General features: G+C 40.4%; 1 long non-coding RNA gene across 1 annotated transcript; it reads left to right on the forward strand.

Annotated features, from left to right (window-relative positions):
• Nucleotides 1-8,474: 8,474 nt before the first annotated feature.
• LOC119849726 lies at nucleotides 8,475-39,024 on the forward strand. The gene is made up of 3 exons (XR_005290553.2): nucleotides 8,475-8,583; nucleotides 36,867-37,008; nucleotides 38,747-39,024. It is a non-coding gene; the product is annotated as an uncharacterized LOC119849726 (long non-coding RNA).
• Nucleotides 39,025-72,089: the final 33,065 nt, after the last annotated feature.

A 72,089-nucleotide genomic window follows, 5' to 3' on the forward strand; every position in this document is an offset into this window, starting at 1 on the left:
TTGAACAGTTTTATTGCCAGCGAAGAAGTCTGCTGCATTTTTAAAATGCACCCTTCAATTATTTTGTCAATTTATATTGTAGTTTACTCTTGAAAAGGGAAGCTTTTACTTTTCCCCAGTGCTCATAATTAGAAAGAGAATGGCTGAAATATTCTGACTACAATTATGGCAAAATAGAAACTGAAACTATATCCATTTCATATTATAATTGCTGTCTTGGGTAACAGGATGTTTGTGAACCCAGTGAATTATCTTTCCATGCAAGCAAATGTATTTATATTTCTCAATATGAACCTTGGGCAAGTATTAATCTTCAGTGGGGAGGTTAAGGGAAGGGAGTGATGACAAAGACCAAAACTCTCCTCCCCTGCCTTTTATGGAACCCAATTCTTGTACATAAATGGAAACTTAATATCTGTTATACTGCTCAGTGCAGTCAACTGTTTTGTTATTAATTATAGAGTTGTTGTTAATGCTTGTGAATGATATTTTAATAAGATTTAATCTCCTTTTCCACATTCTAGTATCTTTTATAATTATGTTTTTGTCCTGTACTTTGCCTTTTTATTCTTTATTTGCAAACTAAATTGAGCCCTCCTGGTATTAATTCGAGCTTTTATGAGCAAGAAAGAGATTTTTCTTTAGACTTTGACTTCAGGAAAAATAAGCTGGTTAAGAAAACAACAAGAATCTCTCCTTGAACTTCTGACCAAATCTAGAATCTTCCATAAGCAGCGCATTCCCTTCCCAAACTTCAGTTTGTCTTGGAATCTATCCTAAAGCTCCTAAGGTCTTTGCTTGCCCTATTGATGCTTTTAAACACCATGGATTTGGTTGTAGTTTTGCCATAAGCGTGTGTGTAGGGGTGCTCTTTGCACCACTGACTTAGGGCCAGGCATGGGAAGTACCTTTCCCTGGAGTATGAGGAAATCAATGTGTATTGTTTAGCTCTATATTTGGAGCAGCATGCATCTGCCAGTGAGCTGGTGCAATTGTACAGCCTGGTGCATTGAAGGGACAGAGCCCAGGCTTGACCCATTTCCCACACCCTGCTTAGGAAGGGGTGTAACCTCTCTGTAGAGGCTGCATCCCTCTCTGGGATGCAGGTAGCTAGTATAGGCTAGCAAGGGAGGCTTTATGCCCCTTACTTTCCTGCTTAGGCATGCGTGATGAATCCTGATTTGACCCTATACATTTTGTTAATTGTTTCCTCTGATTTCTGTGATGGAATGCACCCCGGTATGCATTCCCTATTGTTGTAATGTTTGTACAAAATATGCCTTGTGAGGTGTCATTTGAAAACTAATAACTTGCTGGCCAATAACATCATGATGAAATGTGTATAACAACATTATATATAAGGTTATGAACATAAGCTGAAATCATGATTGAAGTGTGTTTACCAGACAAGTCTGGGGAGCGGGTAAGTTTCTCAAAGACAAAGGACAAGTTGATGCCTCTAACCAGGTGTCATTAAAGCTGATGGGCCATCACCTATCAAGTGGCTATTTTTTCCCATGAAAAAGGAGGCAGGAACAAACAGATCTGCATTTTAGGGCTTATCTACACTTACATTTTACAGCGCTCTAACTTGCTGGCTCAAGGGTGTGAAAAATCACTCCTCTGAGTCCAGCATGTCTGAGCATGTTAAAGCACTAGTGTAGACAGGCTCTGAGCACGGGGAGCCATGCTCCCATGACAGTGTTTTGAAGTTTCCAGTGTAGCTATGCAGACTCCATGTTTCCTTGCTCTCATCTGGAAAAAAAACTTTATCTTGGGATCACTCTCAGGAAAATGAACTTCAAAGTTTAATTGAACTATAAAAATGAGCGGGAAACATCCCAAGTTTTCTCTCCTTGTCATCTCTCTCGTCATCTAAGAAGACCAAGCAACAACAAAAAAAGTGGAAACAAAAAAGCAAAAAAACAAAAACCCCAGCCGTTGGACCTTTGGAGCAGATCCTGGCCTGAAACTTGTCAGTGATGCTACTGAAAACCTGTGATAAGAATTTCACCTTCACCTAAGTCCAGTTTAATTTTGTATGAGGAAGCACTTTATCTTGTAATAATTGCTGACTTTAGTATAATTTTGTTAAATAAGCTTGTTTTATTCTTTAATAAAAACTAATCCAGTGTTTGTCAACTGTGTGGGTAACTCCATTTCAGGTGTCAAGTATCAGGGGGTAGCCATGTTAGTCTGTATCCACAAAAACAACACTGAGTCCAGTGGCACCTTAAAGACTAACAGATTTATTTGAGCATAAGCTTTCGTGGGTAAAAACCTCTCTTCGAAGAAGGGAGGTTTTTACCCACGAAAGCTTATGCTCAAATAAATCTGTTAGTCTTTAAGGTGCCACTGGACTCCTTGTTCCATTTAAGGTATGTGTTCCTTTACAGGGACGATGGACCTAAAATATCTGAACTATCCAGGAGAGGGTTAGTTAGTATAGAACACCCATTTTGTGGGGAGAGGGAGGATCCAGAACTGGGACTGTGTTGGGGTCACCCTGCAAGTAATAACCAAGGCTGGTGGGAACCAGAGTATGGCTGTTGTGTTGCTGACAGGCTGCTGGGATCAGAGTTGCTGAACAAGAACTGTGGCCATACAAAGATGCTCAGGGTGCAACCTGCATGCTGGCAGGCTATTTATGAGCTGCCCAGATGGGAGCTCCAACAGCAAAGCATTGTGAGGCACCCAAAGTTGCAGGGCAGGGGTGACACAGCTCCTCACTGGTATGGATTTTACCGTGAAAGTTTTAGAATCTGAAATTAATTTGTCTTCCCCTTGATGAAATATGCCAAGGTAAATAGTCAGAGAAATGTCTCTATCTCCTAACAAAAGAAATAGTAATTGGCTGCATTTTTCTTCAGTCCTCTGTGCAGTCATTAGATGCTGCTAGAATCAGAGGGAACTGAAACATACACAAACTTTTGGGGGCTTATATAAGTCAAACTTTTGAGATTCACCCATCACTAGTTATCATTAGACCCGTGATTCAAACTTTTGTGAACAAGCCTTTTCTAGCTTGCTTTCAAGAGTGTGTGATTTACTGGAGGTAACCTTTTTGTTATACCTGCCATATGAACTAGGCTGAAAAAGGCCAATTATTATTTCAGCTGCTGTAAGTGTGAGAAAAAAGGGAGCTCTTGTGCTGCCAAACAAATAATGCAAGGTTTCATCAAATTGTTACATCATGATTTTGGTTTCAATCCAATTTGCTTGGTGTAATGTGAGTGTCTTGACAGAGTTGGGATGTTGAGCATTATCATTCTGCTGTATAGGTGTTATAGTTGACTCCTTTGGGAGGAAGCTGCCCCTGAAGCATACCAGTTTAAGGTGATATTTGCGGAGAGAACTATCAGACTTTGAGAGGGTGAACATAAATAATTTGCCCTCAGGAAATATAGACAATGAACCTTATTAATTTAGATTTGGTGTTAATTTGTATTATTTATGGGTGTTGCAAAACCTTTCTCAAAGCGGAGGTTACTAACTGTCCAGTAGCATGATCTTCTCACACCATCTCCACTGGTCGCAAATTAATGAGAACAATGAGGCAAGAAAATGATCTGGGGATCTTGCAAGGCTCAATGAACTGGAGCGTTGAGGTCTCCAAATGAAATACAGCACATGCTGTTAGTGAATGACAACTATTAGCAGGTTTCAGAGTAGCAGCCGTGTTAGTCTGTATTCGCAAAAAAGAAAAGGAGTACTTGTGGCACCTTAGAGACTCACAAATTTATTTGAGCAATAGCTTTCATGATCTACAGCTCACTTCATCCGATGAAGTGAGCTGTAGCTCACGAAAGCTTATGCTCAAATAAATTTGCTAGTCTCTAAGGTGTGCCACAAGTACTCCTTTTCTTTTTAACTATTAGCAGCTGATGACTGCTCTGTGACCAGATGATATTAATTAGAGGTCTTGAACCACATACTAGTGGAGAAGATGTTCAGTTCCCAAGATGACCATGACCACACTTAGCATACTTGTTGGTAGTTTCCGTAAAGCTGCTGAGAACTGAATGGGATACTAATCTCTTGCTCCTTAGGTGATCACTATAGATCATTAATCACTATAACTGTTAATGACCACCAGCGTTGAACCAGAGTTGAAGTAAACTGACAGGACCGTGCATGTAGCTTGCATTGCCATTGATCATGTAGTGCTTGCTATGTGCATAAAGAGAGGAGTTAATTCTCCACTTGCAGTTAATTAATAAAGAAGGGATGGGGGTAGAAAACAAGCAAGGCATAAGAGGCAGAAGTCTAAAATAAACCCTTTATACAATTAAAAAAATAAAAGCTGTCAATGTGGCCTCTGCAAGATATAAAATAAAACATTAAAAATAGTGGTTATAGCAACTATTGCACTTAATGCCTGTAACTCCAGGCAAGGTAATTACATAGTAAACATCTCTAGCTGCTCAATTTATTGGTCTTAGTGATCCTTCAACTCTGTGCATGTTTAACCACAGCAACAAGAAAAATACCCTGTCTCTTCAGTTAGAAGCAAAGTAGAAGAATGTATAAGCAGAAAATTCATATGACCCAAAACCACACCCCTTCAGCAAATTAATTACTGTCATTTCAGTGGTAATTTCGGAAACCATATACCCTGTTAGTATACAAGTCCCTATACACAGACTAACAAGACAGTTTTGACTAACTATGCCACACATAAGTACATAGACTTGGCTGGATTCTCAGATGGTATAACTCTGTGTTATGGTGCAGTTCAGTTAGCACATATTCCAGAATCATGTTCTTATTTTGCTTATACTGAACCTACTTCATATTTTCTTATTAGAGAAGTTTACTGCTGAATAGACAAAACAAAAAAGCATTGGGGGCTGGAAAATGTAACTATAAAATATTTTGTCACCGCTAGTACTTCTGGGAATGGTGTGTGTGACATACTGCATGGTATATACACAAATTACCAAATATTATTCCTAACACAAGTGAGCAGTAATTCATAGTGAGAAATGCGGTGCTATTCAATATGTTTATGCCGTGAGTGAAATGTAAAATATATATTCAAAGGCTCTGTACCTTTTTCCACCATGATAAAGGTGGGCAAAAATGCATAGCTGCTTTTCTTAAAGTTAAGAAGTAGTGAACAATATGAACAGGGATTATTATTGTATATGTTCTAGGAGTATAGCTATGGAATCCTTTTAAAATTTTTTTAAGATATCTAGGTAGCTTTTTTACTCAGTATTTTTGATATTCTTGAGCTTCTTTTTTGAAGCAGTCATTCCAAATGTTCATTGCTTTGATGGTTTCATTATAGGAATTTTACTCTTTCTGCTTTTTTCAGGTTTTCTGTTCTTTAGCAGCTACTTGCCTATTTGCTATTTTTTAAAATTTGGATGGGATATCTTTCTGCACTCATATAAAATCTGCTTTAATGACACTATTATGCTCATATTGCCAAAACAAATACATACACATTCTAAAGGTCTCATTCCTGCAAACACATTTGTGCATACTTTAAACACCTGAGTAGTCTCACTGAGTTTGGTAGAACTACTCACATGAGTAAAGTTATTCCGATGAACAAGTGGAGCCAGAAACTCACTGAATCTAGTGGCAGCTTTCAGGATATGTGATCTTGTGATGTTCTCCAGGGTTATGAGGCATCTCATCACCTGCTGCCTGGAGCATGAGAAAGGCGTGTCTGTGTCTACTGTGCAAAAGCTCCCTGACTCTCCCTGCCCCCAAGCCTCTGGCAATGCAAAGACTGCTTTCCAGGCCCTCCCCCCTGTACAGTTAAGTGATAGACACATGCCACCCCATTCAAGTCTTTGAAGCTTTCCCTGTAGTGTCCACTCCTTTGTCCACTGAATGCTCACAGCGTTACCAGGCCTGCAGTTCCCAAAGGAACAGCACACACCAGCATGTAAGATTCAGCTCAGGATCACCATTTTGCTTAACACCACAGGACTTATTTCATAGTAGCAGCCGTGTTAGTCTGTATTCTCAAAAAGAAAAGGAGTACTTGTGGCACCTTAGAGACTAACAAATTTATTAGAGCATAAGCTTTCGTGAGCTACAGCTCACTTTGATGAAGTGAGCTGTAGCTCACGAAAGCTTATGCTCAAATAAATTTGTTAGTCTCTAAGGTGCCACAAGTACTCCTTTTCTTTTTTACCACAGGACTTAGATATATTAATGAAAAGAATAAGTCTCTTCGCTATAAGCACTTGAACTCTATTCTTTGATAATAAGAGTATTGGAAACAAATGGTTAACATATAAAATAAAATCTTCTTCTTTAGACTGGAGAGTATCTCGCCTCCCCACCTCTAGCACAGCCATATAGAAACTTCTCAGCTCTTGGGTCTGGTCATAGGCCCAGAAAACATGGGTTGTGCTGTGGATCTGAGAGAAATCAGAAGCCAAGGCAGAGAAAAGACTCTCCGGTTGCTCAGACAGTACCCTCAACAGGAGCAGGCACTAATTCTTAATATTGGTATGTCTATAGTATAGTCACAAGGTATGACTGCAGCTCATGTAGACCTACCCAAGCCAGCTTTAATTTAGCGAGTTCAAGTACCAGTAGTGGAGAAGCTGCATGGCATGAGCTTCAGCACAGGGTGGTACAAGCCTGCTGGGACCCAGGGTAATATCTCGGGTGACTAGCCTCACCCAAGCAATCTAAAATTAAAACAAGCTCCAATATGCCTACATGAATTGCAAGTCACGCCTTGTGATGGCAGTATATACCTACCCTACGTATTGTACCATTGGCTCTGTTCTTCTCTTCTTTTCTTTCTGCTAAGATCATCGATCAAATCTGGCCAGTGACTTGAAGTGTGTTTTGTGTCCCTGTATCTGGGTGGACTGCATTGTTAAGTGAGGTGTTGAGACACAAAAGCCTTGCAAAACAAGCTAACAATGTCAAATACATTCCAGCTGCCAGTGAACAGACATCTGCTGCTTGATGACAGAGTATATTCTCTTTTGAAATATGTTTCTGGGAAACCAAAAGCTGTTTCCCTATTCAAACACACCTGAACACTACTATAAAAATGAGTTCATTGTATAAAACTAGAGGATTTTGATTTGGCAAAGTAGCAGCATTTTTGAATCAAAGGCCTTTTTCTATTCAAAAAGTATAAATGTTAAACCTGCTCTAACTAACTAACTAACAACTAACTAACAAACTCTAACAAGATGGGTTAACTTTATCATTTACTCTTCGATTGTTGTGCCAATAGTTTCCAAGTGTCAGTGCCCAGACAATTGCATTTAAAAATAAAATAAAATAAAATAAAATAAAATAAAAGCTTACAAATATGGTTAGATGCTGGTTGTGAAACCAAAATAAGTGGTGGTGCTAGAGAGACACTGGGTTCTATTCCAAAGATAATGGTTAATTTGGTGGACTGGGGCTTTTTGTACCCCAATCAACAGGGCCTTTCCATAAATAGATTCTAAAAGTTTTGTTTTCTCAGCATGAACATGGACCGTGCTACACAACTGAAGAAATATATATTTTAAAGCTGTGAGTTATTACATCCCAATGTACATATACACCAATGAAATGAAAGTGCTGTTTTTTGTTATGACAGGTATCTCCAGGTGGTGGTGATTTATATAATCTTCCCAGCTCTTTCTTTGTGAGAGAAATGTTCAGTGTTTGGAAGACATGCTGGATTGTTCACTTTTGTTATGCAAACTTGTATAGAGGGAGTGCTTCTTGAGGAGGGAGCTGTGCAAGCAGCAGGATAGTTTCTAATCAGAGACCAAGGCAGAGAGTAATGAGTTCCTGAAGCAGAGTTGCTCTCTGGGAAATGGGCATTGATGCTGAGTTAAGATTCCCAAAAGAAGAGATTAACTCAGCCTAGGGCCTGAGCCAAGGGTAAAGCACAAATTTGTATTCTGGAGCAAACATTTGAGGTGTCTCCATGTTGATCTTTAAAAATGCATTAACTATCTTGAGTTAACTGACAATTAACTGAAGGTAAAATCCAGTGAAGATCAGTCCCCTCTACCTCCTTCTCTGAACCAGCGGGTCATTACCTTCTTATTGGCTTCTAAGCTTATTGATTTTTTTTTCACATGAATATTTTTTTCAGACTTTCAGCATTTTGGTTGTAAACTTCTTGGCAACTTTTGACCATATGTCTGCACTATGTGAAAAGGATAAAAGGGGGACCCACTTCATATAATAATTGGCAATAAAAATATTGACCGAACATTTGATAAAGAATGTGGTGGAGACCTAAACCTTTTCCTTTGCTCTCTTCCACAAGAAATTACCTGTAGATAGGGATATGATACCTAGATTTCTTCCTGCCTGAAGGAGAAATTTTATTTGAAGTGTGGTGGGGTGTATGGACCCCACCCAGACAAGGAAGATGCCAGAGAGGCCCTGGAGGCAGAGCTAGCCCTCACTCCTTCAGCCCTGTCCATCATGTAGGATAGGGAGAAGGCCTTTAAAAGGGAGGAAACTGGTCAGCAGAGGAGGGAGGAGCAGGATTGCCCTAGGCAACAGACTGCAGGTGTGACTGATGAGGGAACTCTCAGCCAGGATACCTTCATCCTGACCCTAAGGAGAATACAGCAAACTTCCAGGGTAAGATGGACCTACTGAGCCAGACTCAGAGTCCTAGCCAGAGCGCTTTTCCCAAACCCACTAACCTGGTGCTGGATTGTTGATAGCACTGTGGACTCACCACCCCTTCCCTTCTATTTGAGGGGCCACAGGGAGGAAATATCTTCAAATGCATTGAAGGTTTGTGACTTTCATTTTGATTTCCACCATCTGGAAAGACTGAAAAGGCTCACAAAAAGCAGGGCCCCCTGGCAAGGAATAAGGAAGTGGGATTTGTGCTGGAACCAGCCACAGGAGATAACTGGGTGTGTATGGGTTCTTCCACCCTCTGAGTTACTTTATATACTTGCATACAAAGAAAAAGTAATCATTTTAAACTGTGAAGGCTAGTAATAATGTACAAATTGCCATTATATAGCTGACTTTCAAAATGTCCATTGGATTTGTCATTAAGCAATCAAAAATAATTAAACTAAATTATGCATTATATGTATACATGCCAATGACTGAATCACTGAAATCAGGATAGTAAATGAGCCTGACAAATTGTGCATTAAGTATGCAGTTTAAGCTCTTTCATGAAAATTTACTCTTAATGAAAGTATTTTAAGTTCATAATGCCACACAACAATGAATTTCATATGGGCTAATGAAATTACATCATCGGTCCTGAAGGGATTGAGCTGTCGGGAGATTTATGGTAGTGAGAGGTTAAGCTATCTAGTTAATGTTTGGTATTAAGGTTAAATGTAGAATCTGTGGACTGCTGAGACAGCCGCAGCCCTGTTTGCCTGGGTATATGTAAGAGGTCACTTCTGAGTGATACTAATTCTGTGTGTACTTCAGGGCTGGTGTCAACAGCTGGTGGCCACCTCAAGCGCCAATATATGGGACTTCTAAAAACAGCACCTTTTTTGTTAAACAAAAACACCTGGTAAGATGAGCTTTTACTTTCTTCCTTAAGAAGGAACCTGCTATTAGAGACTGCCTTGCCCTGGGCTCCTTAAAGAGGATGCTACTAATGGAGTCAACACCAGAACAACAGGCTCTGGGTAAAGAGCCAGGCTGGTGCACCTCAAGATCCTCCTGAAGAGCTTGCCTAAATATGAGGAGTTCTCTTTGTGGATTTCTGTCAAAGAGGATTTTGCGAGGAAGAGGAGGGGACTGCCTGAAGTGCTGTCTGTAGAGTCTAGTTGACCTTACATCTGCTCGTGTTGCGATTTTTTTCTCTTATATTGCCCATTTTGAGAGCTGAATTAGCTTAATTTAACTTTTTTTTTTTTTTTTTTTTTTTTTTTTTTTGCAAATGAGTGTTCTGTAAATGTATATTTTTTTTGTTTGGACTACTTTTGCTTTAAATAAGCAATGTATGATTGGGTTAGACTACCTACTTTAAATATATTACAATGCTTTTTGATTTGATTATGTCTGTGGTTTTTGTTATGCAGTGATGGTACTTTGGGTGAGTTTTTGAAACTATCATGTTTTGCAAAAGCACCATAAAGATTGCGTATGGCTGTGATGTGCTAAGTAGATGTTTACCTCCATATAGGTTGTAGATTGGCTCCAGGGAGCTGTTCTGCCCTCCTGCAGAATACTTGAGGAAACTTATAACAGTGAGGTGTACAGGCCAGTTGATGGGTGGGGGTGGGTTTGTTTGTTTTTTTTTGGTTGCTTTTTGTCATGTAGGTAGAACAAATGCTAAGACTGTCAGATTACAACAAACTGTGTAAATTAATACATCTTGTGTTTTATTTCTCATGACTTGATAACAAATTTGCATTATCCATCAGAAAGCCTATATAGAAATATCCAGAGGTGATAAAAATCTGCAGATTCTGCATTGGAAGCCATGCAAAGTACTGCAGTATTACAAATATAGCAGTATCTCTGTGAGGGGATTGTGGATTATAGAAATGTGAAATAATTTTTCCAAGCCTTTTGCAGTCTCAGATGAAGCCAACACCCTTCCACCTATCATTTGGAAATGGCCCCTGCATAACTAATCCTGCATGAAAGACTTTATATTTTGACTCATTCAGGTGCATAGTTCTGCTATTCGCAAGGTACTGATGCTGAGAGAGTAATGACTGACTTCATTTTTTTCCCTCTACTTTGGCTTCATGTGGTCTTCTGTCATACCTCCATGCCATACCTGGGGCTATACAATACCATCAGTTTTCAAGCAAAACTATGCTTTAGTTTCCATGGAGATCTTTGCTTAAAAACTGGTGGCACAGTATAGCCTCTGCATTTTTGGAATTTGCAGATATTTTGTGGATCTTCAGCATGGGACCATTTTTGTCCTGTAGATCAGTAGTTCTCAATGCCGGTCCGACGCTTGTTCAGGGAAAGCCCCTGGTGCACTGGACCGGTTTGTTTACCTGCCACATCCACAGGTTCGGCCAATCGCGGCTCCCACTGGCTGCGGTTTGCCACTCCAGGCCAATGGGGTCTGCGGGAAGGGCGGCCAGCATGTCCCTTGGCCTGCACCACTTCCTGCAGCCCCCATTGGCCTGGAGTGGTGAACCACGGCCAGTGGGAGCCGCGATTGGGTGAACCTGCGGGCGCGGCAGGTAAACAAACCAGTCCAGCCCCGGTAGGGGCTTTTCCTGAACAAGCGGCGGACCAGCTTTGAGAACCAGTGCTGTAGATGGTATGGCAACATAGTAGAGTACCAGGCTTTTAGCTTCTGTGCTGAAATTGGAGGCACATTTTTTCGTAAGCTGCTTCCTATTTTCTCATTGCACAAGATGTAGCAACATATTGCTCAAAGTTAAGTGCTGGTGTGCAATTAGGTGTCAGAGATATGAAACGACTACAGAATAGACTGCAGGAGAGAACTTGCTGCCTTGTTTTTCAGCTGCTGCTGCTGCATGAAGTTAATGGTTATAAAAGGGCTGATCAGGGAACCATATCATGCCATCAATTTTTAAACAGAACTCCTGACTGAAATCATGTTCTGAAATGTCTGTTCCATGTCCGTTAAATTTGAGCAGTAAGTAGCAAGCAAAAGTGCTTTCAAATTCTATGCAAAAGCTATATTTCAGATTTCAGTAGGGGGTTCTGCTTATAAATTGATGGCAAAATATGGCCCACCACTCTGGGAAAGGAGTCTCCAGAAATTGCTAAATCCTAGATCTGCTGTTAATAAACATACTGGTAATGTATGTATATTGATTTTTGGTTGGACAAAAGACTTCAGTGTATTCTGGATGACTTAGTCACTTGTATTTTGGATATTGACTCTTCAAGAATAGCTTCATGTTAGATATTTTTCAGCTGATTTTATTCAATGGAATGACAGAAGGGGATACGTATAAATGCAATGTATAGTCTCCATTATTAAACATCACAATATTTAGTATGTGTTTTTACAGCAACTTGCACATAATGGTGTATTACATAAACACAGCAGTGGATTTTTAAGAAGACAGGAACCACTTAAAAATGATTCACAAGTGTGGGGTTCATCTCAGACTTTGCCATACACCTTCATGTTCCCTATATACTATGTCTATTGTGTGTGACTACTAATGCCTTACACACATAAGTATGCAGTGCTACATCATCCCCCTGCCTAAGCACTTGTTTTTATCACTGTCACTAAAACCTGTAATCTTATTATGACTACACTGCCAAAAAAAAGGGGGCAGGGGGCATGACAGTGAGTCCCAAGGCCCAAGTCTAGAAATGCAAGCTTGTGCTACGGCACTAAAAATAGCTGTATAGACATTCCCACTCTGGCTCTGAGACCCGGTGAGGGGGGTAGTGCATTAACTGTGTCTTTGACTTCAACTCTCTCCTTTGTCACACACCCAGGACATGTATCAGTCTTGCTACTTTCTGTACAGTGTCTCCAAGATCCAATCTTCCCTCTCTGTCCACATTTTCAAAGCTCTTCAAACCCTGATCATCTTATGCCTCAATTACTGTAATCTCCTAGCCCCTTATATCACCCCTCTCTAAGTCCCTTCTTTGGTACCCAGCAGCAACCATTGGTTTCAATAGAATCTTGGAAGCAGAAGGAGGACAGGAGGCTGCAGACAGTAAAGCCTTACACATTGAGTCCGTATTAATTGCCTTATTTCTAATGGATCTTGGGGATCGATGGATTGGAGAGTAGAATCCCTAATCTCTTCTGATCTATTCTACCAGCAGAATGAGCTGAAAAACTCTGCAGGCCTCTGTCTTGTAAATATTTTGCAAGAGAGTGGGCAGTCTGTCCCTGTATATTTAACACCCCCTGCCCTCCTATTACATACACACTTCTTTGTTGAAAATGTCTCCATGCTTTTTCATGGTGTGCTCAACTTTTCTGAATGAAAATAATTTGCCCCAACACAAATAAATAACCATTTAAAAATGAAAGAAAAAGGTAGGCTCCATTTAAGTAACAAAAGTTGTTCATATCATGCTGAGTGGGGGAGGTGGAGGTCTGCTTTATGTGTGACAAGTGTCCTGCTGTGGCCCTGTTAGATGTTTAGAATGTAGGAGAGCTTACCTATTTCTTTTTCGGGGGGGGGAGGTTTTTTTTTTTTTTTTAAATCGCATCTGTTTTACCCAGTTTTAAAAGTGCTTGCATTACACACTACTTTTAAAACCTCACAGGTGAGAACATTTTTAGAAGGTCACATTCTGCTTTACTACCTCTGTAAAAAGAGAAATTCAGAACAGAGATTGACAGAGATTTTATTTGAATTCTTTACAAATTCCCAGTTGCTTTCATCAAAAGGCTCAAAGTAAAAATACAAAATCTGGAGAGTGTTATTAGACTTGAAAGTACTGGATGACTTTCTTCTAAGAATAAAGCTTGAGAACACTCTCTTAGGGATTTGCAGTGAATTTAGATTCTACATTCAATTGTTAGCCAATATTGATGTAGGCGTGAGTTTATTTTATTGTCAGATGTAACTGATGTAAGAATGGTTTCTCCGTATGCATCCAAATAGAGAGGTAATATAATGACCAAACTTTCATTAACTTAAAACTTGAGTGCATCATCCCATCTAATATTTGTAGTAGTTTCTACTTTAATATAGATGCTCCTATTCTAATGCTTGTTAAGGTCTCATTTTCCAGGTATGTTGACAGGAGGAAATTAAAAAGGGGCTTTTCTAAAGGTTAATTACAGATAATAAATTTTGTTATGCAGATGTAGACTCCCAAATGACTTAATTTTCCAACAAAACATACTGAGCCAGTAAATGAAAGCTTAACTTTTATTTGCTGTGTTAAATTGCCAATCAAATTAAAAATGACTGAACTAGAAAAAGGCTTTGTTTCTTGGTGTTTGGGCTTAGATGACAGTTTAAACAGTAAGTGTTCTACTGATCTTCTATCACATACATAGTACTATTCAGCCCAGGTTCAATAAGTGTTCATACATTCATGCGATGTGAGGCAACATGGCTCACTGGATAGGACAATGGCCTGGAATCCAGAAGACCTCAGTTCTATCCTCATCCCTATTGTTGATCTGCTGTGATCTTGGGCAAGCCACTGCATCTCTCTCTGAAACTTTCCCTATCAGTATAATAGGGATAATGACACTTTGCTAAGTGCTGTGAGATCTATGGATGAAAAAAAGCTAAACAAATTTTAATTAAACTAGTTACATTTCATAGCACATCTCCTGGGGTATGGAAGTACATAGGAGTCTGTTGATAAAATGTATAGTCAATTGCTTGATCACACTTTGGTTTGTTATGAAATATAGTTGAGACCAAATAACTAATGTCAGTCAGACTTATTGCTGTAAGCCAATAATATAGTACAAGAAAGTTTTTATATGATACCAGTCTCAGGGAAACCATCTTGTGAATACTTTATGCAGAAGGTGTGCTCCCAAAGTTGCACATTTCAGCTGGTATTATTTATTTGATTTTACACGTTAAACATATTTTTACATGTTGCAAAAATCCAACTCATCAGTTTGTTCCAGTTCCCTAACTTGTTCTCTTCCTTATCTTTGTTTTGGATACTAGAATTCCAGGTACTGGTCTGTGAAGGTACTTACCTAGCTTGTACTAAGTCAGAGAAAAAATGTATCTTGATTTTTGACACGTGTCCTATCTGCTTATGCCAAGTACTTCAACAAATACAAGGGGTTATGGGATACTTAGCATAAATGAACAGGATTATGGTATGGGTCAGTTTAGGCTTTATCACTGTTATAATTTTTTTTAATGTTGGTGCTTAATGCATACTATATATGTATGCTAGCCAGCATATTAGTCAACAACTCAATCGTGCAAGTACTTGTTACTCCTGGGGGAATTCTGTGCCCTGCAGGGATGGGAGGGGGTGCAGAATTCATACTTTCCGCAGATTTCTTGGCTCCCCCACAGAAAAGCGAGGAAGCAGAGAAATTTGTGGGGAACACATTCCCCTTCTGAGGTAGCCCTACTGGGAGCAGCCAGCAGCAGAGAGCAGATCACCGTGGTGGGAGGAGGAGGGAGGCTGGGCATACATGAGTGTGTCCATGGAGAGATGTTAAGGGGATGGGGATGGGCGCCTGCCTGCATGCGAATAAGTAAAGACAGACTCATTTTGTCCCTCTCCTCGCTGTTGCTGTATCCTAGGCTTGAAGGCATGGAACTGTGTGAAGCAGGTTCTGTCTCTGAGGCAGAGCAGAAATGTAACAACTAAACAGGCAGGCTGCTAATGTTCCCATTGTTAGTCAACTTTGGGCATGGCTACACTGGAAATGTCAAAGCACTGTCGCGGGAGCGCTCCTTTACCTTGCCAGAATGGTAAACGACAGTAACGGAATCCTGAGCTAGGAAGATCTATGTGCTTTCTCCCTTTTTTCCTATGCCAGAGAGGCACCATGGGGATAGATTACAGCTCAGGATTTATTTTACGTATCCATTTAAAAAAATTCAGCACAATGATTAGCAAAATGGAATGACTTTCATTTGTGAAAGTCTGAGCAACTTAAAGCGACGTTCTACTTTACAGAACACAAAACACCAAAATTAAAGTAATGTAATTTAAATGAAAATCCAGGATTATAACTGTAATGCATGGTCTTGGTTACCAAGTATTTGTAACTTAACTTTCATGTCTGTAGGAAATGCTGAACAGTTATTGTAATTTTTTTTCCTGTATGGTAGTTTAAATAAGTTACCAAAATAAGTGAAACTGGTGTGATTATATTGCATTATTTTGAGAAATAAAATATGTAGAATTTTGCAGAATTTTGGATATTTTGGAACAGGATTTGGATTTTTTTTTGGGTGCAGAATTCCCCCAGGAGTAACTTGCTCACAAGAGTAGAGCTTTGTAGTATGTGTAGTCCCCTTGAAATCAATGGAACTGTTCAAGTGAGCAAGGATTGGGCCCTTAAAGTAGGAGCCAGATATTCAAAGGCACCTAAAGATTCAGATAAATGCCTAATGGGGATTTTCAAAAGCGTGCTTGAAGTCGGTAGGGGTTAGGCTTTGGAAAATCCTGACCAGGCACTTATCTGAATCTTTAGGAGCCTAATGACAGGTTTCAGAGTAGCAGCCGTGTTAGTCTGTATTCGCAAAAAGAAAAGGAGTACTTGTGGCACCTTAGAGACTAACAAATTTATTAGAGCATAAGCTTTTGTGAGCTACAGCTCACTTCATGCATCCGATGAAGTGAGCTGTAGCTCACGAAAGCTTATGCTCAAATAAATTTGTTAGTCTCTAAGGTGCCACAAATACTCCTTTTCTTTTTTAGGAGCCTAAATACCTTTGAAAATCTGGCTCTAAGCTACTTAAGGGAGGGACATTAATCTGTACAGCTCCGAGCACTTTCTTAACTCTTAAGCAAACGTCTAAAAAGTTTCTGTACAATGGTGACAATAGTCTTTATTAAGTGACTTTCTTAAGATCACCCATTGCCAAGAATAGAACCCAGCCTCCTATCCTAACCACTAGACTCCGTTGCTTTTCTGCCTGATTACTAGGTACTACATTTCAATGTTCATGAGCAGAAACTGACATCATAATGATTAATCTTAAAACTGGAATGTTAAACTCGTATTATACCTACACCAGCTGTATAACACTGTCTGTGGATGGTAGTGATAACAGTCCTTAATAACTATATTTCATGGTATCTACACAAATAATTGGCAACATCATACTCTTCATTTAATATTAGAGAGCTAACAGTGGATAACTTTCATACAAATAATTTATAGTTAACTTTTTGGCAATACTCGCAGTTTATCTTTTTTTTTTTTTTAAAGGATAAATTCTTTCTTACATATGAGATCAATAACTGTAATGATCCATGTACCAAAAATACCAACAGCTAGAAAGAAATTTTATACATTCATGGAAAAAAAACATTCTACCCATGTACTGTTTTTGCAGCACTTTATGTCTCATCTCTGACGTACCTAATTTATATGGTGTCATGCCCTCAATTTTCTGTCTCTAAACATTTTTCTTTATTGGGGAATTAGCAATAAATTTAGACTAAGGAAGGCATCATGGTTAGAAATGAAATTGAATTTATTAAAAGCTTAATTAGATTTAAATGACACAATCCTTTCTCTAGAATTCTCAGCATTATAACCATGACTGCCAAGAATGTATGACAGATTCATGTAATGTCAGGAAACAGGGAGTATTGTTGCATGTTTTGCTAAAATATGTGGGACTGTTCTTTATTTCTATGACTAGCCCAGCAAGAATTGAGCCTTCAATATAAAACAGAAGTTTTCCTTAATGAAAGGGGAAAAAGGATTGTTCAAAAATATTATTTTAAAAGTCCATCTGGGTGTTCCTTTGTAAGCCCTCAGGGAAAAATTGGCATAAAAACTGACCTCACAAGCCTTTAGAAAGCTTTGAAACAGATTGACAGAGCCAGAAGAGTACCCAGAAGTTACCTACTACAGGACAGGCCCAACAAAGAAAATAACAGAACACCACTAGCCATCACCTTCAGCCCCCAACTAAAACCTCTCCAACGCATCATCAAGGATCTACAGCCTATCCTGAAGGACAACCCATCACTCTCACAGATCTTGGGAGACAGGCCAGTCCTTGCTTACAGACAGCCCCCCAACCTGAAGCAAATACTCACCAACAACCACAAACCACACAACAGAACCACTAACCCAGGAACCTATCCTTGCAACAAAGCCCGTTGCCAACTCTGTCCACATATCTATTCAGTGGACAACATGATAGGGCCTAATCACATCAGCCACACTATCAGAGGCTTGTTCACATGCACATTTACCATTGAGATATATTCCATCATGTGCCAGCAATGCCCCTCTGCCATGTACATTGGCCAAACTGGACAGTCTCTACGTAAAAGAATGAATGGACACAAATCAGACGTCAAGAATTATAACATTTAAAAACCAGTTGGAGAACACTTCAATCTCTCCGGTCACTCGATTACAGACCTGAGGGTGGCTATCCTTCAACAAAAAAACTTCAAAAACAGACTCCAATGAGAGACCACTGAATTGGAATTAATTTGCAAACTGGACACAATTAACTTAGGCTTGAATAGAGACTGGGAGTGGATGGGTCATTACACAAAGTAAAACTATTTCTCCATGTTTATTCCACACACCCCTACCCCACTGTTCCTCAGACGTTTTTGTCAACTGCTGGAAATGGTCCACCTTGATTATCACTACAAAAGGTAGTCGTCCCCCACGCTCTCCTGCTGGTAATAGCTCACCTTACCTGATCACTCTTGTTACAGTCTGTATGGTAACACCCATTGTTTCATGTTCTCTGTGTATATAAATCTCCCCACTGTATTTTCCACTGAATGCATCCGATGAAGTGATCTGTAGGTCACGAAAGCTTATGCTCTAATAAATGTGTTAGTCTCTAAGGTGCCACAAGTACTCCTTTTCTTTTAACGGATACAGACTAACATGGTTGCTACTCTGAAACTAATTATAATACTCACAGTAAAGGTCATTTTGTAAACAAACATCTCACACTTCACACTTTGAATAAAAGCTAAAGGCAGCTCTCGGGTCAAAACTAAACAGAAGAGTTTCAGTAGTGTAAGACTGCCATTTCCTTAGCAATAAGTAGGAGAAAGCTAGAAGAAAGCATCATGAATACTTATCTTGAAAAGACAAAGGTACAGCCAGTTGCAGAATGTCTATTTCAGGGCTGTAGTTGCTTGGCTTTACCAAATGTTAATGGCCCGCCCCTGAAAGGCATGCTGAGGGAGGTGTGGGGAAATCCTATAAAAGGACAACTCTGCATAGAGATGAGTTAGTAGGGGTCTAAAAGTTGCTAAAGCAGATGGTGCTCTAGCCTGGGGGGGGTGGGGGAAATAACCTGCTTGGGTGTTCTTGATAACCCCAGTGACATACAAATACTTCTCAAATCAAGCCAGCAGTAAGTGGATAATTAAGTCATACACTTGCAATCTGTGCTTAAAAACATGGTTATGATAAAATGCTGAATTGTGTAGTACCTTTGTGGTGTTAACAAATCAGAACTAGGAAGAAACTGGAATACTGGTTTCAAATGTGACCAAAATAAGATTTGAATAAGGCGGGGGCAGTGAATAAGCAGACTGTGGGCCAAATCCATCCAGATCACCAGATGCTGTTGAATGGACCCCAAATTTATTTATTTATTTATTTATTTTCTCTGGAATCTATACCTTGACCAAGAAATATGGACTTTGACAAAAAATAGACGACCCCTAGAATAAGGATTTCCAGAGCTGAAAACAGTATTTCAACCCACTGCAGCATCTCAGAATAATTGTCAAACTGTCAACTACAGTAAAAGTGAAAACACCGAGAGAAATATAGCAGCACATTTACATGCTTCGTTAAAAGATAAAAACTTTCTTACTCTCTCATGGAAACATGCTCCTTCTTTTTCAAATGAGGTTTAAAAAACGCCACTTATTACTGGATCCAAAGTTAAGTGGCTTTAAGAGGCATCTGGACAAATACCTCATCTGTAGTCCTATTGTGGTCCTGCAAACACTCCTTTATTCTGAAGTGTCTGAAGTTTAATTGTTTTGGCACACTAAGACCTCATTTAAAGAGGAACATATTTCAGATGTGTATACATCAGATCAGTGAATTCTCATTGACTTTTGAGTAGTTTAGATTTCAAATGTAGTATTTAATTTTCCAGACTGTCTATAAGGTTAGTGTTTTCTAAGAGTCTATCTCTGTCTTATTTATTCTGTTTCATTTGATCTTACAGTTCTTAGATCTGTGATTTTGTTTTTCTCATTTATGTATAATTCTTGTCTCTGCTTTAAGGACTGGCAGTGAAATTCAGACCTCATTTAAGTCAATGGTAAAACTGCTTTGACATTGGGTCAGACTTTCACTCGTAGATTTGTTGAGATTATTTATTATTTGCAGTTGTACATCTCTCTCTTTTAATAGAAAGTAGTATATAATATACTTATTTTTAAGATTGCCGTCTCTTAATATGGGGGGTTGATAGGGACACCCCCAAGTCAAATCATGTAGTTTGTTAGTTATCCATACCACTAAATATCTACACTGAATATGAATTAAAACTTGTAGAATTTCACAGAAATGGTAGTTAGGAACATTTGACTTCCAACAGCCATTTAGTTCAACCATATTCATTCACCTTACTAATTACATGTGAATGCTTATGCATACCTTTTTTTCTCTGCACATATATTTGGAATATGGCTTCTGTTTCTATGAATACCCATATTGAGATGTGAATAAAGGTATTCAAGCCTGAATAAAAGTATCCATTATCACTTTCACTGTTAAATTTCAGGGAGTAGAAATTATTCCTGTATATCTTAGGTGATCACTCTCAAACTGCAACTAATGAATAGCAATTACATGAAACAGTCTGGAAGCACCTCATAAAATATTAGGGTTGGAAGATACCTCAGGAGGTCATCCCCTGCTCAAAGCAGGACCAACATCAACTAAATCATCCCAGCCAGGGCTTTGTCAAGTTGGGCCTTAAAGACCTCTAAGGATGGAGATTCCACCACCTCCCTAGGTAACCCATTCCAGTGTTTCACCACCTTCCTAGTGAAATAGTGTTTCCTAATATCCAACCTAGACTTCCCCACTGCAACTTGAGACCATTGCTCCTTGTTCTGTCATCTGCCATCACTGAGAACAGTCTAGCTCCATCTTCTTTGGAACCCCCCTTCAGGTAGTTGAAGTCTATCAAATTCCCCCTCACTCTTCTCTTCTGCAGACTAAATAACCGCAGTTCCCTCAGCCTTTCCTCGTAAGTCATGTGCCCCAGCCCCCTAATCATTTTCGTTGCCCTCCGCTGGACTCTCTCCAATTTGTCCACATCCCTTCTGTAGTGGGGCCAGGGGAGGGGGATCAAAACTGGATGCAATACTCCATGTGTGGCCTCACCAGTGCTGAATAGAGGGGGATAATCACTTCCCTCAATCTGCTGGCAATGCTCCTACTAATGTAGCCCAATATGCCATTGGCCTTCTTCACAACAAGGGCACACTGCTGACTTATATCCAGCTTCTCGTCCACTCTAATCCCCAGGTTCTTTTCTGCAGAACAGCTGCTTAGCCAGTCAGTCCCCAGCCTGTAGTTGTGCATGGGATTCTTCCTTCCTAAGTACAGGACTCTGCACTTGTCCTTGTTGAACCTCATCAGGTTCTTTTGGCCCTATCCTCCAATTTGTCTAGATCACTCTGGACCCTATCCCTACCCTCCAGTGTATCCACCTCTTCCCCCAGCTTAGTGTCATCTGCGAACTTGCAGAGGGTGCAATTCATCCCATCATCCAAATCATTGACAAAGATGTTGAACAAACCTGGCCCCAGGACTGACCCCTGGGGCACTCCGCTTGATACTGGCTGCCAAATAGACGTTGAGCCATTGATCACTACCCTTGAGCCTGACAATCTAGCCAGCTTTCTATCAACCTTATAGTCCATTCATCCAATCCATACTTCTTTAACTGGCTGGCAAGAATATTGTGAGAAACCATATCAGAAGCTTTGCTAAAGTCAAGTTATATCACATCCACTGCTTCCCCGATAGCCACAGAGCCAGTTATCTCATCATAGAAGGCAATCAGGCATGACTTGCCTTGGTCAATCCATGTTGACTGTTCCTGATCACCTTCCTCTTCCCCAAGTGCTTCAAAATGGATTCCTTGAGTACCTGCTCCATGATTTTTCCAGGTACTGAAGTGAGGCTGTAGTCTGTAGTTTCCTGGGTTCTCTTTCTTCCCTTTTTAAAATATGGGCACTATATTTGCCTTTTTCCAATTGTCCAGGACCTCCCCTGATCACCATGAATTTTCAAAGATAATGGCCAATGGTTCTGCAATCACATCAGCCAACTCCCTCAGCACCCTTGGGATGCATTAGATCTGGACCCATGAACTTGTGCATGTTTAGCTTTTCTAAATAGTCCTTAACCTGTTCTTTCACCATTGAGGGCTGCTCACCTTGCCCCCATACTGTTTTGCCCAGTGCAGCAGTCTGGGAGCTGACCTTGTCTGTGAAGACTGAGGCAAAAAAGCATTGAATACTTCAGCTTTTTCCACATGATCTGTCACTAGGTTGCCTCCCCCATTTAGTAAGGGTCACACACTTTCTCTGACCACCTTCTTGTTGCTAACATACCAGTAGAAACCCTTCTTGTTACCCTTCACATTTATTACACAAATAAGGGTTAAATTGCGTAACAGCCCAAATGATGGCATAACATTCCTACTCAATGACAGCATAGTTCTGGTCAATGGAAGGTTAGTTTTTTAACTCAAGAAGGCACTGGGGTACCTCTTGTTCCCCCATCCTGCATTAGCACCACACCTAACCCAACCTCAGAAACACAATTACAGAGCACAAAGGGTTTGCTGATATCAGGGCTGACCAAAATAGCCTCTTGTGATAAAGCCTCTTTTATGTTCTGGAAACCTCTTTCAGAGTCCTCTGTCCATTTCCCCTTTTTTTGTAAAGTCTGTTATGGGGCCACAGTGTCACTAAACCCCTTTAGCAACCTCCAATAATAGTTGGCCAGACTGATAAAGGATTGAACCTGCTTCTTTGTTTATGGGGCAGGTCAACTTTGAATGGCTTCTACCTGCCCTCCCCATGCCTTAGGTAAGATACCTCTGCAGCCCCCATCTTGCATTTGGACACTTGGCCTTTCTAAGCCTTTGTAACATAAGTCGAGTGGTCTTGCCAGGTCACCAGGCAAATCACCAGGTCATCTATACAGGTTCTGGCAAAGGTCTATAACCACTGCAGCACATCACTGACAAGCCTCTGAAAAGTACACCATTAATTAATGGATTAATTAATCCAAAAGGCATAATCTTAAATTCATATAGGGCAGATTCCAGTATAAAAGTGGATTTGACTCGTGGGTATTGGCAAATTCCCTTAGATGTTGATGCCCAAGACAAGTCCAGAGTGCTTATGAACTTTGTACCCGCAATAGATCCAGTAGGTCTTCTACCCAGGATATAGGTAATGGGTCAGGTTGTGTTGTTATACTAATAAAATAAAAACCAGCAGGATCTTATTAAAGGGGAAAAGGCAAAATACCACATTTATTGTGAATACAGGAAAAAATCATAGTAAGCAGTTAGTTATAGCTATAACATTCCATTCAATTTCATATTTATTCACACACACACACACACACACACACACACACACACACAGGTTCTGCAAGGTTGTTATCATAGTTACCAGCCTTAGAGGTGCTCGTGCCAAGTCACTGGCTAGGTGGCCTGGACATGAGGAGGGAGCAGGGCCTTGTCAGGTGCTCATCTGATGCTTCTGGAAGTGGGTTTGCAGAATCAGACCCCAAAGTTCTCACTTTCTAGAGTCCATTTTTATAGGAATTTATTCCTATGTCAGTCTATGGGAATTGCTTCATCATGCTGTTGCTGAATCAATCAGCAGCTGGCACATTCCTAACGGCTCCGTGCTGCCAGATGTTATCTTGTTCTTTGGTTCTCCCATCCTTGAGGCTGTTGGGTGGATTCCAGTCTGCCCTCTGGGGGTCCTCTGGTTGTTTCCACTTGATGCCTTCTTCGGCTGATCGACACTTGATTTTTAGGCTGGCACCTCCCTGATCATTCATTTATTATCCACACCAAGCATCCATCCACATACATTCTCTATCTCTATTTTAATCACAATTGTTAACAAAGAGAGATAAATAGAACAAAAGGGCAGCGAGTCTCTGGGTGCTGTTTCTGTTGTTACAAAGTATCACTTTGAGTCTCTGTGTAAGTAGTTGTTGTTACAAAGTATTGCTTTGAGAACAGACTCTGTTTTAGGATGTACTAACACAATTAGCAGCTTGCAAGTTTCACAGAGAGAGAGAGAGAGAGAGAGAGAGAGAGTAAAAACGAAGTCAAAAACCAAGAGACCTCTTAATTAATAATACCCTGAAATTTAAACTATGGGGAATCAAACTCATTTGTGATTTTAATATAGAACTTCTTTAATATGATCCAACATAACAGTGTGATAGCATTTAACCTCCTACAATCTACTCAAAACCTCATAGTTTTATTCCTTTTTAGGTACCATCACAATAGAAGATACCTAGGGGCTTTTTGATTAGAAATCACCCCCTTATCCAGCATACTTTCCACGTCCTCCTGAATTTTCTTCTGCATTTTTTCCTTAGCACGATATGCTTTGCTAGGAGCAGGGTGGAGCCCTGTCGTTTCAATGGCATGTAGAATCTCATCAGTTAAACCTGGCTGCTTGGAAAATACCTGTGGTGCTTCAAAAGGGCCAACGTTTCCTGCTTTTGTGTTGGATTCAAACCCTTCCAAATCTCAGTGCTGTCTCATGGGCAGAATTTGTGAGATAAAGAGGGAGGGTGGGCATTGCAAGCAAATGCAAGCATCAGGAAGGCAACCTGAGTGTGCAATGTAATGAGTTCTGCAGAGAAGTCACCTAGTGCTCCCAGCTTGCACCCCTGAGGTAGAGAGTCAGAATTTTGTTCATAAACAGAGTGATTAACAGGAAATTAATATAAGAAAGGGCTGATAGGATGTTTCCTAAAGTTAAATGATTTGTTCCAAGCTTGGTGAACTGCAAAAAATAAGTAGCCTAAATTATACAAAGTAATTGTAGATTTTTCTACAATTGTTTCAGTTGCTGGATTAAAGAAGTAGCAACAAAGTTACTAATATCTATCTTGGAGAAAATAACTTTCTTTTTTTTTTTTTTTAAGACAAAGGAAATGCAGTAGATCTAATCTACCTGGATGTCAGTAAGGTATTTGATACAGTTCCACATAGGAAATTATTAGTTAATCTCCATTTTCTCTAATTTCATATGAGATCTGAAATGTGGATAAGGCACTGGTTAAAGGGGAGATTACAACAGATCATATAGAAAGGTGAACTGTCAGGCAGAAGGGAGGTTATTAGGGGAGTGCCTCAGGGATCAGTCTTGGGACCAATCTTATTTAATGTTTTTGTTACTGACCTTGGCAAAAAAAGAGGGAGTGCGCTAATAAAATTTGAAGATGACACAAAGTTGGGAGGTATTGCCAATACAGAGGAGGACCAGAATATTATACAGGAATATCTGGATGATGTTGTAAACTGAAGTAATAGAAATGGGATGATATTTAATAGTGCAAAGCCATGAATTTATGGACTAACAACAAGAATTTTTGCTATAAGGTGGGGACTTATCAATTGGAAGTGACATAGTTGGAGAAATACCTGGGTGTATTGGTTGATCACAGGATGACTGAGCTGTCAATGTGATGCAGCTGTGAAAAAGGCTAATATGGTCCTGGGATGCATCAGGCAAGGCATTTCCAGTGGAGACAGGGAAAAGTTAGTACAATTATACAAGACACTGGTGAGACCTCATCTGGAATACTGTGTGCAGTTCTGGTCTCCCATGTTTAAGAAAAATGAATTTGAACTGGAACAGGTGCAGAGAAGGGCTACGAGGATGATCTAAGGAATGGAAAAATATACTTTATTTTTATATTTAGAGGAGATTCAAAGAGCTTGGGTTATTTACACTAACAAAAAGAAGGCTGAGCGGAGATATGATTGCTCTCTATAAATACATCAGAGGGATAAATACCAGGGAGGAAAAGAAGTTACTTAAGCTACATGCCAATGTGGACACAAGAACAAATGGATATAAACTGGCCATCCTCAAGTTTAGATTTTAAATTACAGGAAGGTTTCTAACCATCATTAGGAGTGAAGTTCCGGAACAGCCTTCCCAGGGGAGCCATGGGTGTAAAAACCTAACTGGCTTCATGACTGAGCTTGGTAAGTTTATGGAGGGGATGGTATGATGGGACTGGCTACAATGGCATGTGACCCATCAGCGACTGCCTGTAGCAAAAATCCTCAATGGCTGGAGGTGGGACACTAGATGAGGAGTTACTACATGGAATTCTTACTGAGGTATCTGCATGGTGGGTCTTGCCCACATGCTCAGGGTCTAAGCACCATATTTGAGGTGAGGGAAGGAATTTTCCTCTGGGTCAGATTGGCGGAGACCCTGCGTGTTTTGTTTGTTTGTTTGTTTGTTTGTTTTTGTTTGTTTGTTTTGGCCTTCCTCTGCAGCATGGGGCATGGGGTCACTTGCAGGTTTATGCTACTGTAAATAGTGGATTCTCTGTAACTTGAAGTCTTTAAATCATAATTTTGAGAACTTCAGTGACTCAGCTAGAGGTTAGGGGTCCGTTACAGGGGTGGGTGGGTGAGGTTCTGTGGCCTGCAATGTTAACCGTCCATAGGCACAGCCCCCTGCAGCTCCCAGTGGCCGTGGTTCGCTGTTCCCAGCCACTGGGAGCTGTGGGGAGCCATGCCTGCAGATGGTCAATGTCAGCAAAATATCTTGCGGCCTAACGTATTCTGACATCTTGTAGCAAGTCACTTATGGGACTCTGGTTAGGTTTTAAATTGTAATGTATATTCTTACTCAAATACAATTACTAAAGTCAGAAGGGAGCATCCTGATCATCTAGTCCAGTGGTGGGCAACCTGTGGGCCATCAGTATCATCTGACTGAGGGCCGCAAGACATTTTGCTAACATTGACCATCCTCAGGCACGGCTCCCCACAGCTCTCAGTGGTGGGAACAGTGAACTGCGGCAAAGCACAGGGCCGGGGGGGTCACCCCAATTTGCCCTACCCAAGAGACAGCTCTGCTACTTTTAGTCCAGGCTAGGAAAACTGGTTTGCTACTCTGGTTAGGTTTTAAATTGTAGTGTATATTCTTACTCAGATACAATTACTAAAGTCAGAAGGAAAGGAAGTACTTATGGCACCTAAGAGACTAACATTTATTTGAGCATAAGCTTTTGTGAGCTACAGCTCACTTCATTGGATGCATTCAGTGGAAAATACGGTGGGGAGATTTATATACATACAGAACATGAAACAATGGGTGTTACCATACACACTGTAAGGAGAGTAATCATTTAAGATGAGCTATTACCAGCAAGAGAGTGGGGCTGGGGGAGGACCTTTTGTAGTGAATACAGACTAACATGGCTGCTACTCTGGAAGCTAAAGTCAGTGGGCAACCTGTGGGCCATCAGCGTCATCTGATTGAGGGCCGTGAGACATTTTGCTGATGTTGACCATCCACAGGCACAACCCCCCGCAGCTCCCAGTGGCCGCGGTTCACTGTTCCCAGCCACTGAGAGCTGTGGGGAGCCGTGCCTGCGGATGGTCAATGTCAGCAAAATGTCTCGCGGCCCTCAGTCAGATGACACTGATGGCCCACAGGTTGCCCACCACTGGACTAGATGATCAGGATGGTCCCTTCTGACTTTAGTAATTGTATTTGAGTAAGAATATACATTACAATTTAAAACCTAACCAGAGTCCCATAAGTGACTTGCTACAAGATGTCAGAATATGTTAGTATTACAACTGAGTGGGTCTAATATTTATTTAATTTTTCTTTCTTGATATAGGAATTAGATACAGTGCTCCTGTCAGATAATTTCTGTGTTTATCTGTAAAAAAACAAAACAAAACAAAAACCCCTAGAGTTTTCAGTTGCCTAAGAAGCCCCTGGAATTATGGTTAAAGTTACCCCCTGCAATCTGAAATGGCACCCTGAGAGCAGGCACAGAATTTACCCCTCCTGCCCCCCACATGACCTCATAGGCTGTCTGGAGCTGCACCCCACCAAATATGGAAGTCGAACTGCAATTTTTGCAAACTTAGCCATTGATGTTTTTCCCTGGAGGCCAAATTTAAGCAATGTCTTAAAAATATAATAAAGAATAGATGTTCTGCAGTGGATATTGCTTTAGAATAGCAAAGATGGGGGAGAGAATATTTGCTTTGAAAGGCAAACCAACAACAAAGTGTGCATATAATCCATCACATACCTATAATCTATCATCATAGTGTTGCTGAAATATATACAAGTAAAGGTATTTGCTTTTGTTTTGTGAGGCATGTTAGTCTATCATTTTATTATGAATCATCTGTGTAATAAAAAGACAAACTTGTATTTGAAGCTTTACTGCATATAAAATCAGCATAACATACTAGTTAATAAAATGATAGGCAGAGGTGGATATTCAGTACTTTAAGTACTTCAGTACTTTGTTCAGTGGCCACAATAGCCATGATTTTCAGAAATATGGTAGTCATTTCCCCTTAGTTATATCCAGAAAGCATGTTTGTGTAGCTTCTGTTAAACTGATTTGTGTTCTTGGAATTCAAAATCAATACCCGAGGTGAAAAAAACATCTCCAATAGTTAGGATCTAGTTGGAATTCTTGATTTTAATGAATTCTTATTGTAGTGACTTTGGACCTGATCCTGCAAAGACTTTAAGCACACGTGCTTTTAACTTCCCAAATTCAGTGGGACTACACAGATTAAGACTGGAAATAAGGGTGAACAGTGTCAAATTAGTTTTAGGTGAAGTCAATAATTGGCAATGATATCACTTATTTGAATGGTATACAAAAGTAAACTCTTAAACGATTCATTGCTAACATCTGCCTGATCACATTTGAGCCAATCAATATGGGTCTAAGTATCCTTGGGTTTAGTCTGTTTGATCAAATGTTTATAAATGTTTTGTTCCTGTTTGGGTGTAATGATTGCTTGCAATTAGGTATGTTTAGAGCAATTGTGTAAAACACCATTTGGCCTTTGAACTTAAAGGAAATTATGGTTAAATTAATGTTTGGTGGTTTCCCATATTAATAATATACAGGGAATGGGGTGGGGGAATAAACTGGGACTGAGAAAGCACGGGGACTTAGATGGGAAGATGGGGGTGGTGGTGACAGGAGGCTGTGACTGGATGGACAGAGAAATGAAGTGAGAGCTAGGACTGGAAGCCAAGGAGGGAGGTGAGACCTCGGGTGAGAGAGAGACAGATGAGGAGCTAAGAGAGAAAGTGAGAGTGGCTGAGCAGGGAGATTGGGACTGGGGAAGGAGAGATGTAGAGTGGGATTGGGAGGCTGGGCCTCAGATAGAAAACCTGGAGTGGGAGACTAGGAGTGGGATGAGAAGCCTGAGGAGTGAATAGTGAGACTGAATAGGCAAGGAGAATGGGACCATAATGAGAAACCAGAGCTGGGTAAGAAACAGGACTGAGCCAGGGATCAGATGGAGGGGATGGGGGCAAAAGAGGTCAAACTTTGGGGGAACAGGTAAAAAGTCTGTGGCTACTAAAGACACTCCAATCTAGAGCCTTGAATGGAATCCCAGATTCCTTAGTCTCACCATTCCTCTGCTGTTAGCATGTGGGAAATTCACTGGAAAAGTTTCATTTCCTTGTAGAGCTGGCCCACGACTTACTACTGCGATCAGTTACTTGATTAGCTCAAGTGGCAGAGATCTGTATGATGGATTTGCACATTCTTACCTTGCTGATGATTTATGTGGGTGTCAATATGATATCACATGATGAGCTTTGGTTTTTTTTTTTTTTCAGTTTGACTTAAAAAACCAAACCTAAGAAATTACATACAAAACCCCATAATTATACACCATCTGACATCTTCAAGAAATGAAGCCGGGGTCCTATAGACAAGAGCCTCTTTCACTATACCCCCTTAATTCATCTTCACTACAGGTTTTGCATGTGCACTGCATGTATCTGGGGTCCTGTGGAAAAAATAGTATGCAATAATGTAATTAAACTCTATCATGATGCATAGTGTCTTGAATCAATGATGCACTTCATGGCAAAGGCTGGGATATTCAGTGCTGCTTTAGACCTGGTTGTTCCACTCTTGACCAGCTCTTTACCTCAAAACAGCTTTTTGGGAAAATTGCTGAATTTAATTAGCAATGCACAGCACTTCTTAGAGACTTCCCTCAGGCCTTTGATTCAGAGCATCAAGCAAACTTGTAGGATCTGAGGCAACATGGCATCACTGGGAAGACTGTGATATTAAGAGAAGAGTTCTATAATGGTAAAGAAAAGTGTGTTTGAGTCAGTGGCAGATACAAGGCATGATTTCCTATGTCCACGGGAGTTTGGCAAGGCTGTTACCATTGTTGAACAATATTGACATTGATAAGTTGATGGAGAAGTTTGAGGAGGCAATGGTTGGGGGTGCTGAGTTGAATGCCATTCTGCTTTGAGATCTCTAATTTGCTGATGACGTTGCCTTGTTAGTTCAGTTTGGTGAATCACTGCAGCTGATAGCCAGTCTGGCTGGACAAGAAGCAGACTGCATCAGTCTGGTTATAACTCTGGATAAAACAAAGTCTTTGGCCATTTCCATCGAGCAGCCTCCAGTTCCAGATAGCAACAGCTCAGTATTTACCTGGTTGGACAGGACATCAAGCAAGTGCAACTGTCTAATATTTGGGCAGCATCAAAGGCAGTGCTGGAGGATGTGCAAAAGATGTAGATGCCCATATAGCAGCAGCTACTGCCATGTTTTGAGCCTTTTAGTGGTCTCTGTGGGGATGTTGTGATATCAGCCTTGCTATGAAACTGAATGTATAACTTCATGATTATACCAACTGTATCAGTCTGAGGAAGACTGAAGAAAGTTGGATTGATGTTCTCAATTCTTGTCAGTCAGCTGCTCCATATTGAGTGGCAGGACAAGAACAGAAATGGGTATATTTGAAGCTAAACCCAGTAACCACCTCAATCAGCACTGGTTCAATTTCAGTGGCTGTGACATTCCCCAGGGTGCCATCTGGACTGCAGAATAGCTGTGCATCCTAGTTCTCCAACCTGGGATGCCTTTTACACAGCTTTAGTGGTGAACAGCCACACGTGGCCTGTTAACACACAGACTACAGCATGTAACTTATGCCCAGCTTCACAATATTGAGTGCTGTTAGCTAGCCACTCATGAATTACACTGCAGAACACCAAAAGATATTCTAGTCCAGATTTCCACCAGAAATGTGTATCTTGTACCACAAGCAATTTGCTGAACAATGCAAGCTCATATAAACTCCATTAATTTCATCAATGGAAAATGATATGTACCATCTTTGTCATCCTAAATCAGTGGTCTCAAACATGCGGCCCGCGGGGCTATTTCCTGTGGCCCACCAAGCAGCCCACCCCCGGCCTACCTCCAGGCCAGGGGTGGGCAAACTACAGCCCGCGGACCAAATCTGGCCCTCTGGATTGCCCCCTGTGGTCCCACAAGCCCTGCGCTGCTCCCTGAAGAGGCTGGCACAATGTCCCTCCAGCCCGGGGAGAGATGCGGGGGCCAGAGGGCTCCGTGCATTGCCATGGCTTCTAAGCACCGCCCCCCGCATCTTCTATTGTCTGGGAATGGGGAACCGCGGCCAATGGGAGGTACCTGGAGGAGTGGCAAGGCAGCACATGAAGCCCTGTGCCCTCGCCCCCCCCACCTCCCCCGGGCCACAGGGACATGGTTCCGGCTGCTTCCTGGAGGAGAGCAGCGCAGGGGCCAGAGGCCAGGGGCCAGGACAGGCAGGCAGGGAGCCTGACCTGGCCCCGGTGTGCGCCGCTGCCACCCCGGATCCCGCACCCCAAACCCCACCTGCACCCTGCACCCCAACTCCCTGCCCTGTGCCCCCTGCCACACCCCGTGCCCCTCCTGCACCCCCTGGGGGAGGAGTTGGGGTGGGGACTTTGGGGAAGGGGTTGGAATGGAGGCAGAGAAGGGGTGGGAAGAGGCGGGGCAAGGGCAGGGCCTCATGGAAGGGGTGGAGTGGGGGCGGGACCAGGGGCAGCCCGGGGGAGAGTGTCAGCGATGCAGCCCTCGGGCCAATGCCCTAGTCCTTATGTGGCCCTCGTGGTCATTTGAGTTTGAGACCCCTGTCCTAAATGGAGTTTCCCACACAATTTAATCCAAACACAATGGTTAGATAAAACAGCGAGACAAGTTTATTAACTCAGAAAAAAATATTTTAAGTGACTTCAAGTAATGAGGCATGAAGGTTAGGATTGGTTACAAAAAAAACAAAAACAAAAATGATAAAATGCAACTGACATAGAAGATTACCATCATAGAAGGTTAGGGTTGGAAGAGACTTCAGGAGGTCATCAGGTCCAACCCCCTGCTCAAAACACGATCAATAGCAATAAACTAACTTAACAAACTAAAATGGATTCAAAGCAAATTTCTTTCTCACCTGTGGCTGAGTTTTTTTCAGACAGAATCACGCTCCCCACTCTACCCATTTCAGTTCTTTAAGAGATGTTGATGTCGTGAGCAGAGTGAGGTAAAGCGTTTTTTCTCCCCTCTTTATAATTCAATTCCTTGTGCTAGAAACATCGTTGTGAAGTCATGGTGATAGACAATCTCTTGTAGATGTGAGGTTTGAACTGTCCTTGTGCTGAAATGCAAATTTCTTGTTCATGCCTTTTCCCTGCAGAGAATGGCAGTTTAAGTGGGTGATGGTCATTAACACCTGGTTGGGGTGCTAGAGTGCCTGTCTCTGAAAACTGGTTTGGACTTGCTTTTCTAACTTGGAATATGTTACATCAATGTTATACAATAAAATCTTATAACTATACATGCAATGTTGATTCACACATGTTGTGAATCAGGACAATTATTGTCCTGTGTGTCAGGACAATAATGTTCAGCAGATTGAGTTTTCAAATGATACCTCACAGGGCATACTTTGTACAAAATTTGTCAGAATTCTGTAAAATTCTGGTATAGACTGTCACCATGGCTAACTTGGTATGGATATATTTAGAATGGAAGATTAATGAATTCCAAAGTGTGAGTACACCAAGCAATGCCTCTACATGGCTGGCAATCACATGGATTGTGGGTGCTCCAAGGCCACTGGGCTGACCTTGGCTCAGGTTTAAGAGCATTTGCAAGAGGGACTTGAAAATGTTCTACATTGACACCATAAGCTAGGAAGATGCAACTAGCAACAAGTTATACTGGTGGCAGCAGGAAGTGAAAGTGGCTGAAGAGTGGTGATCGAAAGAGAGAAAAGCGCATCAAATGCTTGTAGTGCTCTGGCTTCCTCTGGCTTTGCACTTTATGTCTGCATTATCTGTGGCAAGGACTGTCACTTGAGAATTGCACTTTTTAGTCACTTGCAACACGGCAGCATGACACAGCAACTGAACTGCTTTGCCACTTAGCACCATAGTTTTTCAGGATGGATGGTCGCCATTCCACAGGGCCAGTGGTATAGTAAGGAATAGAATCCGGGTCTGCTGAGCTCCAGTCCAGTGTTCCATCCACTAGGAAACACTGCCTACCTATTCTGTATGCTTTCTTTTGGTACAAAAATTTTACTCTTGTTGACAGCAGGTGAAATTTCAATGAACAACAGAAAGTGAATGTTTTGAAGTTTTTAAGATTTTCTTGTGTTAATTTTTAAAATGCTTAAAAGGATGATATATTCCTGATCTTTGAAACATAAACAATTTGTAAGGAGGCTGTTTGTTAGACAATGGAAGTTTCTTTAACATCCTTTTCCTTTTTCATAATTAATGCTACTGCTTAGAAATTATCCTAGAATTTGGAAGCAATCAAAATGACCATATTTTTTTCTCCTGAAAATTGTGCTAGCTTTTTATCATTTTATTTTGAAACAGTGTACCTTTGTTAAAAAGAAGCCCCGTGGTCCCTCAGTTCTTACAGGAAGCTGTCACTTGATATGGCTATTGAGTTCATTCAGTCATGACTCTGATCAGAATATAAATGGGACAAAGTAGCATGTCCAGCATTAAAATGCTCAGAAGGCAGGAAGCTTCTCAGTATTTCCAGACTCTAAAGAAAGTCTGTGCTGTGGAAGGGTGGCTTGGGGTGGCTTGAGTGACCTGTCCTGAAGGGATCACACAGCTCTGTAAGTAGTTCATGAAAACATTTGGCTGCTCCAGAAAGATCCTGTTGCTTGAGGATCCATGAAATCCTGCTGTTGGGGGTAGAGGGAGGGAGAGGGGAATGGAATAGGTCTCCAAACAATCTGCATTAAATTCTTCTCTGGCCCACCATAGAATAAAAACATTGAGTAGTCTACTCTACAGCGGAATTGGGCTTTTGCTATGTTTTAAAGACTTCTTGAGAAGGTGTCAGGCATTCTAGCTCCAAGAAGACACTGTTTCAAGTTCATTATTTTCAAGAGGCTCATGTGCTAAACTGTGTATTATAGAACATCCTTACCAAGTGATACTAGGCTAGATATACTCCTGCATCTGAGCTCCAAAGTCCCTCCTCACCACCGCCACCCAAGTTTCCTCTATCCCCTGGCATGTCCCCTACAACAGGATGAGGAGTGGCTGGTGGAGGTGCTAACTCCACCCATTTATGCCAGTTGAGAGCGGGTCTCTCCTCAGTCCCCCAACATACACCCTGAGAGCTCAACAATTATTGCCTCTTGGTACTACCTGAATGGTATCCTTGTTTCATCCCACAGTGTCCTTTAGAAGATAAGCACTGTGGAACGATAACTGTCATGGGTGCCAGGTTTGTATAATTTTTGATGGTGCCCAGAAAGGGTCCAAGCAGAGCCGTCCCATCCATAGGACGGACTGGGGCAACTGCCCTGGGTCCCACACTTTGGGGGTCCCCATGCTCCAGGGAATGTGGAGTCCAGGGCAGTCTGGAGGCTTAGCGGGGGGCCTGGTGTCAGCAGCAGCGAGTGACCTGGCCCCTGCCAACCCCACTTTGCTCTGCCCCGCCGGCTCCTGGTGTTGCTTGGGGGAGGGAAGGGAAGCCAGAAAGGGAGGGGCAGAAGATTGGGGTGGAATGTGGCAGGAAGGGGGTGGTGCAGAAGCCGGAAGGGGTGGAGCAGGGACGCGAAGATATGGGGTGGAGGCTTGGGGGAAGAGGGTGGGGCAGAGCAGGGGTGAAGCAGAGCAGGGCAGGCTAGTGACCGGTCGCTCACCGCTACCGGTGCCAGGCCCCCCACTAACCTCCCAGGCTGCCCTGGAACCCGCATCCCCCTGAAGTTGGGGTACCCCAAAGTGCAAGAGCCCGGGCGGTTGCCCCAGTCCATCCTATGGACGGGCCAGCTCTGAAAATATAAGCCCAAACATTGGTGGAGCCGGACCCACATTCCTGAATATTGGGTGAGCATGGGCACCATGGGCCCATATAACAGATGCAGGCATTGTTATACTGACACATAACTCCCTTCTCTTCATGTGTTAGTATAATAATGCCTGCATCTGTAATTTTCACTCCATGCATCTGAAGAAGTGGGTTTTACCCACAAAAGCTTATGCCCAAATAAATCTGTTAGTCTTTAAGGTGCCACTGGACTCCGTATTGAGACATAGTTGAAGTTAAACCTTTGGAAAATTTGAGAAAGCAGAACTGCCACTTTTCCTATATGTCCTCAACCAGGTGAATATTCCCTGGGATACAGCAGGCCACACTGGGCAGGGAAGTGTAATTTGCATCATTGTTTGCGAGTAAGAGTAAATCTGATCCTATGAATAGGTGCTAGAATTAGGGATGCTGCTGCACCCCTTGGCTTGAAGTGGATTCCATCATATACAAGGTTTACAATTTGGTTCAATGGCTCTCAGCACCTCCATCATACAAATTGTTCTTGTGCCACTGTCCATATGACTTATTTGCCTGACCAAACAGAAGCAGAGGCTGGCATGGAAGGAGAATAAATACCATACAATAATTAACATTGTTAAATAATAGTAAAACAGATACAAAAATAACTTCTTGAATGTATGCATGCCATCCATATACGTTACTATAAAGATTAAGCATACTACGAATTTTAATTCCTTTATGTAAATGTTGTATTTATTGTACCAGATTGCTTCAGGTGAAACTCTCATTAATATAGTTCTCCTTGGAAATGAGTAAAACTATTTTGATTGGCATGATAGCTAACTAAATGTAATAGACATCCTTTCAGAGAAAGGGGAAGTAGGTGAATGTCATGGAAAGGGGTTCCTACCAAGAGTTTTAGATATTTAAGTTTGTGTTTGTGATATGTTTTGTAGAGGGTTCAGTATTGGAAGGAAGCTCACTTTTTATCTTGCAAATTAATGCACCATTTCAGTGACAGAAAACAGCATCCAGGAGCAGGTTAATAGAAACTGCAGGAGCAACCTGAAAACTAAATATAAAAAATACAAGAAAACTTCTACTTGCAAGGCTTGACATTTAATGCAGGGGTTCAGGTGATCTCATTAGATGTGAGAATGAAACTTGGGTGGGTTTCGCAGTCTCCAGAACAGCAAAATAAAGCTTTTGGAAACATCTCCTATTAGATACTCATGAGCACCGTCCATTGAAATAAAGTCTGATCTTAGAGCAGAGGTCCCCAAACTGTGGGGAGTGCCCTTTTTGGGGTGTGTGGAGGAAAGTTCAGGGCTGGGGAGGCGGTGGGCCCGGGCCAGCCCCCACGGGGTCAGGGAGGGTGTGCCGACCTGCCCTGCACCCATTTCTGCTCCGGTCGCGTGCCTGTCCCTGTCCCCAGGCTTGGCGCAGCTCTATGCCTGGCTGCCAGTCCCCACCGCAGCCTAGCTATGGCTCCACTCCCATCCCCACTCCTGGCCCCAGATCCTCCCTCAGCTGTGGCCCCAACCTCAGTCCCCTTACCCTGTCCGCCTTCCTCCCCGCTTGAGCCATGGCCCCCCCTCCCTGCCCTGGCTCCAGGGAGGGCATGGATAGGGGGCTGGGGTGTGGGGTGCAACCCTCCAAAGTTTGGGAACTACTGCCTTAGAGCCTGGTCCTGCAAACCTTTACTGGTGGCAATAATTCCAATGACCTCTGTGGGATTACATGTGTAAGGACTATTCAGGTGCGTCATGTTTTGCTGAACTGGATTCTATCTAAGGGCATCTTTTTTTTTTTTTTTTTTTTTTCAGGGGGGGAAAGGGATTATTTACTTTTGTATGATACCTTGATCCAGTTGATTCACATTGTTTTCTCATTGCTCCCTCAGTGGTACCGTTTCAGTATCAAAGGCCTCAGCAGCTGAGCTGCATCAGAAGTAGAGCCTAATAGGAGGATCTTTCATTGTTTTCAGTGGTTTGATGTAACTCCTGGGTGATGTCAGCCCTCGGATTGATGGTTGGTGTAAGAAGGTATGGATTATGGATTTTATTGGTTTTCAAATGTTTTATTGCATTTAACATTAACAGTGATATATTCACATTATATCAGCAATGTATACCAAAGGGATACAGAGAGCCTGAAACAAACAGAAAAATTGGAGGAAGTAAAGAAAGTTATTAATTCAGTTTCATAAAGAAAAGCTAAACATCATGGTTTTTTTTCCTAAAAAAATTTAATGGTTGACCATCCTTTAATTTTAGCATTTCTTTCAGCGCTTGCAAGCTTGACAATTCAAATAGCTACAACAAAATTAATCGTAGGGATATTTGTGGTGTGCTATTTTCCTTTGAAGACACAGATACAGACCCCAAACCCCATCAACTTAGGCATCACCCTCACAAAAATCTTCTTTGCAATTGTCCACTAGAATTTGAGATATACCGATGATTCTTAGAAGAGACATTTTGTTATAGGTAACAGCTAGCCCCCAAATGGGCTAGTGCATTGTAATGGCTAGTCCGGAATGAGCGACTGCATTATTATATACAATGAATTTTTGCAGAATGAGTGGACATCTGCAAAATGTCAGTCCAAAATTGTTCCAATAGATTCTTGAGGCATTGCTCATATATAACCTACATTATGTTTGATAGTTATGAAATTCCCTCTCAACATCATAACCTCATCCTTACAACAAGATGAAATTACCTATTTTTCCTTAAAATAATAAATGGATATAAGTCACATTTACTGTTATAGGCCAACATCAAATGGTAAAACCAGAACTGTTGTCTGTTAGAGATTACAGTCCATTTATAGTCGACAAAGCCAAAAGCCTGAAATTAAACCTCTGGAACTGAAAGCATTTTAGTAAAACCTAATATGATGCTGCTTGTCTTTTTTGAAGATAGCATTTTTTTCTATTCTTGTGCTAAAAGCAGAATCTAAGGCAACTACTCTGCCTGAGATATGACACAGAAGAAACAGTAAATACAAGCAAATCACTGCCAATCCAGAATCGATTTGCAACATCACTATTCTTTGTAGTCAACTGCACAGTATGCTGATGTTGACATTTGTCTTTGTTATCAACTGGGTCTGTACAACACTTTTCTTGGAGTTCTCCTCTCAGGTTTTTTGTTAGCATGTCTCATCAGACGTCTATAATTAAATTGGTGTAAATAGCTTGTTTTGTGCATTAGGATAACTGCTTCCCAGTGTACATACTATTTCTCATTGCTCCATTTTGGGATATGTGTTTTGATTGTGTGTTATTTTTTTCTTTTAAATCCTGCATGACAACAGACTAACTTGTATTGTGACAACTTCTGTGGGAGCTCTTTTTTTGAGCAGTATGGTTGAGTTCCTCCAATTGGGTTGTTCCGATAATAGCCCAGCAGAATTGTGCTTGGAGTAGGATGGTTTTAGAAAGCTCTAGTCTGTAAACCAACCACATCATCTCCACAATGTCTCTCACCTCCAATATTGTGAAGTCATAATCCCAAGGTTTCTGTCAAATTTATAGCTCCTACAAGACAGCAAGGAGTTATGCCAACATGTGAGGTTCATAGTTGAACTAAACTAACAAATATGAGTATAGCACATAGGAGTGAGTATATTCTAGATTTAATGTTTTTATCTGTAGGTGGCTTCACTGATGCACCTCAGAATGGGATTTCTTTGATATTAGTGATAGATGTGATTGTTTGCATCATGTCCTGCATATCTGCATATTGCTCAAGTAAGATTTCTGCCTTTTTCATCTAGGTCTCCATATGGTGTCAATTTATTCCCTCTGTTGTTGTCAGTAGCCCATAGTCATCTGTACATGGAAAAGCCAAATTCAAGAAAAACATACATTAATACTTTTTGTTTAATGATGGAGCTTTTACTTCTGATTTTCTGAGGTGACTCCATATATTTGTTGGAGAGAGTGTTGTCATCAGCTAAAATGTGTGCAATACTTTTGTAGTGTCAAGAAAGAATAGGTTTCTGTGGAAGCATTGGTACTGATTCTGAAGAGTGCTTCTCAAGTAATAAATCAATACCACTTTGATGCTTTCGTCTCCTATTTTTTTGGTCACATTCAATGATCTTTTGGATTTGGCAGACTCCCATGTTACTGCTCTTTAATAAGCAGTAAGTACATTCCTTGAACTTTATAATCTTTATTGAGCTTTCATTCTCTGATGATGTCTTCCAAATGTACTGCCAAAATAATGCAAGAGACAGGGTAGGTGAGGTTGTTGCAATATAAATTATATTACTTCTGTTGGTGGAAGGGACAAGCTTTCAAGCCTCATAGAGCTCTTCTCAGGTCTGGAGAAGGGCAGACCTGAAGTAGAGCTTTGTGAGGCTCAAACACTTGTCACTTCCACCAACAGAAGTTGGTCCAATAAAATATTACTTCACCTGTTCTGTTGCTGTTTTTCCCTCTCTGATATTCTGGGGCCAACATAGCTACACCAATATTGCAAACAAAAATAATTCAATACAGGAGTCACTGCCCATTGAGGATACCAATGGGGTCAAAATCAAATACAAGACACAATGAAAAAAATGATGTACTGTACATATTAAAGCAGACTTGCTAATAGTGGCTGGAACACAAGAAAAATAAAGTTGATTTCTACTCTTATTCCCACTTTCTTCCCAGTTTGTCAGGAGAACTATAGGAAATGTTGTGAGCTTCTTATATCTTCTGTCCTCAGGATTCATGGCAATGGAACCTTCTGAAGGTATGTCTACACTTCAAGCTGTATATGTAAACTCCAGCTCAAGGAGACATACTTTGCAGTAGCTCTGAGCTAGTGTGCTAAAAACAGAAGTGTAACTACAGCAGCATGAGCATCTAGATGCCCTGAATACATACTCATTGAAGACTCTAGGCATATACTTGGAATGGCTAGCCCCTCCTGCCTCTCATGTTGCTGCAGTTACACTCCATTTTTAGCATGCTAGCTTGATCAGACCTAGCACAAGTATACTTTAAGTGTAGACATACCCTTAGAGTGAAGTAGTGGTGAGAATATGAGTTTGTCTACACTAGAGTTTCTTCTTTGCCACCTCCTCCTCTAGTCATCCAAAGAAGAAGAGAAAAGAAGTGATAATCCTGTTGAGATATAACACTTCACTTTCACCAGGTAGGCTACCAATGAATTTAGCACAGTGGAACCCAACTCTAGTGGATTGCTTCTTCACTCAATATAAATGAAATAGATTCAGTATGAGGAATGTTAAGGTTCATTGGTATGCACTGACATCATTTACGTAGCGGTCAAAAATGTTACATCTAAACTGCTTCTTTTGGGTTTTGATTAAACAAACTTTTTTGTGGAAATGTATCTGCTTCCCACTTACAATTTAGATTATTTCTTGTCAAAAAATTGCATTTGAAAGCCTAAATTTTTGGTTTGACTGAAAACAAAACAATTCCCCCCCACACACACACACGCCAAAATGTGATGATGCTATCTCCAATGGAGTTGTGGTTCAGGTGCTTCATGTCACCATTTTCTTCTGTGGGCTAGGTTTTCCAGTTGGACTACACATGATAATGATGCACAGCAGCCAGGGACACCCATGATGCACTGTGGCACAGGAGGACTTGTGGCACCTTACAGACTAACAAATTTATTAGAACATAAGCAGCTCAGCAAGAAGGGGAGCTATGGTGTTTCATGGGAAATGCTGTCTGGCCAGTGAACCTGGTCCACAGAAGAGCATGAGGGCTTGTGGCACCTGATCTGCAACTCCCAGGAGGTGGCATTTTTTGAATCAACATTTTAAGATTTTTTTCATCCAAATATTTTGGGATTGTTGCCAGAAGAGTTGCTGTTTGATGGCATTTTCCTTGGAAATAAATTTTCTGACCAGCAAGATCTTTGGGTCTTACTGCTCCTACTGTATTTTATTGGCATACTTCTGAGTTCATTATAAGTGAATTGTACTCTACAATTTACTTGCCATGTACTGTTCAGGCATTCGAACTTCAAGGAGATTCAACACTGATTCTCACATTTAGCTAAGGAACCAAATAACGAACTAGATATTTGCTATTCTCTGTATTGGTGGATTTAATTTATCTGTTATCACTGATTAAATGAAAAGGCTACCCTTTTGTCTGGGCATAAAATTTGTGTACATCAACCCTTCAGTTGGGATCTTTGATAATTTAGGCAAAGACATTTGTTAACAGGTTAAAATTACTTAGAAACTATTGGACAGGAATAAAAGATTTGGACATTTGAATGAAATAGAATCAGCTGGCTTTACCATTTTTTTAAATGTATGATTGATGTGGTTAGGGGGCAGGAAGACAAATATGACTTAACAATTAAATATTTGCATAAAATGCACCCAAGCTCATTCTGTGAAACTCAGTCTTGTGCTCAGTCTTCAGTCCTCTTCCATTCTATTTTGAAATGTGGATTCAAAAACTGTAAATCTGAACTAGTGAAATGATTAAAAAATGTTTTCCTGACTGCATTCAAGAACTGCTGAAAAAAGAATATCCAATTTCTTTAGAAGAAAACATAGAGAGATGCATATTTCCCTCTGCATTTGGAACCATCTATAAACTTTGGTATATCAGTTAAGAGGACATTTGACTTTGCTAATTGCCACCCCATTATCAGAAAGCAGAGCTCATCATGCCTGTGACATATTGTACTTCACTTTTTATTTAGCTCAGTCTGTAGGATGCTAAGCGTGAGATCATCTTCAGTCATGTTTCCATAATGGCAACCAAAAGGAGTTTATAGGTACATCACTGGGATATAGCTAAAAATTTGCAATTGATATATACACTGGTGAGTCTATTATTCCCAACCCACTAGCACTATATTCATACAACAGTCTTAGGTAGATCTGCCATCACACACACTGCATATGAAGTTTGATAGAGAAATTGAGCAGTGTGTTGATAAAGGCCTTGAAGAACAAAAATCTTTGCATTTCTATAAAAATCAGCACCCTAGAAAATTAAAATATGTACATTGTGGCATATCACACATGGCTCACTGCACTTACCTATGGGCCATATGTTTCTAATGCCAAAGCTGAAGTCTGCCTTTGCATTAGTTTTGTGAAACCCGGGGTAAGGGGTGGGTATGAGCGAGCCTTAAACTGCTGATTAATATTTGCTAATGGGAGAGGCTACTACAACAAAAACTGTCACTTTTGGAAACTATCAGCTAGTAAATGACCATAATAATAAAATATTTCATTGAATGTAAAGCTTGTAAATACTAGACTTCTGGATTAATAGCTGCAAGAGTGTGACAAAGCAAATAATTATGACCTTTCAGAATCTAAGGGAAAGAATATTTATCAAGTTCATGTCTGAGCTAAGTCATGCTTAACAGGATCAGACAATTACAATGTTCTAAAACACAGTGGCTTTAAAATATTTAACATATTTGTGACAGCATGACAAGACAAGTCACAGAGTCTATTTACATTTCACAATGAACCACTCTAGCTGTGGAGACTGCTGTTTCCTGGTTTTTGTAGAGAGCATTCTGAGCTAAATCACTTGCTTTTACTGACAAAATTCAGTTAGTAAATGCCCAAGAGGAAACCTGGAGAAAATCTGATGTTTAAAAGGTGGTTTTACTGAAATGTGAAACGATGGTGAACCTGGGAAATACAACTCTTTTAAAAGGGATTTGTTTTTTTCTTTCCCTCAAATGAAACTGCATTGATTTACTTCCAAGCTCTGAAAGGTGTTCTGGTAAACTACACTTCTGCCTCTTTTATAACTCTGCACTGTATTTTCAAATAAGGGCCAAATGCTGGGCCTTGAGCATAAAGCAGCCTTAAACCAACATAAGCAGCTATCTGGGGATTCTTTTGGTGTAGGAGACTCCATGGATGGTGTAGAGCCATACTCCCAGTATGGGGGGGAGGGAGGGAGGAGGCATCTACAGCTTTCTTGTGATTTCCTATTTAAATTCAAAGTTTATACTTTGATCTTATACAAAATGGCCACCGTCCACCATTTCTATCAATGGGATTGAAGCCACCAGTCAAAGTGGACACCATTTCCCTTCAGACTCTTCATGAGAAAATGAGGGAGCTCCAAGAAAAGACGGCCACTATCTTCTATTGTTTTTTAATGGAACTGAAACCAAGTTTCCCTCAGGAAAGATACAGACCACTTAGTCACTATAGCCCTGGCATAGCAAGATACTTAAGCATGTGCTTAGGTATCTTGCTGGAGTGGGGCCAATGTGAGGGCAAGGCAGAGGACTGCAGAATGTGAAACAGTGGGAAATGATACTTTGGGGTAGCAGGAGGGAAAAAGTGGTAAACTGAGGAGTGGGGAAAAGGAGACAGAAGAGGAGGGGATAGCGGAAAATGAAGTGTGGAAAGAAACTGAGCAGGGTACAGTGTAGGGAGAGTGAGAATGTGATGTGTAGGGGACTGAAGAGGAAAGAGGAAAATCTGGGGGACAGATGAGACAGGAGACACTCTGCTATCCTGTCCATCTCCATTTCACCCTCCCTAAACCTCCTGCCTTATTATAGTGGAGATATCAACAGACAGAATTTCAGCTTCCCATGTCCTAGAAAATAAATAGGTAGCAGTCATCTAAGTATTAAAAAATGCAAGCAAAGGACAGGAAATTTTCTTCTATCCTGAGATGAGTACAGAGATAACAGACATGTCAAAATATTGCGATACATGGAATAGCTTCCGAAAAGTGCACAAAAGTCAATGATGTGCTATGAAGTCTTAGACCATTGAGGTGGGTTTATTGTAATTTGACAAAGAAACCTATTTAGTTTTTAATTACCATTATTAATTAGGCTTTCCAGAGTTAAATTTTTATTTTTTTTATAATTTGATGGATAATATCAATGTTTATCTGTAATCTTTTTTTATATATTTTTATTGGTTTTAAACTTTCACCCTTGTGGAAAATTTTAGGTCAGACAATTATTTAATGACTATAGACATTAAGATTAAAAAAGTTAAAGTTTAACACTCAACATCACATCAAAATATACAAAGTAAATATCCTTAAATCAAACTCCAAATTCTTAGGGAACATTTTTCTTACTTTGCCTATCTGTACATTTTCAAAGATCAATGAGAATATTTTTCATCAGTTAGTGTGTGTGTATGGTGAAATTGACATTTACCACCAGTCACTGAAAAATCTAATCCTTTCAAGCCTATTAATCATGTTTCATTTTTGTAATGAAAGCTGAGATTCCAAAACAAAAGAGGGCAGCCCCAGAAGAAAATTACTGGCTCATCAAGCCAATGGGAACCAGTCTAATTCACTCCTAAGAATTTACTATACTAAAACATAAACCTAATGCCTCAAAAAAGAGCTTAATTGCAACTTAAGTAGTGTATAGGCCTTGTAGTAACCGTCTGGATAGGGGTGAATTTCATCTTTAGTATATGCCGAATAAGGGGTCGTAAGTATAACCTCATACATATAAAACGAGCTTGATATATTTCTTCTTGGGGATTACTTTTGAAGTCATCCAAACAGCTCATACATGTATCTATTAAATGTGTGACAGCTTGTAACTTTTTAGGGCTATATAAGACTTGTTATTTTTGTCCACAGGCTGTTAGCCACCTCTTGCATGGGCCATGGTTTGAAGACAGTTAGTTAATTTATGAATAGCTGCCTGCCGTTGAGACTCAAAGCTTCTAAAAAAAATAGGTGCAGGTGACCAGCAAATTACTTATCACGGATGTTCATTTCAAAATGCCCTACTGCTCCACTGTTTCAGGAAATGAACAGCTAGGAAAAGTACAGATTTAAAAAAATAATTGTCAGAATTTTAATACTGGGAGGTTTACTTAAGATAAGCCACAGCAGTATTGTTAGTTGAAGCTCTGAACTAACTTTTATCACACAACAATTTAAAGAGACTTTACCAATTTTAAACTATTTGTTCCCATTCTATATATGAGAATTCTTGGTCACAAACCATTTGGTCTTTAACTTTGCAGGCTTGTTGTAGGTGTGCTGGTCCCAGGAGCTGAGAGAGAGACAAGGTAGGTGAAAAGAAAAGGAGTACTTGTGGCACCTTAGAGACTAACAAATTTATTAGAGCATAAGCTTTCGTGAGCTACAGCTCACTTCATCGGATGCATCCGATGAAGTGAGCTGTAGCTCACGAAAGCTTATGCTCTAATAAATTTGTTAGTCTCTAAGGTGCCACAAGTACTCCTTTTCTTTTTGCGAATACAGACTAACACGGCTGCTACTCTGAAAGGTAGGTGAAATAATACTTTTTACTGGGCCAACTTCAGTTGATGAAAGTGACAAGTTTTTGAGCTCCACAGTCCTAAGGAAGAGTTCTATGGAGCACAAAATCTTCTCTTTCACCAACAGAAGTTGGTCCAATAAAGGATATTACCTAACCTACCTTGTCTGCCTCATCTTATCTGCTTAATATTCTCCATTCTTTCCCTCTCACACACAACCTAAGCTTCCTGTATTTTGAAATTTAAAAAAATGCACAGTAGCCATTATCCATCCATGATATACCCTTTGAAGGATTATACTTGAGTATGTGAGTGGCAATGCATGGCGAAGCTGTAAATCTTTCCTCAGTAATAGTACCGGCTGGTAAACAACTAAATCTGACAAAACTATTCAGTTTTTTTGGGGCAGAGGGTGGTGGGGAAAGAAGTTGAATGCTTTCAACTCACTTGGGAATCAATGCAGTTTGAACACCCTCACCGCACTGCACGATTGGGCCTTACATCTTTATCAACAATTTTCTTGCCTGTCCTGCCATTAATCTTTATTTCACTAGAGGAAAAGCTTTTAGGGAAAGCTTGGTCCTGGCTCAGGGTTTTTTAGCATGAAGCTATAGGCCATTGAATTCCTGGACTGCTCAGCTCTACAGCTGAAGAATACAATTAAACAGGCTCTAAAAACTGATGCTGAACCTATCTGTTGCTGACTATTTCTGTTATGTACAAGCATTCTGTAGAACTCAATTTAAGCTATTCAGCAGTAACAAAATAGAAATGAAAAAAGGCCCAGCACTGGACTTAGAAGCTTCTTTCCCCCTAGGCGATGATGACATAGATACAGTGAGCCTGACTTTCCCCCATCCCCCTACCAGTATAAATCAGTAGTAATGCCTGTAAATCAGTGCAGTTACAGCAGTGTAAAACTTGCATAAGTGAGGGGAGAATCAGTCCCTAAAGAGCTTTAAAAATATATATGTCAAAGAATGGTTATGGAATTGAATTTTTACTACATAGTGGTTATAGTCACCAGGCTTAGTTCAGAGATTACACCTCTTAATAAAACAACTGTACAGAAGATCAATGAGCCACTCAAAAAAATACTTGCAAAAGCAAGTTAAACCGTTGGGGCAGGGATCATCTTTTTGTTCTGTTTGTACTGTGCCTAGAACAATGGGGTCCTGGTCTGTCACTAGGGCTTCTAGACAGTGCAGTAACATAAATAATAATTTGAAAACAAAAACTCCTCCAAGCAGCTCAGGGCTTCTAAGACTCAAGGAGTCATGTTAACACAAGCTGCATGAAATAAATGACAGCAAGAAACATTAAGAAGCACTGTGTCTCATAATGATAGACACAATTCAGCAAAACACTTAAGCATGTGCTTAAGTCTTTTGCTGAAGTGGAGCTGAAGGCACTAGAATTGTAAAATTAACACCTAAAATCCTGTGAAATTCAGTTGCAGTTGGCAACTTGCTGCTGCCTTCATGAAACTACCTGATGCAGGTACCTCTTTTCTTCCTTCTATTTATATTTAGCATAGAGGCCACTGCTTCTAACTCAATACTTCACAGGTGGACATGGAGATGCCAGGTTGCTTCATGCCCGCTGCAAGCTGGTTAGCTCCTTTGGCTAGTTATGGGTGAGACTACACCCTTGTCTCCTCCTCACCCTATCTGAGTAAACTTATGTGCATCGGAGGAATAGTCCATGAGAGAAGGCATCCCCAACTTTGCATCCACACTAAGGAGGGGGACAGTCTTATCCCATGTATTCTCAAGCTGCCATGCTCAATGACCCTGTGCTGAGTCTTTCTCCTTTGGCTCTTTGTGGGCCTTACTTGACCATTCCTGCTTTTGGCTTAATGCAGGTTGCTGCATTTTTGTGTTCTATTAAACACCACCTCTTCTGTTCAGTCCCCCTTCTTTGAGTATGAAATCAGTCCTTTATTGGTACTTGAACCTGAGCCCCTTTCCTGACACACATTTGGTGATCACATAAACTGCATGTTATGTCTTTTTTTTTTTAAGTGACTTCCAAGAATATGGAGTCTCATGGCACCAATATGCAATATACTGTAAATTTAGTCCTCAGGTTTTTCTTTCACCATAGCATAATTGCATGTATTTGTATGCAATATACATATTTTACAGTGTCTTTGCCATGCAGGAGACAAAAATAGGATTTAAATTGTATGCATCCAATATGTTTGCAGTTATTCCCACTGTTTAATTAGGTCAATAGTATTAGGCAGGATTTACAGATTAAATCAAGAGTAAATTTTCTCCCTGAGTAGTCTGACAATAAGCTGCATGCAATCTCTGCTGATTCTAATTCTTTACATGCTGAATAATGATAATTAAATAGAAATATTAATGCTTTGTGCTTCTATATGGAATAGTGAGATTTGATTAGCTCAAAGCATTTCATTAATATGAATTAAACCTTACAGTACGCCACATTTTTACAGGAGGGGTGAAGGCTGAACTTAATAAACATGGGTTGTTAAGAATTAGAAGTCTGATCCAGAGTCCAGTGAAGTCAATAGAAATCTTTCCAATGACTTCAATGGGCTTTTGATCAGGCCTTAAATCCAAATGTAGGCACCTATACAAATAGCTTGCTTGTCAGAGCTACTGAGCAGCTGCTGAGCAGCTGCAGCTCCAAAGGAATAGAAACCACAGGTGTGGTACTCAGAACCTCTGAAAACTGGGCCACTTCTGTAGGTGTCTAAGAATTTAGGTGCCTATCTACAGTTAATTTAGTTTGAACATGCTGGCCTGAGTGACTTGCACAAGATCACGGAGTAAGTCTGGGCTACAGCTAGCCGCAGAATGCAGTTCCTTTGACTTTCAGTCCATCGCTTTAGACAAGTAGGCATTATTCCTTCCTCTTGTTTTTGTTTACAGCATGTGTACAAAATAGGTGTGGGTGAATGGGTGGTCACCCAGTAGAAAGAGGTGTCACTGAAAAATCAATGAAGTGCAACCCTATGATCTTAGTCCCAGAAGTTCAGCTTTCAGGGAGTGATACTTGCCATAAACAATAAGCCAAGTACTTATAGTTCTCTGCCCTCTGAGTATGAGGTAGATCAGCTAGGAAAACATGAGGAATGAAATCCTGGCCCAGTGGAAGTCAATCTCCATTCTAATGCACACAAACCATTTATAAAAGGCTATAAATAACTCTGCAAGCTGTGAAATAAGGGAGAATCAGGCCCTATATTTGCCTCTTTAGCTGTCACCATGGTACTCTATCTTCACTCTGGTAGAAATCTGGACAGCCCATCATTAATGCCAAATGACATACAAGTGTAATGTAGAATAAATCATAAAAATGTGTCTGATTTTTACTTATAAGGTTGTAAGTTAAGAGTACTCCAAGTAAGCTTTTTCATATGCTACAGTACTCTGTAATGTTCCTGAGGTTCAGAAGACAGCATGGATACTTTTATTTCCTAATTCTTTTGAGTCAGGAAACTGCAAGTTATAGTTTAGGAACTTTATTCTGAAGTTTAAAATACATTACATTACCCTGCTATTTTTTAATCTCAAAGGTTTTCTGTCTTGAAATTTTCCTCACTGCCTTCCCAAATTAATTTTTACCTCAGGCAAACTCTTAGGTATCATATTCAAGGAAGAAACAACATTTTTCAAATTAAGAGCCCAGATACTGTACTACAAACTTGTTACATTTAATTTTTATCTCACTTTAATAGTGCAAAAGGGTGAAACTATTAGTAATGGAATTAAACAGAAGAAAAGTTAGTTTAAATAACAGTACTATTTCTTTAATGTTGAGCTCCTGAGTCTCAAAGTGTCCTTCCTTTTAAGAGTCAACTAAAACACCTCATGATTGACCTTATGTATTATATCACAACCCAACCATGGTGGGCGTCTCCCCATCTACCTTACAGAAAAGTAGTAGTAGTAGAAGAAGAAAGAGGAGGTGGTCAGCCAGTGTTTATATTAAAAAAGGGAGGGGAAAAAGACACGCTATTCATACCACAATTATATAAGATTAATGGTTTCTCTCTCCTGTTTTGAGAGTTGCAGAAAATAACTAATGTAGAATGGCTGCCTAAACAGTCTCTTCTAGTTACAGAGTAGCAGCCATGTTAGTCTGTATTCACAAAAAGAAAAGGAGTACTTGTGGCACCTTAGAGACTAACACATTTATTTGAGCATAAGGTTTCGTGAGCTACAGCTCACTTCATCCGATGAAGTGAGCTGTAGCTCACGAAAGCTTATGCTCAAATAAATGTGTTAGTCTCTAAGGTGCCACAAGTACTCCTTTTCTCTTATAGTTAGCGGCTCAAAGGAGAAAGGAGGAGAAAGATTTTTTTTTTTTGTGCACCTTCCTTCCTGCACTCCACCTTCAGGGACACTTCCACATATGCACTGCAGACATGAACTATAAGTTAATTCTGAACTGTTCCTGAAAATCAACTCCTCTTTAGTCCTTTCCCAACTAAACAAGGGCTTGTTGCAATTCCCATTAAAGTCAATCACAAATTTATCATTGCCTTCAATGGGATTTGGAGTGGGCATTAATAAATGGGAATATAAGGTAATGGGCTTCACCCTCTGCTAGTGGAGCAGGTATGTGTGGTTTGAGAGGGTGGAGGAGTGGGAACTGAAGTGTTCTTTTGGGGATGGAGCTCTAAGGGAGATAGGTGCTGCTACGTTAGCATGCACAGAGTTCATTAATGGTTGCTGGATGTTTTGACAATGTGGTCTTGCCTCCATTTCTTTAGTATCACTGTTGCTACATACTTAGTGTATGTGATCCACTGAACTCCACTGGATAGAATCAGAGTAGCTTGCACATTAGCTGATCCACACTACTGACTTAGTTAGTGAAGTTGCTAATTTTAGCTTTTGTTCATCAAGTTGAATTCTCTGGAACATTGCAAAAATTCTTCTGATTTTTAAAATCTCATTAAACAGTAAAAATGTCAAAGCTACACCTCAGTTTACCTGTTACATAAAAATGTTGCGTCTGCCAAATATGAGGATCTTTAGTTTTTATATTCAGTTCAGCAGGAGCATTTACCCATGGTTTCTTCAGTTCAATGCTGTTCCTTTATAGCCTTGCAAGGAGAGAAGTGGTAATATAATGCTTATATTATAAGCATTTTCAAAGTTTGCAAGCAAATCAGTCATTATAACAGGCAAGTAGGACTTGGGGCTTTTGAGCTGTAGCTTGTCAGGCTGCTGAGAGTAAATGTCCAATGAATAAAATTTGTTTTTGTTGATATAGTTCTGGAGCTGGTTTCTAGCTGTCACTTCTTCAGGACTGTCAAGATATCCTTGAATGGCAGAAATGCAATAGCAATATTCTGCATGAAAAAATGGAAGGGAATCCTCCATCCTTGTAATGTTTATTGTGTATTTTTATGTTTAGATGCTGGTGTAGGTAGAGCAGTTTAGCTGAAATCTGTCCTATAGAGAAAAAAAAATCATTGTGAAGGAACATTTTGGATTATGGATGCCCCAAACAGTGAACCAACATATTAGCATTACTCTCTGAGACAAGGGGGATTACATATTAAGAGTCGAGTCTTTGAAATATCGCATATATAAATATGATAAATATATGCGGTAGAGAAAGGCATCAGTCCTCAGCTGTCAACATGTGGGCAGACACCTGCACGCACGCAGCACCACAGAAGGTCAGTGGAGCTCCATCCAGGCACATTAGCCCACCTGTCCATCATCAGTTGCAGCCTCAGTACCTCAGACCCTAACCCTGCATTCTTACTCAAAGCTGCATAGGGGTTCATGAGTGGATCCCTCTGGTTGCCTTATGCACTTAGTCACTTCCCTAGAGCATTTAGTAGAGGCAGCAATTTAAACCATCCATCTTGTACAGATGAATGCACTGGCAGATTCTGCTTGTTGAGAAGCTGAGGTCTACGCTCACCTTGGGAGAGTGAATGTGGGGTACCATAAAAGACTATCCAGGAAAATAACACAGACTTATCCCAATTATGTCCCTTTGTATAATTACAAATTAATAAATATCTCAAAATGCATTGAAAAAACATCCCATTAAGGGAATAAAAGAAGTAGCGTTTCCCTTCCCCCCATAAGTGAGGAAGTGATTTTTAAAATATTTGTTTCCTGACAACAGTATCTGAATTGAGCCAACGATTTTCTAAAGAATCTTAACCTCTACTAAGGTCTGTTCATTGTGTTTAAACAAAGTCCATAATTGACGACGGTGCTAGAGGAGCACAGGAGTAAATGCCTTAAGTGACCTCAGTGATAGCCCAAAAGGAAGAACGTTTTTATGGTGTTCACAGTTGTCCTGTCACCATGACTTAGAAAAATACATATAGGACATTGCAAATAAGTCATTGCAATTTAACATTTTACCAACGTGAAGGGTCTGTCCTGGGACCAGTCCTATTCAACATATTCGTAAATGATCTGGAAAAAGGGGTAAGCAGCGAGGTGGCAAAATTTGTAGATGATACAAGACTACTCAAGATAGTTAATTAAAAGCAGACTGCGAAGAGCTACAAATGGATCTCACAAAACTGGGTGACTGGGCAACAAAATGGCAGATGAAATGCAATGTTGATAAATGGAAAGTAATGCACATTGGAAAACAGAATCCCAACTGTACATATAAAATGATGGGGTCTAAATTAGCTGTTACCACTCGAGAGAGATCATGGCATCATTGTGGATAGTTCTCTGAAAACATCCACTTTAGACTGCACAGTGGCAGTCAAAAAAGATAACAGAATGTTGGAAATCATTAAGAAAGGCATAGATAATAAGACAGAAAATAACATATTTCCTCTATATACATCCCTGGTACACCTACTTCTTGAATACTATGTGCCAGGATGGGCAGGGATGGTTTCCCTAGCGTTTGTTTGCTAGAAGCTGGGTGACAGGATGGATCACTTGATGATTGCCTGTTCTGTTCATTCCCTTTGGGGCACTTGGCATTGGCCACTGTCGGAAGACAGGATGTTGGGCTAAATGGACCTTTGATCTGGCTGCTCTTATGTTGTACATGACATATACATGCGCCTACTTGATGAGTCATGGCTTAAAGCTTTAGGTGGAAAAAGGAAGTGGAAAAGGAAGAATGGACCCCTTAATGTGTACAGGGATAATTTCCCATATCTTTAAAAAGGGTAAGAATTCTGCTTGAGCTACTGCAAACATGCCAAGATGCTGCCAATAATTAGAAGCACAGACGTGTTACCATTACAAATGACAGAGATTTTGGTAGCCCATTTTATTACTCTTTGATATTTTTCATTAGTCTATATGTAATATGTAGAGTCATGAATTCTTCCTGAACAGAACTGGTCTGACATCACTTTATTTGTATCAATTTTGTATGATATTTATTTCAATAATACTTTTCAAAATAAAAGGAAAGATTGTTTTAGTTGCCACTGTTCTTGTTCAATTGCTTCACAAACAGAATGAGCTGTCCTTGGGTAGTGTCATCATTTCAAAGAGGAAAAATGCTATGTGAAGTAATACAGGCTTCCAAAGTAGAAAATAAATATGATTTTTACATTCCCAGCGGGGACGCATAATTTTATAATTCTGCACATCATATCATCATTTTCCATAATGTCCACCTGGCACACTGAAATAATGAAATGTTGACTCTGCTGAATATTTAAGAGGGTTACATTTGTTAGCTAGGAAGACTATTAGTTCATATACTAGCTCTTCCTGGTGAAATGAAGATGCAAATCATAGTTTATTACAGTGTGGTTTGAGGGGGGAAAATAGTTTCTGCACCCCAGAAGCCAATTTTTGGAGCTTCTGAGATGATAGGAGACAGACTTTTTTTTTTTAATTGAATCAGGTTTTAGTGTGCTTTATCAACAGGCCTGTGACTAGTCCAACTTACACAAATGTAAACAGTTCCACATAGAAAATTTGTTTTCTAACAATGATCCAGATTTATCACAGGAGAAGGGGCAGATATTTTTCACTAATTTATTTGCTCTTATTTATTATGTATCTACTTTCCAGTGTTCATAAACACTTGCAGTGACAAATACTTCATTTTAATATGTAAGAGTAAAACAGTAGTATTTAGATTTTAAAATGTGCTACAGGAGAAGTAGTTCTATTAAAAGATGGACCGACCCAAAGCATCATGTATTGTAGCCCTAGGATCAAGATGAATGTCTTCCTCTCTTACAAACTATGGGCATTAAAGAAAAAAAAATACAGCTAGTTACTAAGGCCCCAGTCCTGCATGTCCTTAGTTTTAGGCATGTAAGCATTCTCATAGAAGTCAATAGGATTACTCATTAGCACTTGATTAAGGCTTTCTAGAATCGGGGACTAATATGTTAGTATGTAGACATAGCACCTGGTATACTGAATATAGCACAAAATACAAATCTTAAGCCATCTCTTACACAGAACAGATGCATACAATTTCCCAGTGGCCTTGGACTGCAAAGTGCAATTCAGGAGCAAAGCACCTCCCTTGATGATGAACTGCCTCTGTTCCACTCTGGTCCCAGTAACTTAGAACACCTTTGTGGGCTTCTTTAACTTACTCCAGCTGTCATTGATCCTAAAGGGCCAATACAGCAGCTGGTGCAAGAAACTACTGGCCATGCTGTCTTTTTCTCCTTGCTGGCTGTCAGGAAGGAAGGCATAGGGGCTGTTATGTCAGCTGTCCAACACAGAAGAATCCCTCTGAACTGGAATGATCCCTCAGGGCTAGTTCTACTATGGATAAGGATGTTTTGTGTCAGTGGTGCAAAGTTGCCTGGTTACAGAGTAGAATGTGGTCATACTGTTCAGTCTAAAAAAACCTGACCTACAGAGATGCAACATTGTCATATCTAGACTTGGGAAAAATACATTGTTTTTTTGTTTGTTTGGTTTTTTTTTAAAATGTGCTAGCATCTAGTGCAAGCCAATTTAACTTCTCTAACAACATGTTTGTTGGTCATGGAAGTAGGCTGCTCCTCCACAACAAGAGCCACCATCTATGTTATAAAGGATTCTGTCAGTCACAAATATGATTCATGGAATAATAGGGTATCACAGAAGAACCACAGTCTATAGTATACATAATTCAAAAGATGAACTCCATTTATTATTAGTTATGGCAGCACCTGGAAATCCAGCTGAGATTAGGGTTCACTGGGCTAAGCAACATAACAAACATTGAGCAAGAGACAAACCCTTCCCCAAAGAGCTTACAATCTAAATAAAAAAATACAAAAGTATTTTTAAACTCTATTTTATAGATGGGGACAAAATTACCAAAAATGCCACTCACCCACTTGAATGGGTGGGGGAAATTGACTTGGTCAGTAATGAATATGCACAGCCCTGCCAGCGAGGGAGGGAGACACTTAATGAGGTACACTGAGTAGTGCCTCCCTACTCCCCCCACCCCTCCTGGAGTCTCTGGCACCCATTGACCAGTTGGGGGAAGGGGTTATGATTGGCCTGCATCCCCCCCAGCTATTGAATCAGTAACTTGGGCTGCATAGAGCCTCCCATTGCTGTGTTCCAGCAACCCCATCTAAACTGGGAATGGGAATGTAGTATGACAGATGCTGCAGGTCTAGCCAATAGCCCATTTGGGGGTCGAGAAGGATTTTTTTTCTCTTATGGCCAATTGGCTGAGGCCTGGAGAGCTTTTTGACTTCCTTGCAGCAGTTTCAAGCTACAGTAAGTTAATTAAAAATGTGTTTAATACCCAAATGAGGTACTTGCTTGAGTTGTTAATTTGTCACAGCTTGCAGCTGGTTTCCAGTGTGATTACAAGGATAAAATGAATGGTTCTCAGAGGTAAAAAATTTAGCATTTTGCTGAGGGCCCTTGGGCTCCTGGAATAGGGTCAGACCTAGTGGCCCTTGCAGGCTGTGGTACCCAACCTTCTGCACTCTCTGTCCCCTTCACAGGAGGGAAAGGAGGGAGGGCAGAATGAACTGAGTTATAGGGGATAGGCTAAGGAGAGCCTACCCTAAGTAACAGGTTGTATGGTAGGAGCCCTGTAGCCCCTGTACTGGAACCAGTGGTATATGGTAAATGCCTGGTATATGAGAGTATGGGTGATGGGCGGGTAGTGCCCCTTCCCTGTTTCTACATTAATAAAAGTTGCAGTCTGCCACTTAAAATCCATCCATGTATCTCTTTTCATGTCACCACTGTGTATGGATCAACTTAAGTGCTTTGCCCAAGGTCATACAAGAAGTCCAGGGCAGCGATGAGAACTGAACACAGAGCTCCTGAGTCCCACTTTGCATTTTAATCACAAGACAATCTTTCTTTCTTTTATGTCAGAGGTAGTTCTCTCCATCCATGGCACTTTTATTCCTTCCATCAGTCACTCTCTTGTGATGGTGAAATGTGAAGGCCCAGTATACGCTGGCCCCATGATGGTTAAAAATATTAAATGTCTTCACTTCAGTTAATAACCACTCCAGGGAACTCCTGAGGAGATGGTTCCCATTTGGCATGCTAAATATCAAAAAGATGCAGCGAAATACTATTCCTGAAGTGGCTGGTGGCCATGAGAATCAAACCATGGTCTACTGAGAGCAGCAGGCAGCTTGCACATTAGCCCTTCAGAAAAGTATTTCATAAATATATAGTGCTGTGTAGTCAATGGAGACTTCACAAAGCTACCAGCAGGTTTAATGCAGATTGCTAAAAGATTTCATTAGCTTATGTGATTTATTTTTCAGAGCAAATGTGTTTTTCTCCTGCAGTCTGGTGCAAAAAAATAAAAAAAATGTGTATACACTAGGTTTCATGGCTGAATTAGCAGAGTACCAAGCTTTATCCCTCTCTATTACCATATTGAGTGATTGCACCACCCTGGCTCTAGTAACCTCTGTGACATACCACTATTCATACAAAAACATTCCAGTTCTGAGAAGGTTTTGGGGGATCCAATGCTGATTTATGAATAATTCTTCCACAGACGGTAAGAAAGCTAAATGCTCTGCAGACTGCTGTGTATTTCTGCAAATGAGAATGTGACTACAAGGTTTTGGGGGAAAGTAATAGGCAGTAAGCAGGAGTGTTGCAAACTTCATTCGGACTAAGGCATTTAAAGACCTTTGAGGGGATGGCCTTATTCCTTAGAATGGCACCATTCAATAGTTAAAAGATATACAACCCTAGAAAATGGACATTGATCTTTCTTTTCTTCTACTCCTCTGATAAATGGAATGTTTAACTGTTTCAGGACATGAATCACACAGCAAGACTTTAATATATATTTGCCCTAAAAAGCCATTCATTACCTGGAAGTGTTTAAAAGGTAGTAGTCAATTATATCATGATTGTAAAACCTCTGAGTGATTGCTTATCTAGCTTCTCAGCCTGGATAGATCTTAATTATGCTACTTAGTCTATTTCACATCTGCATTTATTACAACAACATAGTCAGAAGATGGCACTGTTTATTCATTGTTTTAGAAAAGCAAAGCTGTTTCTTTGTATGTTGAGAGGAAAAAACTGATACTATATTGGGAAAACATAGAAAATGAAGGTCTTAACTTTTTATGATAAATACATATTTTCCTTAGATTCAGGAGACATCTTTTTTAAGGCTTCAGTGCTGCAGAGGCTTATTCATGTACTAACTTTAGGCATGTGATAGTCTCCCTAAGCTCAAAATGTCTATAAGCCCTTGAAAGTCCAGGACCAAAAATGCAACATAATGAGGGGAAATATTGGAATGGGGAAATGTATTGTTTTCCTTTAATCATGTTTTTACATTGGAAAACAATGACATGTCCATGAGAATGTATTTATTGGAAAGATGCAACAGATAGCTTTTAAATTAAATTTACAGGATAATCCAGGGTTTGTTTTTTTTTAAAGAATGACTATGTCTATGTCTACACTACAAGCTAGGGGTGTGATTCCAAGCTTTCATATGCACAGGCCTGGTCTACACCATGAGGCAGATCGATCTAAGTTACACAACTTCAGCTAAACGAATAACATAGCTAAAGTCAACGTACTTAGATCTACTTACTGCAGTGTCTTCACTGCGGTAAGTTGATGGCTGACGCTCTCCCGTCAGTTCCACCTGCACCTCTTGCCCTGGTGGAGTACCGGAGTCAACCGGAGAGTGCTCGGCGGTTGATTTATCGCATCTAGACTAGATGTGATAAATCGATTCCCGCTGGATTGATCGCTGCTCCTTGATCCAGCGGGTAATTTAGACAAGCCCTTAGTCATACTAGCATTCATCGAGCTACCATGAGTATAAATAGCCATATGGCTGCAATAGCAATGGCAGTGGTTGCAGAGGATGGCTGAGCCATATAGAGTTCAAACCCACCTGAAAGTAGTAAGTACGTACTCTGCACTTTTCAGCCATGCTGCCACAGCTACATCACTATTTATACTTGTGCTAAATCTCATCGAGATAGTGTGTGGTGTGTATACATGAACCAGGAATCACCTCTTGTAGCTCAAAGTGTAGACGTAGTCAATAAATTAACTTTGCTTTCAATAAGGGAAGCTTTGAAGTTCGCAAACACTTATCTTACACATGCCTAGCTTTAAGCACATGAGTACTCCTACTTATTGCAATGAGATTATTTACATGCTTTAAGTTAAGCATGTGTTTAAGTATTTGCAGGATCAAGAACTTAATTTTGTAAAATATTTGCTATTAACAGAGGGGAGACAATCATTATTCTTAACAGAAATAATATTGATATTGTGTTGCCAATCGAAAGATTGCATACAGTGTTACATTCTTCCAGTGAGTCAAAGCAAAATGTCTATCTAGGATTTTTTTTAACAAAAAAGTAGATTTGTTATAATTGAATGTACTATTAATGCTACATTTAAATTCTGAGTAGTAACTTCAAATAATATACATTAGACCTTCTTAGAAAGTGCAAAGACTCTTACTGGTCTTTAGTGCACCAGGGTTAATTCCATTTTAGCTTCCTCTGCTCCTTTCACAGGTAGCAATGGTAGAGAGAGAGGAACAAGGTAGCACTGAGTTTAGTTCCAAACTACAGAGGTTTTCTGTTTACATTGATTTATTTTACTTTCTTGTTATAAAAACTAAGGTTTGAGGACAAGACCCTGTTAACTGTCCTTGTATTTTTTCTGGGTCATTCTATCCATTTGCACTGTTAAATCCAGCTTCTCTTTCTCATTGAGTAAAACTGTTGAAACCATGTAAATAAGGAAAAGGTTTGGCTCAAAGTGAGAATAACATCCAGGGCGTGGAGAACAGATGTGAATACGATTCTCCTATTTGTAATGCTACAAACTTTCTTTCACTCATTCTATGTCTTACCAAAAGCAAAATGTTAAAAATTGCCAAAATAGATAAATATCCTGCTACTCACCATAAAGGAAAATGGTGGAAGGGAAATGAACTGTTTTCCTTACTTTGGAGGACATTTAATTGCTTATCTGTACAGAGTGTTTTTGCAAAATTTAAAATAACTCAAAATTAGCTCTCTTCCAGATTTGTGGAGTGTCCATCAAATATTTTTTCATGATTGAAAATGTAATTAAAATTGAGCATGACATTTTTTTCTCTACTCTCTGGATGTCAGTGAATTACCTATGCAGCTTTTGTGGTGTTTATTTGGGTTTCAAAGTAGGAAGGATGGGTTTTTGTCATACTGTATTTCTTCATGGCCCCCCGAGTGACTAAAACCTACTCCATATGATCAGATGGGTCAGAAGAAGCCATCTTAACTTGTTCTTTTCCAGCCTAGTGATTTTTCTTTTGTTGATGGAAAATTCCATAGAAGATAGGTTTATTTAAAAAGTTATATAATGAGAATATTTTGGAAAAAACACAAGAAAAACACTGGAAATGATGATTAATAAATGAATGCATATGTCAGTAAGATCTCCCATAGTACAAGATTTTTCTCTTGTTCCTAACTTTGATGTCAGAACCATTTAGCATAGTTTTGCAGTTCTTTCACCCATGCCAGTTCTGAGAAGACATTAGTTCACCATGAAATTTGTCTAAATCTGTATGTAAGAGGGGAGTCTCTGACTTTGCTACCATTCAATTGTTAGGCATTGAAACCTATTCATTATTTGTACTGCTGTAGAATTTAGGAGCCTTAGTCATGGACCAGGATCACATTGTGCTAGGTACTGCATTAACACAGAACCAATATTTTTTGACTTCAGATCTGCACTTTTGGGTTTCCAAACAGCATATAAGAGGGGCTGATTTTTGGATCCCACTATATCTTGCCAGCCTTTACTTTTCTTTTTTATAGCAAATCTCTTCAAAGATTTAGCCTTACCCATGAAGGGAAGACTCATTTGAATTGCTTGTGCTAGACTGTGCCTTTTGTACTAAGCCCCAAATATGGGAGTGGAGCTGCCCTGCCCCGGGAAAAATTGTCCCACACTTGCCCATGGTGCACTTGTGATGGCTGCTATTTTAGGTTGTGCACAGGGGATTGAATTGGGAACCTCCAGAACATAGTGTATGAGCTGCTACAGCTTAAGTTAAGGCTCTTTTGCTGAGGCTTCGATAGACTTACATCTTCTGTGGGTCAGGCACAGTGGGAACCCTGCAACATCGACTCACCAGTAGGTTGGACGGACACTCCTCCCCCCCCACCCCGGTGTGAGACATAATCTGGTTCTCACTGTTGGGAAGCACCAAGTGGGGATGATGGTTTGGCACTGCAGGAAACATCAACTATTTTTCTTTGTGACAAGGGTTCCAGACCCTTCTGCTCACCCCCTTTCTGTTTCCTTCGCTGTGCACAGGATGGTTGTATTGGGAGGAATATTGACTATACTGCCTCTGAAGGTTTAGCAAAGAGGTGTCTTTCATTGTTCTCTCCAAGCCTCTGTGCATTTCAAAGGCATAAAGACCTATTCTAAAGCATGCTGAATTCAATGGAAAGTCTCCCAGTGATTTCACTGGACTTTGGAACTGTCCTAATAATAATTTTTGGTAGCACTACTTAGGTGGTATAACCTCCTCTTTCTGTCCCTAGCACAGTTTAGGCTCACAGGATACATATTTATGCTCCATAATCTTTTTTTCTTTTTTCTGACCGAGCTGCAGCTCTGGTCTATTTAGAAGTGTTTGTTTGAACTGCAAGAAAATACAGCATTGTTTGGCCAGGCTGTTAAAATTATTTATAACGAAAAATACATGAAAAGATTTTAAAGTATTTAAATGATTTGTCTTGAATCTGTAAAATCATGCACATTATTATTTGTCTTTCTGTAATTAATGGTTTTCAGCAGTTTTCCTCCTCCTTGCCATCTTTTCACTCTGATGCCAAACATGAATTTCTCTGACACTAAAGAAACCCTGGACTCCTCATCTCACTTTAAACCATCATAAATGTGAATCCTGTAGAGCAGTGATTCTCAAAGCCGGTCCGCTGCTTGTTCAGGGAAAGCCGCTGGCGGGGTGGGCCGTTTTTTTTACCTGCCGTATCCACAGGTTCGGCTGATCGTGGCTCCCACTGACCACGGTTTGCCACTCCCGGCCAATGGGGGCTGTGAGAAGTGGTGTGGGCCGAGGGATGTGCTGGCCACCCTTCCCGTAGCCCCCACTGGCCTGGAGTGGCGAACAGTGGCCAGTGGGAGCTGCAATCAGCCGAACCCGGGATGCGGCAGGTAAACAAGCTGGCCCGGCCCGCCAGGGGCTTTCCCTGAACAAGTGGTGGACTGGCTTTGAGAACCACTGCTGGAGAGGTCTTTGCCATATCCACAGGTGCTGAGAACTGCAATGAATGGGTTACTTAACCCATGTACTAGCACAAAACAATGTTGACCTCCAGCTGTTTGAGCAATACAGTGACCAGGTAAATAAATTGGAATTGGTGCCCTTCTATTGCAGGTTTAGGGCAGTGCAAATCCAGGTGAAAAATGATGCTATCTAGGCATCACATAAAAATACACAAAAGAACAAAATATCAGAGGAACCCATTGTGAAGCTGAATGGAATCTGGGGAACACTTTAGGATATTATGAATACCAATATTGTAAAATTGCGATGAGTTATGCCAGATATGCCATGTAAGATATCTGCAAAAATGTTATAATTTGCCAAATATGATAATCTTGTTTATATGTTTGTATCACCTTTGTATTATGAGTTATAGGTATGCATGTATGTCTGTATTTCAAGACTTGTGCTATGATTTTGGATAATACCCCCAGACAGTTTGGCATCAGCACTACCTAGCCTGCTTGAGGCCCATTAATGACCATCAGCTATACAACTGACCCATTGAGAGAAGGCAAGGGATACACCTTGTGACTCAGCAAGGCATGCAGGGGCAGGTCTTTGGACAGAACTCTAACGCTTCCAAGCCATGTGCTAGGCAGCTTGTGTTTGGGACAAAGGAAGCACAAGCTGCACAGCAAAAGACTATAAAAGGCAGATGCATCTTCTCCATTTTTGTCTTCAGTTCTGCTTCTTACCTCTGGAGTAACTTTGCTACAAAATGAAGGTGTGAAGAAAGGACTGAATGACCCATCCAAGCTGTGGATGTATTCCAGAGGGACTCTGAAGTCTTTGTATTGTATGTATGTGATCTGTTTTGCCATTTAACATCTCTCTTCTTGTTCTTTCATTTTTCTTTATAATAAACCTTTTGTTTTAGACACTAAAGGATTAGCTGGCAGCATGGTATTTTGGGTAAGATCCAAACCTTTACTGACCTGGTAACATGGCTGACCCTTTGGGGTCAGAAGAAAATTTTGTATATGTGAGCAGAGTTTTTTAAATAACTTCTCACTATTCTGGACCTAGGTGCTAATCGGGAGCCAGAGAACTGGAATGCAATAAAAGGGGCTGTGTGATTTCTTTTTTCCTTGATAAACAGTGTGGGGGATCAGAAGCACAGTTTGTGACTGGTTGGAAAGTTTAACTTCAGTGTTACCCACCAGTTTTGGGAGTGTCAGCTTTCCCTTTGGCAGCCTGCCCTGACCTTGGCATTTCCAGTGAGGGCTGCCCCAGGCACCACAGGTGACACCCATCATTTAGCTTTGTCCCATTGAAAGCAAGTTCTGTAGTCAAAGAAAAGCAGAGGTGGTGTCCAGTGCCCATTTCTTTTCTTTCTGTCATTAACCCAGATAATTTGATAGACCTATGAGGAGATTATATTTGGGCAAAAGAATAGTTTATGTAAAAGTTCATAGGAAAAACAATGTGTGTTGTAATGGTTAGAAAATGTGTCCCCTTGACCTGGAAGTTCCTTAGTTAAAATCCCAGTAGCTACTTTAGGGATCAGAACCTCAGGTACAGTTGGATTTCCACCACATTTCCTCCCCATCTGGTCCTGGAAGCAACTGAGAGGCAATTTGGCTCCTGGTATGAGTTAGAATAGCTCAGGGACTACTTTTATTGGCACTGTTTTTATTATCCACATCTCCGCCCCCTGCTCCCTGTCCCTTATCCAACCCCCCCACTCCCCACCCCCTTACCATGCCACTCAGAGGAGCATGTGTCCCTGACTGCCCCCTGGGACTCCCCGCCCCTTATCCAACCCCCCCACTCTCCGCCCCCTTACCATGCCGCTCAGAGGAGCATGTCTGGCAGCCGCCCTGCCCGGCTGGAGCCAGCCATGCTGCGGTGCTGCCCAGCAGGAGCTTGCAGCCCTGCCGCCCAGAGTGCTGGCGGCATGGCGAGCTGAGGCTGCAGGGGAGGGGAGATAGCAGGGGAAGGGCTGGAGGCTAGCCTCCTCCGCCGGGAGCTGAAGGGCCAGCCAGGATGGTCCCATGGGCCGGATGTGGCCCATGGGCCATGGTTTGCCCACCTCTGATTTAGGGGATGAAAAAGCTTGCATTCTATTACCATCCTTCGAGACATCCTGCAGTATAATGCTTTAAAGAAAAATAACATAAGAAACCCTTGCCAATTCTGGCTGTGAATTTGAATTAAATTACACATACAGAATAAAGGATTAGAGTACAAAAAAAAAGTTACAAGCTGAACAGACCATTTATAGTGTGTAGGTTTGAAAAGAAATCTGTCTTTTTTAGTTGTTTACTTGCTTCTGAGATGAAAGCCCCTGTGTTAGGATTAGGAAAGCTTTATATAAAAACTGGAGCTGATTCTTTTGTATGGAAAAGTAAAACGGACATCCAAATAATTTCAGTAAAAAGGACAAGATATATGGCTTTGACTTTTACATGTGACAGACAATAGGTTGTATACCTTGCATTGAATTTTGTAAAGCAAGCAAAAGCTATAAATAATAAGGAAGGGAGCGTAGTACCTCACAAATAATGGACTTCTAATTTTAAAGCTTATATAGCCAACAGATTCTATCATTTCTAGAGCTGATCAAATAATATAAAAAGTGAATCACAAACACTTCCCTGCATGAGGCAAGAGTTAGGTTTGCTGCTATTTGTGGGGTCATGTGATTTGTTGCTCACAGGTATTCAGCTGCCATTCAGGTATTTGTGAAAATGCCTGAGAATTTTGAAAGCTTCATGAATTTGAAAAGAAAGGGTTATTTCTTTGACAACTCATAGTAGAAATGTCTTGTGCATTAGTAGTAGTTATCCTGATTAAAATTAAAAAAAAGCAGAAACAATGCTCTGTGAGTCGAGTGATCAATCGGACAGCGCAAATATTGAATAGCGAAACCGATCAGTTGGTGAGCACCCCATTGGCTGGCACTTGTTTCATTAACACTTTTGGGCTGGATTGAGAGAGTTAGTCTTGGCTTTGGTTGAGAGGGAGTGGACGGGTGCACTGCCCTAGCTGCAGGCCCAGAGAGGAAGTGTTACTTACATCCCTTCTGATTCACAATTCCTCCAGAATTCCTATTTTGTGAAGGGTTGAATTAGGCCATTACCAAATACTGCATACTCTCCTCCACTTCAAATCCAAATGGCTTCATTGGCCTACACATGGTGATGAAGCTGAGCCATGGCTCTGTCCATTTCTCACGGTCGCCCCATGGCCTCCCCACTCTCTTATTCACGGGAAGTAGTATCCGACATACTCTTTCCCCTCTATTCCCCACTACTTCACTTGGACTCAAATTCTGGTAGGTCCTGTGTGATAATGTAGAGGAGTTGGATGGGGCAGAGCCTTTTGTTCCCTGGTGGGGCAAGGTAGAACAGGATCATAATCCAGCTGTTATTTTCTCCTTCCTTTATTGCATTAGAAAGCTCTTTCCAGTATTTAGCGTGTTTGAATAGGCACAGAAAAGATCCAGAATATTTACATGCCATTAAAGGTGTGACAAAACTTCTTTAAACTCTTCTCCTTTAGAAGACAGTTATAATTCTTGAAAGGTATGCTATAATTGGATACAAAGGACATCTTTGTGAAAGAAATAATTAACTTTAAATTTGGGGGCCCGAGGGGTCTGGGGTGCAGAGAAGATTATGGCTACTAACATCTCTGAATGGTGGCTACATACTGTGGCTGCCAAGGAAAAGCTGAGGCCTCTGCATCCCATGCCATACCAAGCCATGGAAAAAGGTTATATCCCAAACTTGCAGTGAAAACAAAGCTCCTTTGACTAGTGCTAGCTGGCTGTGAGCCAAAAGAGGCAATATTACTAATTTCAGCAAAATATGTATCATTAGCCATTAGTCTTTCTATGGGATCTCCTATTCTGTGTAGAGCTATACATCATAATTAGTATCATGCACATTCTTCCTTCACAGCAGGTAATGGACAAAATATCAGAAGCTTTATTACCTAACTTAGTGAAGAAGCAGACATCACCTATTTGGTCAATGTAATGTATCTTCTCAACATACTACACACCATAGATCATTTGAAAGCTGATTATGTCTACTTTAAGATGAGGTATGATATAATGCTGTCAAGTGGTGCCATTATCATAGAAATGAGGATAAATAATGACACAATCGACATGTTAAAATGAGCACTTTGAAATATTTGCATTTGTTTAGTTTAATGACTCTATGTATTCTTTCAAGACATATAATTGTATTTCTTTGTGACCTCAAAGCATCACAATAACATCCTAAAGAGAAAAACCATATCTAATAATACATGTGTATGCATATCATTGAAAGATAATAGAGATGGTGACATTTCTAGTCAACATCATTACCCACAACATTATGACCTCTGTTGAGAGTGCATGGCTTACTACAATCTTCATTGTCTTGGCATGTACACACTTCTGTGCAGGGAAGATTGTTTTGGCTACAGACACAGTTGATTGTGCAGCAACTCCTACTGATACAAATACAAAATAAGGTCTTTTAGCAGCTCTCAGATGTGATTGGGCCCTAGAAGAATACAGGAAGTAGTTCATCATCCACATTTTTCCATCCATGTTGCAATGGTGATCCAATATTTGGTTTACCTGTATGAGAGAAGACATCCAAATCTTTGTTTGCCAAAATGCGCTTTTGACATGAGCTTCAAATCAGTCGTCATATGGTGGGAGTTTGGCCAGTGACCTGTTCTTTCTGATGAGGCACAAGGAATTCAGGTCTCTATTGGTCTCTCTTTATTTCTTGCTCTGATCATACAGCACTGCTACCAAATTCTTTGCTGCAGAAATTGCGGCTTGTCCATCACTCTCTCTCAATTTGGCAAGATCTGAAGCTCCCTTTGTTTTGACAGCATTAAATACAGATTTTTTTCCATTACTAAATAGGGATGACTCAGATTCACATCCTGTTCATGCATATAAAGTGGGAAGTACGTTTCAAAAGTCAGGGGCGACTGTGTCACAAATTGCATACACAGGTATGAAGCACACTTGTCAGTTGTACTGGTAATGGTGCTTGTTTCAATCAATGTTAGCTCTGTGTTCTACTTTTGGAAGGTAGTGAACAGCAAGGAGCAAAACATCTGTATCAGGTGACCTAGTTGTTATAGTTTCTTTGACCCAAAAGCCATATTGGTACATACGGCATGCAGAAACATCCTTGTGTCTGCTTCCTCTTGAGTATTGTACAAGTCTTGGGCTTCTTCAGCACCTCTGCTGGTGATGGACTTTGCTACTTCACCATTGGAAAAGCCTCCAGGAAGAAGGAGTGTTTGTGTTGGGTGTGCTTCTACATACTCAGGTGCATTTTGAACCATATAGTCACAGAGGACATGTACAAGTGACTGTTTGTTGGATGCCATGGGTAGAAACTTTTTCCCTGGAGGCACAGGGCATCGGTTAATCACCTAGTATTTCTTGCATCCATCTTTAGATCCTGTCTGGTGCTGTCCTTCTGCAATTTTCAGAGAGTTACTGTTATCATATCTGTCAAAGACTTTGATTATACAATTAACTTTGTGAAATCCTTTTAGGATCTGCTTCAAGTACTCAGAAGCCAATTAATCAAATGTGTGGAATTAGTCTCCAGCCATCATTTGTATGAGAGTCATGACATCTCTGATGTACACTGTGGTTTCTTTGTTGCATGCTCTTAGCTTATGGAGTCTTTCAGCTTGAGCTTCTAGCTGATGCCCTAATTCAGTTTTGTCTGTTCTTCTCATTGTTCCATCAGTATGGAGGAGGGACAAAGGCACAGGCATTATTGGGTGACTAAGAACAGTTGCCATTGAAACATCTCTGCATCTTGCTAAGGACAGATTTCTGTGGAAAACAGTTTCTAGACTGATAGTTTCTGTGACTGTTCCTCCCTTGCCAGACTAGATGGTGTTGGCCATGTCAACGAATGTTTTGACACTAGATTTCTTGAGTAAGCTGAACCAGCTACTTGACCCATCAGAATCAAGTGCACCTCTCACAAATCTCTCCATTTGTTCTTCACCAACATTTGCTGTGTGGAGTAGAGACTCTTGCATATTTGATATTACATGCACTCCAGTAGGTATATCAATTAAGCACGTCTGGCTATGATTCAGGGTCAAATGGGTTTGTTATATTGTTGATGACATGGTTGGTAAGAGCTGTAACATATTCTTCATTCCCTTTTAGTGAAGAGGCAAGGACTTATTTGTGAACTTTATCTTCATTACTTCTTCTTAGGCCACTTCTTTCATAGCTTTTGCATATTCATATTATGAAGTTGAGTATTATCACCTCTAACACTGACCTGTGCATAAGTGTCACTGAATTAAAAAAACTAGTTTCTAGAATAATTCAAAGGCTAGTCCTGACTGCATAGGCAATTACAAATCAAAACTTTCTGCCAGAAGACTGTTCCACCTGCCTGGGCTCCCTTACATTGTGCTGCTGAGCCAGGCCCCTCCAGCACACAAACCTCCTCCAGCACACAAACAGATAGGGACATACCCAGCTGCTGAAAGACACAGACACTGAAATCAGCTCTGCATGAGAAGACTCAGCTAGGGAATTGCCCAGCACTCAAGTGCACACCCGCTCTGGAGTGTAAACCCCAAATTGTATTGTGTTGTGCTGTACAGAGAAATGCACAATGTAAGTTCATAAAATTCATCCCCTCCCTGAATGTGGAGGAAGATATGCCCAGATTTTTGGCCCCCAATTATGAATTCCACAAACTGGTTTTAGAGAAAACAAAAACAAGTTTATTAACTACAAAAGATAGATTTTAAATGATTATAAGGATAGCAAACAGATCAAAGCAGATTAAACAAATAAAATAAATATGCAAACTAAGCTTTATACACTAAAAAAACTGCTTTCAAGTAGTAATTTCTCACCCTAAATATTATTTTATGGCAGATTGCAGAGGTTTGTGAAGACAAGCTGCTCTTGCATGAAGCTTAAAACTCCAGATATTTCTTTCACAGGCCAGATACCTTTTCCAGCCTAGGCTCAGCTCTTCTCCCCCTATTTGTCTTTGTTTCTCAGATGTTTCCAGCAGTCATCCTTGGTGGGGATTCAGTGAAGAACAAACTCTGGTTAAGTCACTTCCCTGCCTTAAATAGGATTTACATATGGCGGGAATCCTTTGTCTTTCAATGTGATTCCCAACCCCCTCAGTGGAAAAATACTGGTTTTCTAGGATGGATTTCAATACCAGTTGACATAGTCACATGACCCTGCAGTGTCCAAGCATCCCAGGAAGCTTCTCAGGAAGGTGGAAGATTAGTATCTTCAAAGACCTATTGTTTGCCCTAATGATTCATTGACTTGTCCCCGGCTAACCAGCCAGACTGATTGCTTTTTGTCTGGTGGCCATTTCCCAGGTAAAAACACTTTTCTAGTATAGCTGTATAATCAATATCCCTAACTTTAGATACAAACATGATACATGAATACAAACAGGATAATCACATTCAGCAAATCATAACCTTTCCAATGATATCTCACATGCCTTATCTTGCACAAAATATATCATAGTTATGCTATAATCATATTATAACAATATTTCTATGAATAATATGGTGCATAGTGTCATATTATGTTCTTATGAAATTCATGTACATGTATATCTACCTGCTATCAGGACAAACTATGTGCACAATCTAGTGTTACTGATGCACAACCTTCAGAGTGGAATTGATTTGATCAGCAAATTTCAGCTGAAAATATAGAAAATTATTATAATCACTGGTCAGATACTTTGACAATTAAGAATATGTGATGTGAAAACATTTCATGTTCATTTATTGCAAAATGTTGATATTTGCCATTTTTGCCACATGCTAAACAGCTTCATTGTTTCTGGGGGAAAAAATACTTGACCATGCAAAACCAGCACAATTTTTTTAATATGGTGTTTGGTAGCTTTGACCAATAACACCACATTAAGGTGTTGAAATTTACTTTAACAGTCAAAACTCACAGTCATGTTATGGTGTTTCTTGAACTGTACAAAAAAAATGACAGTTTCTCACTTTGGGTGCCACTGTTTCACTTGTGGCACCATTTAGCCCACAACATAACACATCTAAAGATACATAAAATAAGCTTTCAAATGATGGGTGTAGGATGGGTACATTAAACTCCAAATAAGGCCCTTTTTGGAGAACTGCCACACGCCTTATTAGGGAACCATTTTAAACTTTGAACAAAAGTATGGAGTCTAAAATTAAAATTATAATGCATATTCACTAAGGACCCAGTTCTTCTCTCACTTATACTGATCTTACACCAGTATAGCTTTGTTGACTTCAGTAATTACTCTTCACTTATGCCAGGTTGAGTTAGAGCAGAATCAAACCCAGCTGAAGTCAATGGAGTTGCTCTGGGTTTACATCAGCTTAATTGAGAACACAGGCCATTTACTGATTGATTGATTATTGACTGACTTGATTTCAGAGGAGTTATTCTGGGTTTAGACTAGTGTTAATGAGATCAGAATCAGGTCCCCTATATCTGAAAAATAAATTTGCCAATAGTACATAGGCATCTTTCTCTTTAAATATGCCAATATGGAGAATCAAAATATTAAGATTTAACACCACGAAGTAGGGAACTTCAGAAAGCTTACTTCATCCCCGTCTCTCTGTTTGTATTCCTGCTGATTTTAATTGTGAAATTTTTAGAGAACAAGAAAGCCACATAAAAGAAGTAAAGATACAGAACTACAGGTCTGATTGTCCCCCACAATTCCTCATTAGATTCATGAATCTATGAATCTATGAATCATTAGGATGCAGTTTGCAGCATAAAGGTTTGTTCTGTTAAGTGTTTATGCTGTGGCTGTGGAGAAGACATAGAAAAAACTTCTTTGCTTTCACCACAGCATCCATACGATTTCACACAGCACATTTGTACCAGGTGGTAGATAACTTGGCAACTCTTCTCCCTTTGAATGTCCTTGTGAGGACATTTCTGGTTATTTTGTGGATAAAGTTGCTCAGATTTGTTCAGAGCAACATATCCAAGGGGCCAGAGCAACATTTGGAAGGGATAAATGCTAAGTGTTCTCTGTTTGTTTCAGATGGTTTTATTAAGGCAAATGCTGGGAGTTCCGTGAGTTGGAACCTGTGCTTTGGATCAGTGTCCTTTCTACGTGGTGAAAGCCCATAAGGAAGTACTGGGTCCTTTGCAAGTGGAAATTGTTGGCACCTCTTTTAGCAGTGCAGGGCAGCTGATTGTCTTTGAGGAAGAATTACTGCTGAGGCCTCTACTCAAAAACAATTGCTTAATACTAATGGGAAATTTATGATAATCCAATTTTGGTTAAGGTTATTTAGAAGGCTGTAATGTGAGAACCAAGGGCCAGATCCCAGCTGGTATAAATCAGCCTGTCTTTGACTTTCATGGGGTTACGCTGATTAACACCATCTGAAGATTTGGACCTGATCATAGTACAGTGCCATATCTGTTTAATCTTTATGTTAATCTGTGGACCTGGAAGCCTTCAAAGATGATATTCTCCTGGTGATGGACAAGCCTCAGGAATCAATGCTGATATTATTGGATGAGTCAGATAACTCTGACACTATTGATTATGAAAAAAAAAACAAGGAGTACTTGTGGCACCTTAGAGACTAACAAATTTATTTGAGCATAAGCTTTCATGGGCTAAAACCCACTTCATCGGATGAGATGAGATGCCCAATTATCTATAGTTTAAGGAGCTTTCAGTAGGCTGATGACATTCAGATCTATGTCCCTAATTTGTCCAAACCATTTACTGAAGCCAGGTATCTTACCCAGTGTCCAGCTGATACTGGGCCCTGGATGAGAGTGAGCTGGCTTAGGCTCAGTTTGGATAAGACAGAGATGATCCCTAATGATGATGGCATTTGGGGAGCAATCCGGTGAGGATTACTTCAAATCCTCTAACTGGGAGCATGCAGTGAAGTCTATCTATTCAGACTTTTAAGGAGGGTTTGTTGTCTTTTTTATGTGTTTAGGAGTTAGGAATATCTCTCTTCCCCAAATATTTGCTTGCTTGAGGAAAGCCCTATTGCCAATAAGGAGTTGGAGGTTTCAATGTGATATGTATAGAGTTTGCCACACTATTCCCATCAATATTAGTTGAAGTCCTGCAGTAACATCCAAGCACACCTCTAGGACACTGTACAACTATAAACATATTAAAATGCCAAAGTTGCAAATTGGACCTTTGCATCTCTTTTATATTTGGCCCTTATTATACACAAGGATATGAGAAATTAACACAAGTGTCAGGGGTCCATCAGTATTGAAAGTGCTTAAGGTAGGCAGCATAGTTCAGTAGCTAGGGCATTGAATCAGAATCAAGAGACCCGGGTTGTATTCCATGCTCTGTCATAGATCTACTATGTAACCTTGGCCAAGTCACTTCACCTTTATGTACTTTTGTCAAATGGTGATAATGATACTCTCCTTTGCAAACAACTTTAAGATCTCTGGGTAAAAAGTGCTCTGTAAAAGCTAAGTATTACTTTTAAAATGAGTGCTATATTAAGAATTCATCTCTTTAGCTATTCAGTACAATAATTCTCAAACAAAAGCATTTGTAATTTAACAATGAATACATCATATCAATTTAGTTTTATATCATATTTTATATTTAAAAAAATATACCAGGCAGCCAAAATCAGATTGTCAGCAACAACACAAAAATAAACTACAGAACGATAATTGAGTGGTTCCAAGCACTTTATGATGGTAGAGACTACAAAACAGACAAACAATCATTCGTTTCATACAGTATCTCTCCTGCTGCTAGTAAACACCTTGGTATGAAGCCTCAGGGTTTATTTGCACTACAGGAGACATCTCTTACTTCAGACACATTGCTCTACAAACTGGTTATCATTTAAATAATGTGGAAAAACATCTTTATATTTCTTGCTCTAACAAGACTGGCTTCAATAAAGTAGAAAGTTTATACCCTACTAGACATTCTTGTTCATCATTGTCTTGCTGCACATATCCAGGGCCTGGGGCTTGATTCTGAGAGGTGCTACGGTCATTCACATTCCATTGACTTCATTGTAGCCTCAATTCAACAAGCACCTAAGCGTGTGCTTAAAGGTAAAACAAACAGGGATGCACTTGTTTAAAATTAAGCATGAGCCTTAAATATTTTGCTAA

Source organism: Dermochelys coriacea, chromosome 1 (genome assembly GCF_009764565.3).
Source record: "Dermochelys coriacea isolate rDerCor1 chromosome 1, rDerCor1.pri.v4, whole genome shotgun sequence".
NCBI classification, from domain to species: Eukaryota; Metazoa; Chordata; order Testudines; family Dermochelyidae; genus Dermochelys; species Dermochelys coriacea.